The following is a 70,832-nucleotide window of genomic DNA, read 5'->3' as shown; positions in this document are numbered from 1 at the left end:
TCTCAAGAGTGTTGAGATAACAGGCAGGCAAGAGGCAACATGACAGGTGAGATCTTTTATTGGGTATTTGAGGGTAGGAATGTGGCTCAGTGGCAGAGTACTTGCTTAGCATATGTGAGGCCCTGGGTTCAATCCCCAGCATTGCAAAAAGAAAAAGAAAAAAAAAGGAAGAAATATGGTTGTTTGTATTTCCTTTCTTTGGTTGCTTTGGCAAAGCAACCAAACTCATAACTTTTGATGTGTTGTATTTTCATTCTCACTCATCTCAAAGTACTTTGGGCCAGAGGTTTAGCTCAGTGGCGTAAGCACCTGTCTGACAAGCGTGAAGTCATGAGTTTGATCTCTGGTACCACAAAACAAGCAAACAAACAAACAAAAAGAATATTGGCAAAGACTTTGTAACTTTATGTGATTTTTTTTCTATCCCTTTTGGTTACTTAGGAGTATTTTGTTTAAATTCCATAAATTTCTCTTTGTTTTAATTCCTTTGTGAACAAAGAATATACTTTGTATGGCTTCAATTCTTTTTTTTTGGTACTGAGGATTAAACTCATGACCTTGTGCTTGCCAGGCATGCGCTTACTCCACTGAGCTAAATCCCACGCCCCACAAGACTTCACGTTTTTAAAAGTCTATGGAACAGCCAAGCGTGGTGGTGCACCCCTATAATCTGAGCAAGAGGCTGAAGCAAGAGGATCCCTGTGAGTTCGAGACCAGCCTTGGCTGCATAGTGAGTTTGAGATCAGCCCGAACTGCATAGTGAGACCCTATCTCGAAAAAACAAAACAAAAAAATGTCTGTTGAGGATTGTATGTCCTAGTAAATGGTTTATTCTTGGGCTAGTTTCATATGCATGCAGAGATACGCAGGTTACATGGGCCTGCTGTGGGTAGTTAACATGTTCCATAGACGTTGCCAGGACTAGCTGTTTTCCACTGTTGACCAAGCTGCTATGTTCTCATTTTCTTCTTCATGGTTTTACCCATTACTAAAAATGAAAAATTGAAATCTCAAATAATTATTGTTAAATTGTCTTTCTTATGTCAGTTATGCCAATTTTGCTTTGTAAGAGAGCTTTTTTTTTGTTTTTGTTTTTTGTAAAACAAATGTCAATTTTACACATACACATATTCCGTTAGGGATTAAACTTCATTTGTTTTGTTTTTTGTTTTGAGATGAAGTTAGGGTTGGGGTTGACCAAAATAGGCTCAAACTTGGATCCTTCTGCCTTTGCCTGTCACAGTTTTGGGTTTACAGTTGTGCCTTTGTGTGTATACTGGGTTTGATGTTGTAGTTAGCAACTTCACTTCATTTTCCATCTTCTCCCTCTAGACACTGCTGTCTTGCCATCTCTATTGTATGATTCTCAGGCTCTGGATTGGCCACTTTGCCTTATTTCTCACTTTCTGTTTTTTTGTTCTTGGGCATAGCTGTATGCTAGTGACTATTCTGTGTGTGACACAAGATATGTATGTATCTTTAAATAGTACTTGAACACAGGCTGATGCTTAAATAGTACATGAACACCATTTACTTTTTTTTTTTTTTATTTTTTTTTTATTGGTACTGGGGATATTGGTACTGCCTGCTTGCAAGGCAGGTGCTTATGCCACTGAGCTAAATCCCCAGCCCCCTCAGTTACTATTTTATAGTCAAATTTTGCTAGGACTAAATGTTTGCCTTTTCACAATGCTTGATTACTGACAAGAGCTACTGAGTCCCTGCTGAAATCTCTGCAGATTTTCAGAGATCCTACATCTCTTTCCTGCCCTGCCCACCACTGGTCTGTTTGTTTAGTATTGAGGATTGGACCCAGGGCCTTCTTGCTGAGCTGCATACACAGTCCTTTCTTATTTTGAGACATGATCTTGACAGGTTGCCCAGGCTGGGCTCAGACTTGCAGTCTTTGGTCCTCAGCTTTCTGGAGTGATGGGATTACAGGCATGCACCACCATGCCCAGCTCTGTTTTTGTGTCTTCATTTCAGTTCAAGTCATTCCTACTTTGTAGTTGGTAGAGCTCAGGTCTGCTGGCTCAGCAGAGACTTACCCAGATATTTCTGGGTGACCTCCCAGCGATCCATGGAGCTTGTCCCACAAGGATAATGTAAGTAACTTCCTTCTTTCAGTTCCGTTTGAGTAACTGACTTCTTTGCTTTCAGGTTGCCTGTGTAGAGTGAAGGATGAGGAATCTTCTCCCAAGCAGGTGAAGAATTCTGGAATCCATGTGGGAGAGCAGCTTTGCACATGTGGAGAGCAGGGTGCCAACCAAGCCACTACAGGCCTGCTCCAACCTCCAGCTCCCCTCAGTGATGGGAAGGTGTATGGGAGCCTTGAGCACAAGCCAGCCCTCCCCAGCCACAGTCATGAGCCACAGCATGGTGTCCACGCCATGCAGAAACCCTTTAAGTGCAGTAACTGCAGAGAAAGGTTCTTGAAGGCCTTTGCTGTCCTTAACCACCTGATAGCCCACCCTGAGGAGAGACATTTCCGATGCCCAGCAGGTAAAAGTGCCCCTACTAAGAACTTGATCCACCCTGATGACCAAAAAGACCCCCCTGAAGAAGATGCCCATGTGTGTGGTGAGTGTGGGAAAGCCTTTAGCTATGCATCCAAACTGAGGAAGCACCGGAAGATTCACACGGGCATACGGCCTTTCCAGTGCAGCGACTGTGGGAAGACCTTTAGCCGCAAGGATGCTCTAGCGCTGCACGAGAGGACTCACACTGGAGAGCGACCATATGAGTGCAGCAGGTGTGGCAAGGCCTTTAGTGTGCTGTCCACCCTCATTCGGCATCGAAAGGTCCACCTCGGAGAAAGGCCCTACGAGTGCAAGGAGTGTGGGAAGTTCTTCAAGTACAGTAAGAGCTTTGTTCTTCACCAAAGAGTCCATACTGGAGAGAGGCCCTTTGTATGCGAGCATTGTGGGAAAACCTATGTGACCCGCTCAGGTCTGTACCAACACTGGAAGGTCCACACTGGAGAGAGGCCATATGGGTGCAGCCTGTGTGGGAAAACCTTCACCACTCGTTCCTACCGTAATCGGCACCAGCAGTTCCACACTGGGGAGAGGGCCTATGCGTGTGCTGAATGTGGGAAAGCCTTTAAGCACAGTTCTTCCCTCCACCAGCACCATAAAATCCATACTGCAGAGCCCTGTGGAAGCCAGCACTGGCAGAAAAGCCATCAGCAGCTGGCAGCTGCCTCAGCAGGAGAAACCTCATTGCCAACAGGAGAGGGGGAAAACAGCCTTCATGAGGGTGCCATCTGAAAGAAGTGAGGCTTTCTACATCCACATGCCACCCTGTATTCCACCTGACCCTGGGAAAGTCCACACATGCCACCTATGTGGGGAACTTTGGGAGCTACACAGCATTCTGTGCCTGCCCAAATTGCTGGTGGTTATATATCAGTGCCAGCTCCTGCAACAGAAAGCATCCCACCTCTCCAATGCTAGGCAGGTCCCCACTGTGCATGTCAGTCACCCCTGTCTCCAGGTAATCTAGCCCTATCCCCTCCATAGGAGTGAATTGTGAATGGTGGAGCCCATGACAGGCCTCCTTTTCTTCCTCATGACTGGGAGGCATGGACAGGACCCCATGCTGCCCATGAGGAGCTGAGCCATCCTCTTGGAAGCTTCCATACCTGGCTTACCATTTTTGTGGACACTGTTGACACCACTTGTGGTCCTTGTTCACCATGGTAGAGGATACTTCCTGCTGCTTGGGAAATGTGACAATAAAAGCCTAGTTAAGTCACATTTTGTACTTGGGGTTCTGATTCCTGTATGTGTGTAGGGGCTCTGTCACTGTGAGTAGAAGGAATTGCTTTTCTGGGTACTTGGACTCTTGTCTGTCTGGATGGAGACAGCAGAGTGATAGACAACCACTGTGGTCGAGGCCAGCCAGACTGTTTGGGCTGTCTGTGGCAGTTTACCATGGTCCTAGGACTAAGCAAGAAGACCATACACTTGTGGGATGTGGCTTCTGTGACCCAACTGGGGCTCCAGGGTCTCTGTGTGATGTGTTAGGATTACTGCACCACTGGGCCTGGTACTACTCACCATCATCAGCTGTTTACTGCACATACGTCTGGCTGGTGTAAGTATTCACCAGGAAGCCATGAAGGAGGTCATGTGAAGCTTGCTAGTAAGAGTCAGCCAAAGGACTTTTTTAGGATGCGAGCAGAGGGGTTCTCAAGGCCCACAAGATAAGATTTGGCAACCATCTTTCTTCCTTTTTTTTAAAGACAGGGCCTCGCTGTGTAGCCCAGGGTGACCTCAAACTCAGTAAAGCTATGCCTCAGCCTCCTGAGTGCCCACCATGGACAGCCTCATCTTTAAAGAGAGAACTACCCATAAACCAAGCCAAAGAGCCAGCTGCGTGAGGGCTGTGGTGAGGTGAAGCTTGTCACCCAAGGGTTTATGTGCTGGAGTCTTGACTGCAATGCAGCATCACTAAGTTAAGGTCTAGTGGGAAGTTATTAGGTCATCATGGGCCTCATTCTTGGAAGGGATTAATGCTGGCCATAGGTGTGAGCTGGTTCTTACAATGAGCTGCGACAGAAAGTGAGGCTGGACCCCATATGATTTCTCCTGCATAGTGTGACTTGCATGTGAGACCAGAGCCCAAACTTGCAGCCTTCAAAACTGACCTGAATAGACCTCTTCAGGCTGAGCACAGTGGCCCATGTCTGTAATCTAAGCTATTGGACAGGTTGAAGCAGGAGAATCCCAACTTGCAAGCCAGCCTGGGAAATTTAGTGAAACCTCTTAAAAAATAGAAAGGGGTGGGGATGTAGCTCATGTCTGGGGTCCCCAAAACTATAAAACAACTCTTTAAAAGCACTCAATTACAGCTGAGGGTTTAACTCAGCCGCACAACTACCTGCCTAGCAAGCGCAAGGTCATGAGTTTGACCCCTGGAACCAAAAAAGAAAAACAGCACCCAACCACAATATTTCAGCAACAGAAAACACATTAAAACAACAGGAGAAAGTCCATTTGATCTCATTGAACCCTAGGTCCATTTGTGCCTAGAAGAGGTCTGGACTTTCTGGAACCAGTACTATAAAAAATTTTACTTTGCTGGAAGCCAGTTAATCTGATTCTTTTTTTTTTTCCTTTTCAGTATTAGCAGTTGAACTCGGCCTTGGGTGATAAGTGGTCTGCCACACAGATACACTTCTAGCCCTTTTTGAGACTGGGTCTTGCTGATGTACCCTGACTGTCCTAGAACTCATCATGCTGCCTCAACCTCCTGAATGGCTGAGATTACAGGCATGTACTATTATGGACAGTTTTGGATTGGGTGCAAATACCCCGAGGAGAATTCTGCCAGCCTTGGATCTCTTCTGTACACCTTCTCCCAGGAGCATTTAAGGCAGAACTTCCTGGGGTCCAGCACAGTCTTGAGTATCACATCCACAAATGAGTCCTAAATTGGTCATTGGGTAGTTGGTTTTTTGGTTTTGTTTTTGAGGCAGAGCGTCTGTGTAGTACACAGACTTATGTGGGATAGGCTGGAGTCGAACTCAAGGGGATCCTTCTGCCTCAGCCTTCTGAGTGCTGGGATTACAGATGCATGCCACCATGGCTGGCAGGTCAGGGTTATGGCTCACCAGTTAAACTTATTCCAAGTCCTTCTTGCTTCAAACAAAGAATTGAACAAGATGATAAACAGTGGTGCCAAAAGTTTATTTGAAAAGTGAGAGGTGATAGAGTAAGGAAGAAACTGGCCCTGCAGAGTAAATATGGGCTGAACAAGAGAAGAAAAGAGAAAAAACAGGGCTGGGGATTTAGCTCAGTGGCATAAGCACCTGACTGGCAAGTCCAAGGTCTTGAGTTCAATCCCTGGTACCGCAAAAATGAAAGTGCACCCTAGGTATAGGAAATAGGGTTGGCTAGCATAAAGAGTTACAATAGTGGGTTGCCTATCCCTTTTTTAGTCATATACATCTATGAGAATCTGCAAGAAGTTCTACATAAATGGTCCTTTTCTCGGATCTCGGGTTTTGTTTTTAGTTTTTTTGCTTTTTGAGACAGGGTTCCACCAAGTTCAGGCTGGTCTTGAACTCACCTTGTAGCCCAAGCGAGCCTCAAACTCCCAGAGATCCTCCTGCTTCAGCCACCCAAGTGTTGGGATTACAGGTGAGCACCACCACTGATGGGCTGTCCTGGGATCTTGTAATTAACAAGTCCCACTTATTTCTCCATGTCACTTTGCCATGCCCTACCTTATATCTCAACACCAATACAGAGGCTGGGCATTTGTCCTTCTGAAATCAGCTCCAGCCCTGGCCTCCATGTTGAAGTTAGCTCATCTCAGGGCTTCCTGTGGGGCCCCAGATTGCTAAACCAGCACCATCAACTCCCAACCTTAATCCTGCTTTCCTATGACATGGGTGCAGGACTTCATACAGCTCCTTCCTATCAGGGGTCACTCTTAGTGATTTCCTTGGTGAGGTCTTCCCAGCCAATGTAAACTAAGGTCTGTTGCTTTCAGTCCCTTCAGAATTCCAGCTTCAATCAGAAATTGCCCTGATCCCAGGTTCATGTGTATGTTAATTTTTACTGCATTCTTGGCTGAGATAAAATACGTTTCCTGCTGTCAACAAGCATGACCTGCACACTGTCTGGCCCTGGGGGCATTTGTCAAGTGTGTGGTTCCTCTACAAGACCCCAGCTGAGCCTAGACCTAGATCCGCTAGGGGGATCATCAGCTGACCTAGTGGAGGGAGGAAGGAGGGTAGCAGAGGGAAAGGAAGTATATACGTCTTCTAGGCCTGAGTCTGTGTTCATATTTATCCCACACCATGAGTTGACAGGTGACTGGGAGATTAAACTGAACCAATAAGACAAGACTTTTTGTTTCTGGTACTCAAGATGGAACCCATGGCTTCTGCACTGAGCTGCATTCCCAGCCATTTTATTTTTTTATTTTGTATTTTGAAACAGAGTTGCTAAATCACCAAGTTGCCCAGCCTAGTCTCACATTTGGGATTCACAGACTTCAGCCTCCCAGAATGCTGTGATTGTTTAGGCATCATCAACACTGGTGATTTTGGCAGCTTGAGTTCTTACTGAAATGTTTTTAAGCCAGGTGTGGTGGCTCACGCCTGTAATTCCAGTGACTGAGTGATTTGTACTCAATCTAGAGCAGTGTAGAATAATTATTAAAGAGGAGACAAGTAGGTAAGAAGAGTTTAATGAGGCAGAGGCATGGAGTGAGTCACCACAGAGAAGGCTGTGGCAGCTCTTTCAGTCCTTTTAAAGGGAGCAGGTTCTGCCTGATACAGCCTCTGATGGGGGTAGGGCTCTGGGGACTGTTGTGAGCTGATTTATTTTGTGAGAGTGAAAGGGATTGGGTAAACCTTTACATGTCTGAGCTTTGGCAGACTTTTGGGAGGGGAAAGCTATAGGGGCTCTTGGGAAGAAGGAGGTAAGTCTTATCAGGACACAGTTTTGAACCATTGTCATGTGCTGTCTCAGACAGGGGATCTAACATTCTTATCTCTATGATGTTAGGGGGTGTTGTTGAGTCGCTCTGGCTGCTTCCTGCTGTGGGGGGCAATGTTGGGTCCTAGGGTAGAAGGGAATAGGATCAAGGGGTCTGTTCCATCTGAGTTTGTGAGGTTGAGATGTCATGTCACTCAGTAGTAAGATTTCTTTGGTAGTGAACCCCTGTATTTTGGCTTGGATAAACCACAAGCGGAGCCTGAAGGCACAGGGAGCAAAAAGCAAAAAATTATTATAGTAATTAGGGGACCCATAATGGGCATTAAGATGGGAGCCCATGTGTCTAGGTGGCCCCACCATGATGACCAAGAGATAGATTTTTGAAAAGCAGTATCTGCTTCATATATCAGTTGCCAATATTTTGAATTTTGTACCTGGTCTTTTACTATATCTGATTGCCTAACAAAATAAGTGTTCTTCTTCCAACATGGCATAGTATCCCCCTTTTATTGCTGTGAGAATAATGAGTGCCCTCCTGACAGAGTAGTTGGAAAACTACTGTTGCCAGTGAGTTTATTTGATCTTGGAGTGAATTAACATTCTGGGAGACTGATTTTAGGGTAGACATAACCAGAAGCTAGGGTCTAAGATATTTGAAGCACATAAAAGTTGAAAAGGTTTGTTTAAAAGTTGAGATAAAGGAAGGGTTGTGAGATGTGTGTCTCTTAAGAGTGGAGAACGTGTTAAGAATTGAGATGTGAGGACCTATGTGTTGGGGAGCAGTTGTTGTGAAGAGTTATAAGTCTAGAGGCAGACGTGACATTGACTGTGAAGAAATAGTGGGAATGTTTTTGGATTTTTTTATGTGAATATGTAAGACCTCTATCTAGAATATACCTGTAGTAGTTATATTTATATAGATGTAGTCATCATGGCAGAGGTAAAATTGAGGAGCATAGGTTGTCCATTATGGTAACCTATAATAGTGAACACACTCGAAGGGAAATCAAATATTAGAGGTCTTGAAGTCTGATTGGTTTGAGCAATAGTTGTGTGGGAAGGGCTCGCTGATCCCCAATGTTTAGTCAGGTAGAATTAGTATATTTTGGGGTGTCTTGAGTGTTGTAGGATTGGGTGAAAGAATAGGTTGAGGTAGAGTAGGAAACCTATCATGTTGACTAAGGCAATTGAGGAATGTAAACATTAAGATTATTAATACAAAGAGTACGATAATTGTAAGCCTTTGGAGAATGGTATTTTTTTTTTTTTTTGGAGTAGAATTTTAGAGCGCCTGTGAGGAAGAGAAGTATAGAGCCATATGTAGGCCAAAACCAGGTAGGGTAGCAAAGCATTAGCATTTGTGTTGTGTTAATTTGAGATGTGTGGGAGCTATTGGATGAGAGGTCCATAAAGTCCCTTTAATGTGCTTGGGATTGAGATTACCAGGCAGCAGATGATATCTCTCTGTCTGGGTGACGTGGAAACTAGCATGGGAATCTCTATCTTTACCACAGTTGGAGTCCCAAGGTATACCAGGTGAGGTCTGTTTTTCTTAGGTTGAAGAGTTGAAGTTGAACATGTGGGCTTAGGAATTTCAATATAGATTAAATCTCCTGGCGATAAAGGAGGATCTGGTGTGTGTCCCTTGGAGGGTTGAGGGAGGCAAAGATCTGCATATTGTTGAAGAAGGTGTTGGAAGAACGAGAGAACTGGAATGTAGTCCAGTTAAGGGAGGAATATTAGAAGGTGAAGGCAAGTTTTATAAGACAAATGATCTACTATACATAAGCACAAAGGGGTTTAACTGAGTAGGTGACCTGGGGAGAACTCAGAGTTTTGTAGGGACTAGAGGTAACATTAGAGAGAGGAGAATCATATATATGTGGGAAGGAAGTATAAGTTAATTGGAGAACATCTGTGCAGTCATGTAGAGAACTTGTCTCTATCGTAGGAGTGGGCAATAGGGTGGCTGGGTTGGGGGTGTTGCTAGTTGAGACTGTGACAATGGGGTCTTGTATTAGAGTTAGATGTATTTGTTGTAGCTGTGATGGAGTCATTAGAGCTGGGAGTGTCTTGTGAGAAATTAGATTGACTAGACAGTGTGGTAAGTAGATTGTCTGTCCTAAAGTGAACTTTTTGCTTCTTGTGTCAGAATGGCTGTTGTTGCTATCACTTGAAGACAGGGAGGCCATCCTCTAACTAGTGTCTAGCTGTTTAGAGAGGTAGGTTATGGCCTGGAATGAAAGTCTTTTACTGTGTTCCAATACTCCCGTTGCATTATCCTTATCTGTTGTAGTGTATAGAATAAAGGATAGAGTAGGATTAGGAAGTGTAAGTGCAGGGGCTCTAAGGAGAGCCTCCTTAAGCTTTGTGAAGGGAGTGACAACTGGCATAGTGGGGCTTAGGGGTTTAAAAGAGGCCCTTTAGAGACTAGGTATAGTGGCTGAGCTAAGGAAGCAAAGCTAAGGAAAAAGTTTGATAGGTCTAAGAAGGATAATATTCGTTGTTTTGTGATTGGTGTCTGTAAGTCACAAATGAGTCTTATGGTCAGACGTTATGGACCATGTGCTGAGTGTAAGCATCAGGCCTAAGTATTTGACCTTTGGTGAGGTGATTTGAGGTCTGAAGTGAGAGACCTTGTATCTTCTACTACAGAGAAAGTTGACTAAGGCAGCTGTGTGTTGTGTTGTTGTGGCATAGGAGGGGGAGCAGAGTAGAAAGTCATTTATGTATTGAATGAGTGTACTAGGTTATAAATTTATAATTGCGAGATTATTGGCTAAGGCTTGACTAAAGAAGTTAGGGCTGTCTGTGAATTCTGGGGTAGCACCGTCTGTGTTAGTTGAGTGGCCTGAAAAGTATCTCCATCTGTCCATGTAAAGGCAAAAAGCTCTTGGCATTCTGGATGTAAGGAGATAGTGAAAAATGTATTCTTAAGTCTAATACAGGAAAGGGAGAGGTACATGGAGGAATATGAGACAGCATAGTGTAAGGGTTTGGCACCCCCAGGTGAGTTGGGTTATTGTATTGATAATAGCTCTGGGGTCTTGGATTAGGTAATAGGAGCTGTTGGATTTGAGGACAGGAAGAATAGGGGTGTTATAAGGTGAGTGAGTGACTTTTAGAAACCTATTAGTTAACAAGTGGCAGATAGTAGGTTTGAGTCCATGGATGTTTAAGGGCTATTGGGTATTGGGGAACAGAAGGAAAGACTGAGGCAGATTAGCAGTGGAGTAACGTGGGAGGCATGAGTGGGATTGGAGATGTCTCAGACTGTAGGGTTGATGAGGGAGGAAGGAAGGGGAGGGGCTGAGTCAGGGGCATATGATAGGATTGGAGGATGAGAGCGGGGGGGGGGGAGGGAGAACATATGAGAGAAATTGAGTTTTGGAGTAGAATTTTTATCAAATGAGGTACAAGACAGGTTGGGGTAGTAAGACAGCTATGTGTAAAGCAAGAGTTTGGAATCTGCAGGGAGTAGATTTTGTCTGCAGAGGTCATGTACATTGGCTGTCAACTCCCATAGCAGAAACTGCAGACCAGGAGCATCAGCCTGAAAACTCAGAAAGAACATTATGAGTGGCTTCCATGTCAACAAGGAAAGAGAAGGTTTTACTGAGATGTCCAGCAAAACTCAGGGCTCTGACAGAGACTTCGGTGAGACTGTCGGCCCTGGCCCCGAGCCCCATCAATCCTCTTCAGCGGTGGTAAGTCCCAGGTGGCAGTGTCTTATCCTGTGAGGATGGGGAAGGTGGTGACTTACCCATTTTCTGGTGGACAGGGCAGTTGCACTTCTAGTGGCCCTCTTAGTTGCAGATGGGACCAGTTCTCAGTTGTGGCTGCAGATCAGGGTGGGCTGTGTCCAATGTTGTTTTTCTGCTGCACTTGAAGCATGATGCAGGAGGGGGGCAGGGTTCCAGTTTTTAGATTTTTTTTCCTCCAGTCTGTGTTTTATCTCGAGCCCAGAGTTCCACTCACTGCAGCTGTAGCTATGGTGGCCATAAATTGGCCTTACCATTTTAACCTGGAATGCCAACTTTTTTATGGTCGTCCTGGAATGTAACCTTTTTAAGGTCATCCTGTTTTTGTTGTTTTTGTCTATCATTGAAGACATGGAAAGCCATATGTAAGAGATCCCTTTGTGGGGATTGAGGACCAAGGTCTGATGTTTTGAATTTAGTCTGAATGTTTGGTGCTGCTTGGGAAATAAAATGGGAGTTTAGGAGGACAGAGGGATCAAGTGTGATGGCGATGGGCAGGGGGAGAGAGAGGAGGGGTGGAGTTGGGTAAACAGAGGAGGAGCTCACAGTGGTGTAGGAGGGGGCAGATTTAGGTAAACAGAGGAAGAGTTCATAGTGGTGTAGTCCTCTGAGAGTAACTTTGAGATGGGGAGGAGGAGGAAGGCAGGAGATGGAGAGAGAGCAGAGGGGGCCTTTGAGTGAGTTATGGTGATAGGATGTGGAGGTATTTAATCTATCAGGTGGTGAGCCGATAAAGGAGGAGGACCTGAGAAGCGAGTCAAAAAATTTGGGAGGTCTTGCAGGTTTGGAATAGGTCAGGGCATACCAGCAGGTGGACATAAGGTATTTACCCCATTTACTGTTTCAGTAGTAAAGTTACATAAATTAGCCTCTGGCCTAAGAGTTTGTTTTAGCCCAAATGTATCTAAGGGCAGCCCAGAAGAATGGTTTTGTCGGGTAATGATTATTACCCATATGTTCGAATTAGAAAAGTGAGCCAGGGGTTAAAAGGGTTGTGAGTCAGTGGAGAATTGTCACCCTCCAGTGAGGCACAACCAGTAGTAGTGGTAGGGTACTACCCAACAGTGACTTCTCGTCAGCAGAGAAGAGATGGGGAAGTCTTGAAGGATATAGAGGTCATAGTGTCAACATTGTCTTTTCTAGTCATCACCAGAGAAGACAAGGGGAAGTCCCAAAGGATGTAGAGGTCCCAGAAGAATGTAGAGGAGTAAAGGGGATGTCCTGACATGGTCACGATTTAGGACAGGCACCCCAAAGTAGAGTAGAGGGGACCTGATGAGATGAAGACCAGTGTTGGATGTTGGCTAGAAATAACAAGTCCCAGAAAGGGGGGTGGGGGGAGAGAGAAGCAGAGAGGAAAGTTCTGTAGGTGGAGGGGGCTCAGATCAAGGAACAGATTCCCCAGGAGCCACGCAGCCTCCAACCACTGGAATCACCAACTGATTGATTTTAATGAGAAAGGAGTTTAATGAGGGAGCACGAAGGGACTCACCTCCAAGAAGGCTGTGGCAACTCTCCTGCAGACAAGGGTAGATTCTGCCTGATTACAGCCTCTGATGGGGTAGTGCTCTGGGGACTGATGTGAGCTGATTTATTTCATGAGAGTGCAAGGGATTGGGTAAACCTTTACAAAATGCCTGAGCTTTGGCAAATTTTTGGGAGGGAGAAGATATAAGGGTTTCCTGGAAGAAGGGGGAATGTCTTATAAGGGCACAGCTTTGAACCCTTGCCATTATGATCGTGCTGTCTGTCAGACAGTATCTAACAGCCAGCACTCGGGAGGCTGGGGTAGGAGGATCATTGTGCATTCAAGGCCAGCCCGGGCTACCAAGTGAGTTCAAGACCAGCCTGAACTGCAAAATGAGACCCTGTCTCAAAAAGACAAAAAAAAAGTTTTAAAAAATTCAAAGTTTCAAACATTTATAAAATCAAAAGACAGTTAAATATTGAGATCTTTTTGGAGGGGCTAAGCCATATTAACTCTACCATGTCCTTTCCCCAACCCTTAAGAGGGATAAACCTGCTTGGTGACAAACAGAAGTGTAATCATGGGGCTGGGGATTTAGCTCAGCGGCATAAGTACCTGCCTTGCAAGCAGGTGGTCGTGAGTTTGATCCCCGGTACCAGAAAAAAAAAAAAAAAAAAAAAAAAAAGAAAGAAACAGAAGTGTAATCACGAAGCCCACACCTGTGCAATTAGAAATCCTCCATCTGGTACTGATGTGGAATTCAGGACAGACCAAATGGAGACATGGCACCAGAGACAGAAAGCAGCTTTATCACACTATTGGGCTGTTGGGAATCTCAGTTCCAAATCATCAGCCCCCACTGGAGTTTTCTAATCATTAGTTGCTAGGCAGAACTCACAGAAATAGCAACTAAATGAGGTTACTATCATACAACATAGCGAAAGAATCTATTATTGTCTAAGACTAGGCAGAGGTATTCTTGAAGTGATAACTCTCTGAAACTGGAAAGTAAGAGAAACATTTCTTTTTCTTTTCTTTTCTTTTCTTTTCTTTTTTTTTTTTTTTTTTTTTTTTTTGCACCAGGAATTGAATTCATGACCTCGCACTTGCCAGGCAGGCACTGTGCCACTAAGCTATATTCCCTGTGAGAAGCATTTCTTCCCGCTGAGCTTTACTTATCTTGCAATTGGTACTGGGATCATCAAGGTTCCTTAAATTTGTAGCTTTCTAACCCCGGGAACATCCGGTGTCTCCCAGTGTCACCTTTGAACAGTGTTAGAAATATGATATTATATGTTAAACTTTTCTCTGCATTAAAATAGCTTCTACAATATCAGCCATGCTCAGGACAGTTCTGACTCCCATCCAGGAAGGCTGAGCACCAGGGTGTGAAACCCAGGCCACCTCCCACTCCCAGGTCACAGCCACACAGATGGCACGACATCTATTAATAGCAATGGCAGGTGATATCGCACTCAGGGCCTCCATGTGGGAAATGCACCAGAGACTCCAGTGCCTCCAGACCCTCCGGATGAAGGCTGGGTCAGGAGACCACACGTTCCCCTGCTGGACGGTGGAACCACTGACCAGGAGCGTCCAGATCTCCACCTTCCTCTCCCACCACCGCCTGCAGCCCCCTCCTCAGCTGCACCGGAACGTGACCACAAAAAACCCAGAAGTCCTGATGCGTGGTGAGCCTCTGGTGGAGCTGCTCTGCCTAGGCTTAGATAACCCGGGAAAGCACATAGCCCCAGGGCCCGCATTCCTGCAGTGAGCTATGTCTGACCAATGAGAACCCAGGAAAACAGCTGTGGGCAAGCCATGGCAGAATGACCCAATGAGGTCTGCCGGGACCCTTACGTTAAAAGTTGGTGATGGCGTCCGGTAGCCAGGCGAAGGGGCAGCTGGCCGGCCTCCTAGCAGTGGCGAAGGTCCCCCCTGAGACCAGAGTCCCTGGCTGAGGAACTCATTGGATGCCAGGCGCGAGGGTGCCAGTGCTTCAGTTAAAGTGCTACACGCCTCAGCCCCGGTCCAGTTGCCATTCTGGGACACAGTCAGGGATCAGACCTGATGCGTCTAATTCCATGTTTTCCCAGTCAGGGACCATGGTGGCTGCATCCCGCACACTCAAGCACAGGTTTTCTGCCAGCTGCCCCTTGCCAGGCCCTATGCTGTCTTCATTGTCACTGACAGGGTCAGTGGTCTGTAAACGTTTCTCAAGTGTCCATTTTGCAAGCATGGTTTAAATACGCTGCTGTAGGAGGAATCAGCCTGACCTGGGACGACCTTGCCCAAACCACATGATCTGCCCAAGAGTCGCTGCCTCCACTTTCATGCTATCACCCAGCTAGTCCAAGGGAGGAGAGTGACTGCTGGACAATCGCTGGTGTCAGGCCCTGCAGGACAGTGGAAGGGCCCTTGGCCTTGGCCTCTGCTCACTTTCGTCCTGGCATCAAGGAAGTAGCCAGCCTCCTTTCCTTCTCGGAAGTTCCTGCTTTCCTCCAATTCCTGTGCTGCTCTCTGCTCTCCAAGCATCACCTTTCTCCTTTTTCCCGTTGTGCTGCTGGACCAATTGTTGTCCTCCCCTTCACAGGTCCCTGACCTATATCCCAGATTAACTCCTGAAAACTCGTTTTTCCATGAGACTTGTTTTCTCTCAGGAGTGTAAGTGCAGGTATTGATGAACCAAAGCTTGGAATTCCCGCCATACACAGAAGTTACTCCCATCTGCGCTCTAGTCTCTTCACTTGTGCTCCTTAGAGAGCAGCTAGGAACTGGCCAAGAGTCCTGATTGACAGTCTCAAGGGGCTGGAGGTTTAGCTCAGCGGCATAAGCACCTGCCTTGCAGGCAGGCAGTCATGAGTTCGATCCCCGGTACCGATAAAGAGGAAAAAGACAAAAAAAAAAAAAAAAAAAAAAAAAAAAAAAAAGACATTGTATTCCTACAATGGCTGGGAAGTTGATGTCTCTGGATCTGACTTTGTCCATTCCCAAAACAGCCACTATTTATTTGATCTAGCAAAGGATTATAATTCATCCAAAGATGCCAGCACCAGCGAGTGTACATAATTTTATGTTTGAAGTATTTTGACCTGAGTATAATTCTGTGATGGTTTAAGAAGGTGTAGATGATCTTATGCTTAAAAGTATCTTGTCCTTAAATATAGCCCACAGATGACTTAGGAAGGTGTAGATGATCTTATGCTTAGAAGAGTCAATGGGAAATCCCAGATGAATGATATTAACAATCCCAGTCCATCCTTTCATCCCACAGGGACATACACAAAACTAGTACTGTGAACTTGTGGTCCCCAATGTTAGAGTATTCTGGCACAACAGAGAAGCAAAAGTACAAAATGAACAATTTATTGAGTTCAGGACCTGGAAAAGAGCACACAACCCATGGCAGTTGGTCTATCTCCTTTGACTGGATACAGAGGGGCAGAGGGTTATATGACCTCTGATTGAAAGTGGCACATGGGGTGGATATTGATAATGTGTGAGGAACCGACTGGCATTCTCTGTGCATGCAAACAGGAAGGGGAGTTGCAATTAGGGCTGAAAAAGAAACAGGAAATGGTAAGCATTCCCACTTTTGCCTTTTGCCACATTAGACCACCATCATAATTGTACAATAATTTATACTAGGGCAAGAACCTTTCATTCTCATCTTTGTATTGTCACGAAAAGTGTAAAGACTCTTTCTTACTACTTCCTGCCAAACGGGCGTTAGGTTGGGGTCTAAGGGGTTGACAGGATAACAGTTGATGTCCATGTACAAGCTGGTACTAGGTGTTACAGCCAGGACAACCTTATCATTGGTGAATGCTCACATCCTACATTGGAGAAACAAAAACAAGGTGCTATGAGGAGGCAGGCCACTATCATATTCCTACGTTGGAGAAACTATCATATTCAAAGGACCCAGGAGAGGTAGAAGGAAAGGTGCCCCTGATCCAAATGTGTTATTCCATCAGGGCCACCATGAGGTAGAATCTGAAAAATGAGTATGAGGTTGGGAGGGGTAAAGTTATGAGAGGTAGTTATTTTTTTTTATCTGAAAGGGTAAAAGTTAAAAGTGTAGCTAGGACTTGTCCTTGGTCTAGGAGTTGAGCTGGAAAGAATAGGAAGCATGAGAAATGTAAGGCCTGACAATTGAATCATGTTTGGGAAATTATAGAGTAGGGATGGGGAGAGCCATGGCTGTGCCACTATAAAGGAGACAAGAGCCTAGATCCACATGGGGGTCTCATGTTTAACTAAACAGCTAAGGGTAGAGAGAACTAAGATAGTTGTTATGTAGGGTAGCATGAAGACAATTTTACATATGATGTGGGAGTCTTTAGGAAAGACTGCCCAGAGTCCTACAGCAAAAAAAAAAAAAAAAAAAAAAAAAAAAAATCAATAGAAGGTAAGGGATTAGGAACCAAATAGGATAACAAAACATGACTTAGCTTGCAAGTTGTGGCTGTGGGGCTTTGGTGAGATGGAGATGGGAGGTAGAAGATAAGATGACCACTCAGAATGTTTAGAGTCAGGAGAATGAAGGTTAGCTTAAGTGATGTGAAACCAGGATGGCAGTCCAGCAACCTTGACCACCATTGGAGTTCTGAGGAAGGACAGGTAGGGGCCACTCCACTTTGGTTATAGTCCTGTTGTGGGATCTGAGAAATAAAGGCTGGACCATTATCTGACTGGGTACTCTGAGGCAGACCAAACCTTTGAATGATTTTTTGAAACAACTTTAGTAACTACATCAGCATCTCCCTGGTTGTGGAAAGACTTTTATCCATCCTGAAAATGTACAAACAAAGGTAAGAAGATATTTGAAAATTTTGTGGTGAGGCATGTCTGTAAAATCTATCTGCCAATCTTGACCAGGGGTGTGTCCATAAAATTGATGAGTAGGAAAGGAAGGGCATGGTTTGAGTCCCTGAGGAAAGGTTCTAACACAGATATGACAGGTGTGAGTAAGTTGTTGAGATGTGAGAGTGTCTGGCTCAGTCAATATAAACACAAATGAATTCTGACAATCAGGGTGTAGTAAGGATGCTAAAAAACACATCCTTAAGGTTTAGGACTATGAAGTGAATGGTGGAAGGAGGGATACCACTGAGTGAATTGGAGTAACAGCATCACTGATTACCCTAAGGTCTTGTACTAGATGATAGGACCCATTAGGCTTGAGTATCGGGAGAATGGGAGTATTGTAGGGTGAGTATTGTATGGATAGGTTTAAGAAAACCATTGTCTAAAAGATGCTTGATTATAGGTTTAAGTCCCCATAAATGTTTGGGATCTATAGGATACTGGGCAATGCAAGGAAAAATTGAGGGATCCCTGACATGAATTAACATAGGCATGGCATGGGTAGTATGGATGGGGTTGAAGGTATCCCAGACTATGGGATTGATCAGAGAAGAAGGGAGAAGAGGGGATGACTTTGCAGCATACTGTGAGGGTGTTTGGATCTGTAGGGAAGGAGAAGGTAAAGGAGAAGTTAAGCTTTTGGAGAAGATCCCTTCCTAAAAGGAATGTGGGATATGTTGGAATTACCAGAAAGCTATGAGTAAAGAAGACAGTTTGGAACCTGCATGGAATGGGCCTGTTTATAGAGGCTGTGTAGGTTGGCTGTCAACACCCACTACAGAGACTGAGGACTTAATATAATGGCCTGAAAATTCAGGAAGAACACTATACATGGTATCTTTGTCTATAAGTATAGAGAATGTCTTACCTGAGACCTCCAGTGAAACTTGAGATTCTGAGAAGAATACCTTAAAGGAGACTGTGGGCCCTGAGCCCCAGAAATCTTCAGCAGCAACTCCAAGTAAGATGAGCCAGTGATGAATCCAGTGGTGATGAGATCTCCTGTGAGGGCAAGGAGTCAGAGGATGGCTTACCTGCTCTCTGGCAGCTGGGACAATCGCTCTTCCAGTGGCCCTTGAGATTGCAGAGGGGCATTCTCTTGCCCAGCAACCTTTTTGTCGCATTTGAAGCATGGTCTGGGAGGGGCTCGGACAACTCAACCTTGTCTCAATTTACCTGTCTTAGAGCTCCAAGTGTCACTGCTAAAAGATGAGATTATTTTTCCTCCTTTTGATTTTTATCTCTGTTGTTGAAAACACAAAAAGCCATATTAAGAAGATCTCCCTGTGGGGTTTGAAGACAAGCCTTTTGTCTTCGGATCTGACCCACAATGGCAGGTATCTGTCTCCTTTATGGTAACAAGACATCTGGTCCTCTGTGCTGGCTCCTTTGGGCCCTAGCCCTGTCTGACTGTCTGTGATATTTTTAACTGACCTAGCTGCCTATAGCATTTTTCCTCTGAAGAAGTAACCCAAACTGCCATGAGGGGTAATGGGCAATGACTAATCTGGCTTCTTCAGGCTGAAGGGGGTTGAAGTTGTTGAATGAAAGTCAGGAATACTCTGCAGAGCTTTTAACCAGTGGCCCTCAGTAGATAGCAGGCATTTTCATCTTGGGTAAGTGTACAGCTTTAAGTCTAGAGGAGACAAAGGCAAAGAATCAATTAAGTATGCAGGGCCAAATAATAGAACCAACAAGATATTTATGAGAGTTGTTTGCACCTCCAGGTCTCCGAACTCCTCGCCGGCCCAGTTTCTTGCTGCACTTTCCAGGTTCCCCGTAACTCCAGGCCTGCAATGGATGCCCTGCAGCTGGCAAATTCGGCTTTTGCTGTTGACCTGTTCAAACAACTGTATGAGAAGGAGCCAGCGGGCAATGTTCTTTTCTCTCCAATCTGTCTGTCTACCTCTCTGTCACTTGCTCAAGTAGGTGCCAAAGGTGACACAGCAAATGAAATTGGACAGGTCCTTCATTTTGAAAATGTTAAAGATGTGGATTTCAAACAATTACCTTGGATGTAAATAAACTTAGTTCCTTTTACTCTTTGAAACTAATCAAGCGGCTCTATGTAGACAAATCTCTGAACCCTTCTACAGAATTCCTCAACTCTACAAAGAGACCATATGCGAAAGAATTGGAAACTGTTGATTTCAAAGATAAACTGGATGAAACGAAAGTTCAGATCAACAACTCCATTAAGGAGCTCACAGATCGCTACTTTGAGAACATTTTATCTGACAATAGTGTGAACAACCAGACCAAAATCCTTGTGGTTAATGCTGCCTACTTTGTTGGAAAGTGGATGAAGAAATGTCCCGAATCAGAAACGAAGGAATGCCCTTTCAGAGTCAGCAAGACAGACACCAAACCAGTACAAATGATGAATCTGGAGGCCACATTTTGTCTGGGGAATATTGATGACATCAACTGTAAAATCATAGAGCTTCCTTTTCAAAACAAGCACCTCAGCATGTTCATCCTTCTCCCCAAAGATGTGGATGATGAGTCCACGGGCGTGGAGAAGATTGAAAAACAACTCAATGCAGAAACCCTGTCACAGTGGACCAATCCCAGCACCATGGCCAATGCCAAAGTCAAACTCTCCCTTCCAAAGTTTAAAGTGGAAAAAATGGTTGATCCTAAGGCTAGCCTGGAAAACTTAGGGCTGAAAAATTTATTTAATGAAAACACATCTGATTTCTCTGGAATGTCAGAAACAAAGGGAGTGGCCTTATCAAACGTGATTCACAGAGTGTGCTTAGACATAACTGAAGATGGTGGAGATTCCATAGAGGTGCCAGGATCCCGGATCCTGCAACATAAGGATGAATTCAATGCTGACCACCCATTTGTTTACTTCATCAGGCACAACAAAACGTGAAACATCATTTTCTTTGGCAAGTTCTGTTCTCCTTAAGTGGTAGATCCCAAGTTAAGTCTTATCTGTGGATGTAGAATTCTATAAACTCTTCATCCACAGAATCACTTTATAAATGCAATAAATTGTTAACATTGCTGGATCAGGAAGCAGCCTGTACTTGTCATGTATAGGCCCTTCTTTTCTAATTCTTTGTTTCATTTTTTTCTTACCTCTATAAAAGAAAATGACACATATTTTTAATGAAAAGGAAGCTCATTAGAGGAATACAAATATTCTTTATTGTCAAACTGTTCAGGGTTTTGAACAAAAATGGTCTTCCACACAAAGCAATTCCTATCAGGAAGATCTGGAGGAACTTGTTCCCAGAACTTTGCTATCTTCACCAGGATATAGAATGTTCTAGATATTCTGAAAATCTAAAGAAACTCTAGTGCATAGGACTCACAAAAACTGCCCCCATCCAGTGAAACATGCACATATATTCCCTCTACTGTACCAGTGCTTATGTTAAACTTTGGGAGACATAATTTCTTTTTTCCTCAAACTCTGAAGTTTTGGGAGTTTAGGGAAATAATGTGTTGCACATACGTTTCAGTGCTTTTTGTGTGCTATAGAAATCCATCAGTAGGGTCTACACCATCTCTGTGTAATCAGTGCCTTATTCTGTAATGGATGTTCACACAAAATGGACAAATGAACACCATACTACATAAGTGGTCAAATTTTTCCAACAAATAAGTGTGCTATCACCTTATGAAAACACTATGAAACTGTTATAGATTTTGGAATGGTGGATAAAGAATTATAGATCTATAGTAGTGTAAGACACTAAGGGGAAACACAGCTTTTATTTAAAAATTGTTTTCATTTCTAATAGATATCTCACCTGGTCATTTAGTGCTGGCCTGGTGTCAGGGCTTCTAACTGACTCAAAAGGTTTTGGTTGTCTGGTAAAGAGACTTAAAGTACACAAAGACTCCCCCAGTAGCCAATAAAAATTTTTGGTGTTGAAGGAAGTAGGCTTTGCTAATGTTATGGTGAAAAAAGTAAGGAATGTAAAACATTTTGAAAATATAAGTGAAACTATTAAAGTACTCAAAATGCCTTGACACATTTGTTTTTCAGACTGGCTGTAGTTACGTTAGGCAGTAAGTTTGTAATTTATACTTATAGTACTTTGTAAAGTGGCCCTGATAAGCTATGTGTGTTTTGGCTTATGTATTAATTCATTACCAAAAGGACGTATTCACTGAAGATTTTGTAGTATTCTTTCCCTCATTCTGCCTTGCTATTCAGTGTAAATAGGTATTCTCCTCCGAAGGTTCAATATTGAATTAGTTCTGTGCTGTTGGCAATACAATTTTTTTGAATTGTTTGTCATTTTTCCCCATTAAATTAGATATGCTACTTGGAAATAAAATCAAGACATACATGTAAAAAAAAGACATTTATGAGTATAATTAGTAATGGCTTCCCATAAGGAGGATAAGGATAAGGTCTAAGAAAATTTGGAAACTGACAAGTCATTGATTTGTCATACACACATTTAAGTTATGCAATTGTATAAGTACCTCCTTTGCTGTTAGAATGTCTAATGCCTTCTGATTTTGGAGGATGGCCTGTTTTATTAAGGAGAGAGATTAGCTGTGGTGTCATTTAAGGCCAGTTGAGTATAGTTAATTATGGCCCGAATATGCATCATACAACTTTTTTCTGGAAAAGAGCTGGTGGATCCTAGTAAAAGGAATCGAAAAAGAATTTAGTATATTTGCTATTATTTTTATCTGTATGATGCCCTCAGGTTTGGCAACTTTTAGGCAAGAACAAACTATAATCAAAGTATATATACACAAAAGCATGTATAATCAAAGCATGAGCAGTAGGGCTGACAGTTAAGTTTAGAAACTGCTTTTAAGTTTTAGCAATTATAACTCGTTGGCTTTTAGGTCCTTTTGTTGATGGACATTACATAAATTTTTGTTTAAAAATTATCATTTGACTTGGTTTGAGTTGAATCTCTTGGCTGGAGCACAAGAAAAAGGCAGATGTCTAGACCTGAAAGAAAATATTTATTATCATAAGCAATCCCAATTTTACATTTGAAGGCATGAATATACCATAAGATCAGCAACAATGAACTGCCTTAGACATATAAACTTTAGTTGGGGTGTCTCCCATAAGGCAGTGGAGATTATTGGGGCCTCCAATTAATGAATAAGATCTGGTAAAAGTTACCAAGTGGCCACTTTCTTATTCATCAATTGAAGTCTTGTCCAAACTCTCCTCACCTCGGGATTTTGTTTAACCAGTTTTAGATCATTTTGACCAGCTGACAACCTAGGTGGAAGCATGCCTTTTAAATCTATAACCCAAATAAATCTTGATTAAATGATCTGAAAATGTAAAAGAAAAGAAAAAGAGATTGTTGAGTTCAAATAAAAAGGAACAGCTGTATACAGAGCAGACAAATGGTAAAACATGGACAGATGATCTGTACAGTATAAACAGATCAGACAGACAACAGATATATAGACTAATGAACATCTTACAAAATCAGAGTGCACTCAAATATATTTGGCCAATTTGAAGTATAATAGACTAGTGTGAGCCTTTTTGTAGGTTAATTAATAGAGATCTCTTGAAATAAGAATAGCAGAAAAGAAACCTAATTTATAGTTATTCTGAGGTAGGTCAATGAGGGGAAAAAAGCACCTGAATATGAACTAGTCCCTTGGGACCAGCCTGTTCCTGAAGGGGGAGTAGGGACTGAGATTGACAGGACTGAGTATGGTGAACTGGAGGGAAAAATGGTGACACAGGAGTAGGGGGCAGAGAAGAGCTGTCTGAGAGAATAGATGGCTCAGGTGGAGGGGATCGAGAACTCTGAGAGTGGGGAGAGAAACTAAGGGAAGGATTAGAGCCCACTGTGGGTAAAGAAGCGGGAGAGGACAGTCAGTGCAGAGGACACAGAAACCTCTGGCTGATAAAGCTGCAGGGTTTGGTCTTGGAGATACAGAGGAGGAGCCTTAAAGAAGGAGACACATCATCTAAGGAGTCTGGTGGGGAGGGAGAGTTTCTGGCGGAGCAGAGTGAGCCAGAAGTATTTGGGCCATTGTACAAGACAGAATGAAAGAAGGACTTGTCCTCAATGTGAAAAAGGCCTAAAAAAGAGAGTTTTCTGCCTACTTGCCACCATTGTGACAAAATTATAAATGAAAGATCAGCTTTTTTGTGTTTTAGGCCAAGAACACCAAGGTAATTAACCAGGCGCCTTAGAGGTGTGTTTTTCAGGAGACAGGAAATGGTCCCGATGACCAAATTATAAGTGAGCTGAGAGAACAGCTTCACCTTGGGATGTAAGAGCTTTATTTAGCTTCCCCCAAGGAACATGGACGCTATCCTGGATCACATCTATCAAAAGAAGTCATCACCAAAAAAGAAAAAGAAGTTGTCACCTGTTTTTTTTTTTTTTTTTTGGTCTTTTTCGTTTTTGAAAGTGTGGCACGAAAGGTCCCAATCTGTTCTCATTGGCTGTCACTCAGAATGTGGGGCAGAGTCCCAGAGAACAAGAGGGTAACAGTTTTGTCTCAGGCTGTCTTGCCCAAGGCACGTGAAAACCGCTATCTCTGTCCAGGGACAGCAATGGATAAGTTTTTTGACGCAAGCTTGTGAATTTTAGGAACAGAAACAGAAAACCACAGACGGCAGCTCCCTGTGATGAGTGAGGAGAGTCAGTCAGTGTTGCATGTGGATTAATGGCAGCAAATAAAAGTTGAAGGAAAAAAGGGTGGTTTGTAGGCAGGGGAGCTTGAACTGGGAGTGACTCCCGGGGGCTAGTGCTCTGCCGTCTGAGTCTCAAGGCACCATAATCTTAGAGTATTTTGGTGCAATAGAGAAGCAAAAGTACAAAATAAACAGGTTTACTAAGTTGAGGACATGGAAAGGAGCACACAACCCATGGTGGATGGGCTGTCTCCTTTGACCAGATACAGAGAGGCAGAGAGATATATGACCTCTGATCGGAAGTGACACATGGGCAGATATTGATGATGTGTGAACCAATTAAAAATTCTCTGTGTGTGCAAATAGGAAGGGGAGTTGCAATTAGGGCTAAAGAAAAAGCAGGAAGTGGTAAGCATTTCAGCTTGTGACTTTTGTCACATTAGACCACCGCCATAATTGTACAGTAATTTGTACTAGGGCAAAAACCTTTCCCCCAACAGCCTTAGCCTGGCATAGTAGTGTACACATGTAATCCCAACACTCAGGAGACAGGCAGGAGTATCCTATGAGTTCAAGGCCAACCTGGGCTACATAGTGAGTTCAAGGCCAGCCTGAAGTACATAGTGAGACCTTGTGTCAGAGAGAGAGAGAGAGAGAGACAGAGAGAGAGAGAGAGAGAGAGAGAGAGAGAGAGAGAGAGAGACAGAGAGAGAGAGAGAGAGAGAGACAGACAGAGAGAGAGAGACAGACAGAGAGAGACAGAGAGAGAGACAGAGAGAGAGAGAGATTGAGCATAGCAGCCTTGCTGGTAGGTGTTTCCATATGATTCTGTGATATTGCATGTTGACTTACTTGCCTGCCCAGAAGTCCCAAAGTAGTGCCACTACTGCTTGGTACAGTTTCCATTTCAAGAAATCTACTCAGTACCTTTGCCTGTGTACTTTCAGAGAAGAAACATTCTGTCACTGAGATTCTCTCAATGCACTATCCATCTTCTGATATGTCACTAAAAACTTGGTCAGAGGCATTATAACCACCTCACTCCCTGTTTTTGTCTCACCTGTCTCCAGCCCATACAGCTTTCACTTCTGTAACTATTCATACCTCATAGAGTATTTCCACTCCTCAGTCTCACCATGCAGCTTAGGCTGGCCTTGAATTTATGTCAAGTTCTCTGGCCACAGAATCCCAAGTGCTGGGATTACAGGGATGTGCCACCCCAGCCTGAAATACAGATTTGAAATCACACTTGACTTCAAGGCTACCCCCAGAATTTAAAAAATACTAAAGAATTTAAGAAGCCGTCATCTAGAAAAGAATTCTGACCAATGCTTAGATTTGAGGGTCTTATGAAGCCGTGGAGAGAGCCAGCCCCTCTTCAGTCTTAGTACTGCCCCGAGGGTGCAAAGAGTGTTTTGATTCCCAACTCCATTCGCTAAAATCCAACTCTGGAAGTGAGTGGGAAAGCCCTCCAAACTTTAGTCCTTTTGTCCAGCTTCTGATTTTTCCAGCTCAGCCCACCCTGACTCTGTGTGCTGTGGAGGACCACCTTGATGACTGTACTTGAATAAAGAACAGTTACCTCCACTTTGGGTAAACCTAGGCTTATCTTGAAGTACTGATGTGTACAGAGCTGGCTAAGCTATTTCCTTTTCCCTTCAATTGGCTTTAAGCAATGTAAATAGGCTTAGCTGAGGTGCCAAAGCATAATCTTTAAACTTAGGTGACAGTTGTTGTCTCCCTATGCCAATGTCTCCCTAAACATGGTTGAGTAGGATGGGATGGCAAAGCCACCACTCCAGGGCTGTTGCTCCAGACCTGTTTACTGGGTTCAAGCCTTGAGACAAGAGGCTATAACTTCCCAGGGCAGAAAAAGTTTATACATCAGAGCTGAGGTACCTCCACCTAAACATTAAATGTTTTGTCAATTGTGTTATACAGATTGGTCTTTCTGCATATTCTTCTCTGCATATTGCAGAGATGCTTTCAGGCCTCCTACAATAGCCCAGCTCACAGTACTCACCGATCTCCCACCATTCTCACAGTCACTCATCCTCAAGCCATGTACTTTTTGACTGATTAATGGAATATGGGTTAAGCCCTGGAGTGGGACTCTGTTCCAATGAGCCTTCATGTTGGCCTGAATCAGGACCCCTTGGCTGCCCATAATTATAAATATGCCACAAAGGATACCTGTGATAGCCTACACCAGTGATGGCAAACCTTTTAGAGCTTTCAGTGATACAAACAGCCCACTGTGGCACATGTGCCATATACTCACCACCACTGACCTACACTGTCAATCTCCAGTGTTTTGTTTATACATATGTAACTTTGTGCTGTGCATACCCATATGCTATGGCTTAGAAAAAGCAGATATTGGTCAAATAAGAGAACCTGCTATGATTTCCAGGTGTGATTGCACATACTTATGTTCCCAGTGCTCAGGAGGTTGAATCAGGAGGATCACTGTCACTTTAAGGCCAGCCTGGGCTACACAGTGAGTTCAAGGCCAAGCTGGCACTACATAGCAAGACCCTGTCTCAAAAAAACAAAAATAGCTGTGATAGGTTAATAATGTTGATAAAACAACATAAGTATTTACTGATTGCTTACTAATCCAGGGTATTTTATGCATATGGCTATCCATTTCAGCACCGTTGGTGAAAAGATTACCCTTTCCCCATTAAATGGCTTTGGCCACTTAGCTGAAAAGCAAATGATTCTATATGAACCCAGGGATGCACACATGCTAGGAAGCACTTTACCACTGACCTGTGCCACCAACACTTTTGAGACGATGTCACTAAATTACCCAGGCTGGCCTTTAACTTATAGTTCTGCCTCAGTCTGCTATTATAGTCATGTACCACCATGCCCAGACCTCGTTTTGTCTCCTTCACACCAGTGCCACCTTGTATTAACTATTGTAGTTTGAACTGGCTATCTTGTACTTGTGGGACAGGAACTTATGCCGCTGAGCTAAACCCCTGGCCCTGATCCTCCACCTGGTACATTGAAGTTTTCTAAAAATTATTGGAGTCCGATGGTAGAAGTCCTTCAACTTCATCAATTTTCAATTTTGTTTTGGTTATTTTAAGTCTGTGCTGTTGGCTGACCAGTGTTTGAAAAATCATTCTTTCTTTCTTTCTTCTTCTTCTTCTTCTTCTTCTTCTTCTTCTTCTTCTTCTTCTTCTTCTTCTTCTTCTTCTTCTTTTTTTTTTGGTACTGGGAATTGAACACAGGATCTTGTGCTTGCCAGATATGCACTCAAGCTGCTGAGCTATATCTCCAGCTGTTTCTTATTTTTTGTCTGGCTGTTTTATTGCTTTAGATAGAACAGTAAATCTGGTCCTTGTTACTTCACCTTGGTGAAAGCAACTTATATTTGTGTGATTTTTTTTTTTAGTAATGGAGGTTGAACCCAGGGACTTCTCACTGGACTGCATCCCCAGCTTGACTCCCACCCTATTTAAAGTTTTTTAAGGTTGCCCAAGCTGAATGCAAAGATGTGGTCCTCCTACCTCAGCCTCCTAGAGTGCTGGAATTACAGGCTTGCACTATTATGTCTGGCTTTTTTTTTTTTTTTGAGGAATTTGCATCTGTACTAGAATGTCAGCTTGACTAGAGGGGAGTCCTATACTAGTTCAGTCTGCAGTACACCATGGCTACTAAAATGGCATTGGTTAAATAGTGAATAAGTAGACTCAGGTTCCTTCCTTAAGTGCAGAGGGTTGCACTATAGATATGAACTAATAGGAACGTGTTCCCAGAAAGGAAGGTACTCACTATTGCTCTGTTGTGATGTTCTTTCTCCCACTTTCCACAAAAACCACTAGCAGGTGACTCAGGTGAAGCTCCTGCAGCAGGTGGGTCAGCAAATATTTCCTGAGATTCTATTGGATGCCAGGCCCTGTGCAGGACAGAGCCAGGAGGTGAGGTAACAATGCAATTTTCACCTACAAGTTATCATCTCTGGTGGAGAATACAAAAATTTAACACATAAACAGAGGAAAAATAGGATAACTTCAGATAGTAAAATTTTGATAGATCTTTGAAGGAAAGAAAATGGAGATAGATGAGACAATGCTAAATGTTACTGGAGAGGGCTGTTCAGGAAAACCTCTTCAAATAGGGGACCCCATAGACAAAGTGTTTCTCCTAGGTGGAATTACAGCATAGATGTTCTGGCAGGAATGAGCTGGTATCTTTGAGAAACTAGGTTATACTGTTACTGTATACTAGGGCGAGGCACTTAAATCTTACCATGAACAGGGTATAGGACCTTGTTCAGGTTCAAGCAAGGGCTGAGCTGTGAGAAGTACTGATTAAGGCAGAATTGTGTGTGTTAGTGATGTGGTATCAAAACCTGCAGAGGAGAATGACAGAATAAAGGGGCAACTTGACCATCATTATCTACCTTTTGCTGCTGTATGAACCTTGAGAGGTGGTTCAGTCTGTGTGCATGCATGCATGTATGCACACAGTACTAGGGATTAAACCCAGGACCTTCATACTGAGCTATATTCCCAGCACTTTTTAGCTTTTTTGTATGTTTTGTATGTTTTTTGCTATGTTTTGTTTTGAGACAGGGTCTCACTAAGTTGCTAAGCTGTTCAGGCTGGATGTGAACAGTTCTCCTGCCTCAGCCTCCTAGAATGGTAGGCTTACAGGTTTGCCCTATCTCACTTAGTTCCAGGATAGTCCACTTGTATTTTGTTTTTTCAGCGCGTTTTTTTTTTTTTTTTTTTTTTTTTTTTTGGTCTTTTTCGTTTTTATCAGTACCAGGGTCGAACTGACGACTGCCTGCTTGCAAGGCAGGTGCTTATGCCGCTGAGCTAAATCCCCAGTCCCCCTGTATTTTGTTTTTTCATTTTTGGTTTTTTGGGGGGAGATATCAGGAATAGAACTCAGAACCTCACACATATCAGATAGGTACTTTGCCACTAATTTATATCCCTGACCTCCAGGATAGTCTTCGATTTTTTCCATGAAGCTGGTAAAAAAAAATCTGCTGGGGGCTGGGGATTTAGCTCAGTGGCATAAGTGCCTGCCTTGCAAGTAGGCAGTTGTGAGTTCGATCCCTGGTACCAATAAAAAGGAAAAAGAAAAAAAAAATTCTGCTGGAGGGCCAGGGATTTAGCTCAGCAGCGTAAGTGCCTGCCTGGGAAGTGCAGGTCATGAATTTGATTCTCAGTACAAGAAGAAAAATCTGCTGAGCCCTACATTCTCAGTAGGTATAGAGGTGGCAGATAGTGCAGATATAGAACTCACTCTCAAGTGACATATTCCCACTCTAAGTAGCTTCAACAAAAATCATTATTTATTGGTATATGAAACCAAGAAAATCCACTTGTTATCTTTAGATGCTAAAGAGATCTGGGGCTCAAACACTAAATGCCTTTCACTGGCCTTCACTCAACTGTGCTTTCCCCTGCAGTAATTCATGGGCAGAGCTTCCTGAAGAGTTAAGGTAGAGGCTAGCAGCCCAAGCCACGAACGCATGTGAGAATGGCTTTGGCTATTCTGACACATGTACATGTACACACACACACACACACACACACACACACACACACAACGGAGAGAGAATCCCAGCTACCTTCCTCAGAGCTCCATTGGGGAGACCAAAAAGCAAGCTCAAGTCAAAGATTGCCAGTAGGAGGAAGTTGGGTCACTTTAAATGCCTTTCATCTAGGATACAAGAGATTGAGCTCTAATAACAAATGTCTGTTCCACTTTGAGGCACACACAGCTCAAGAGTTCAACTCTTACTATAAGCAGTACTTCTTCAGTGGTGGGAGACAATTATATCAAGAAAGATAACCTGAGGTCAGGCTCTGCTCTGATGCAAAATGCTGGGGAGAACTTACACAGATTTCACTGATTACAATCCTGTCTGGACACATTCCTCATGCAGTCTCCCTGCTTTAGGATACTAGGAGGGATGTCGTCTTGGTGAGAGCTACGGTAGAGTGTCACTCAGTGTACCTCACTGTGAGGTAATCACTGTCGGCGAAAGGGTACTTCCAGTATGGGGAACTTTGGGCTCCATCCACCCTGATTTTCTTCATAGTCACAGCTGCTAGCCCAGAAACACATGTGTAGAACTTATAGACATGTGTTCAGCTTTGTACAGAAGTTTGGGGAAAATGGTTTCAAATGTTTATGAAATGAGAAGGGGCTATAAATTGTCCCCTTGAAAACAAAGAAACAGGGCAGCTGTATAGTGATTCTACCATCTTTGTTCCTTATGGCTTTGGATGGTCTTACCTCAGTGACAGTAAAAAATTGATGGCTAAGGCCCTGGCCATTCTATACTTATAGAACTATTGGCTGAGCCACAAAAGCTACATACGTGGGTCATCAGGCCTCCCTTCTCTGAGTACTGAGCTTCCCACCTGTGTGGGGATGGCCATGACATAGTATTGCCTCAGGACACTGACAAACACTTTAGATGATCTGCTTTACCGGTGACCACTATACTGCTGTACTACCCATTCTAAACCTGCATTGTACTTGTTCTAGGTCCATAATGATGCAAGATGAAGATGTGTAGGATTTCCTTAGATCTGCTGAGCTGTCTTTCCTGTGGCCAAAATCACTGTATGAGAAAATTTGACAAACACTGGAAATCATGTCTTTTTTTTTCAAAGACTTGCAGTTTGCTAATTTTTATAGTATAAATTACCCCACTGTGGTCAATCTGAAGTTGTCCATGTGATGTCACTGGGGTATGGAATTGAATATAACCAGCTATTTTGAGCTAGTATGATTGGGCTCAGGCTTACCGCCATATCTACTGTATTTACTAGTCTTCCTTATTCCTTCCTTCCTTATTCTCAAACCCAGTGTTTTTGCTCCCTTAGCAACTCACACTTGGCCATTAAAAAGTCTTACAACAAAAAAAAAAAAAAAAAAAAGAAAGAAACAGCCTTTGTGGAGATCTGTCTGGAGATTTCTCAAAAAGTTGGGACTGGAAATCCCATTTATTCCAGCTATTCCACTTCTAGGCATATTCCCAGAAGAACTGAAAGCATCATACCACAGTGATATATGTGCACCTATGTTTATAGCAGCACAATTTGTAATCGCCAGATCTTGGAAACAACCCAAGTGTCCATCAACTGAGGAATGGATAAAAAAGTTGTGGTATTTCTATACAATGGAGTATTATTCAGCTATAAAGAAGGATCACATTGAGATATTTATCAATAAATGGGTGCAGCTTGAGACCATACTCATTAGTGAAATAAATCAATCTCGCATGTGTGAATACCGAATAGTTTCCCTAATGTAAATAATGATTCAAATATATAAAAATATGTGGTAATCATGATTCCCCATTAGGTGGCCTTGAAGCCTTATAAAGTTTTCACTCATTAATTAGAAAGGCTTTATTCTGGGCTTCTTGATATGAAAATATTTGAAGCTAGAGTATATGAAGTTTTATCCAAATATTTCAAGGAAAAAGACACTATGGTAACTACTATTAAGTCAGGTTATAAGGTGGTGAAGTACTAGGTTGTTGAAACAGTCATGCTGTGACCTCTATTGTTATATTGTTATGTCCTGTTTTATCTCAATCTCCCCCTTATTGTTTCAAAAAAAAATTATTTAGTCATTTCTTATGTTTGTCTTAATTAAAGAAAAAATTCAAAAAAATTAGGATATATAAATAGTAACTCTTTTTGATTTCCTATTAACTTGTTTTGAAGTCCTGTAGTACTCCCACGATCTTGTTTTGACTGATTAGACTCTGTTCCATTCTATATGATAGTATCAAGTTTGAAGACATAGACAACTACTTTGAAGACAATAAGATTCACTAAGATACCCATTCTGGTTTGACTATTGTCTTCTTTGGAAGTCCTGTAATGTTTACAATGCCTAAGTTTTATTGGTCTTGTTCTCTACTGTTTTGTCCAACTTTATAATATCTAATGAGATAGACAATTCTTTTTAAGGAAACAAGGGACAACGTTGATAACCATTGTTGATAAACTTGTACTCTGTTCTACACCATGTGCTATGTCTATCCTTGGTATTGACTGACAGCTTTGTTTTGCCATATTTGACTGTATTCTTCCCCCCCCCCCCAAAGAAAGTAATAAGCACTAAGGAGTAATAAAATCCAAGATGTGTAAATTTTGTTGTAAAAAAGAGAGGGGAAAAAAAAAAGAAAAAGAGCTCTAACGGATATAACAGCAAGTGTGTTTGGGGGTGTTAAATAGCTGACTTTATCAATGTTTTTGGAACAATGAACACAGCTGTTTGCAGTTTCCCTGTTTGAATGTCCACCTTGTGTTCTTTGATACTGTGATTTGAGGAACTATTTTCAAGAAGATAGTGTGTAATCTACTAGCAGGTGATTTCTTACTGTTATGTTTTTTTGTTTTGTTTTGTTTTGTTTTGTTTGTAGTTCTGTATTGCGTGTACCCTTACGCCGCTTTGGTTTGTTTTGTGTTTTTCTCTTTTTCCTCTTAAATAAAAAAAAAAATTAAAAAAAAAAAATAAAAAAGTCTTACAACTAGTGCTGGATGTGTTGGCACACTCTTGTAATCCCAGCACTCAGAACATTGAGGCAGGAAGATTGTGACGTTTGAGACCAACTTGGGCTACCTAGTGAGTTCAAGACCACTCTGAGCTCACGGGGAGGCCCTGTCTCAAAAAAAATTAAAATCTTGCATGCAGTGACACTCAACTACAGATTCTGGACTTCAGACACCATTTTTTTTTTGTCTTTTTCCTTTTTATTGGTACCAGGGATCGAACTCACGACTGCCTGCTTGCAAGGCAGGCGCTTATGCCGCTGAGCTAAGCCCCCAGAGACCATATTTACAGGCAGGTCCCAAGATACAGAGGCCCTCAACTGTTGAGAACATTACTGAGACAAGGGGGAATGGTTCCTGCTTCCCCAAGATGCACTGCCACTGGACACACCAAACACCCAATCTTTAATGCTCTGAGTCCAATAGGTAGTTCTAGCACAAGGACATATGAACTGAACTATTGACCTCAAGGCAAACTAGGTTAAACCTCACTGAGAGCTTCTAATTGCCTTCCTGCTGTCCCCTCTGGGGTAAGAGAAGCCCTTTACCTCTTCACAGTTAAATCCAGTCATACTCTGTCCCCACACAAAATAGGTGGAGCCCTTGGACTAGCAGATGGCTTCAGCCAGATGCAGTGGCACAAACCTGTAATCCTAGCTCCCTGGAAGGATGGGGCTTAAGGATCATGAGTTTGAGGCCAGCCTGGACAAATTGGTGAGGCCTGTGTTTTGTTTTGGGGTTTTTGTTTTGTTTGGGGGATTTGTTTGGTTTTGAGATCCATGTTAAAGTAAAAACAAAAACAGAAAACCTGGAATATAGTTTAGTGGTAGAGCATTTACCTAGCATTTTGCATGGTTCAATCTCTGGTATGGGAGGAGGGGTGACAGCTTCAACAATAAGGCCTTTATTATCATATTCTGAAGGCAGGTGGCTCCAGGTTTGAATGACTGTAATCTGGACAGACCCTCTCCAAGTGTCATATGGAAACTGACAAGGGTCAAGAGTGGAAATCTTCGGTGGACTCCAGTTCAGGTCCTTTTGGAGTAAACTAAATCAAAAGGTAAATATTAAATCACTGGGGACAGGGGAAAAGAGGGAACTGAGGTGGTCCCACAGGACTCTCATCACTTCCTCCAGAGAATGAAAGAACACAGTCTGCCTACTCCAAGAATGCACGCATAGACTGTGCAACCCTGCCAGTTAGCAGAGATAGATGGTGTCTCACAGTGACATAATCTGACAAAGGACCTGGATTGGTTGGAAAATATAACACATATCTCCCTACTTATCTGGTGCTCAGAGGCAATCTCTCCACAAAGAAGGTTAACAGGTCCAATTTTCAACTTTTGGCTGGTGGTTTCCTCACAAAACTTCTCATAGAAATTTTCTCATGTAGACTGAGGATGCAGCTCAGAGTGCTTTCCTGACCTGAACAAGGTCCTGGGTTTAATCCTAGGCATTGCAACAATAAAAAAACAAATTTCCCCACAGAATGAGTCCTCAGTTAAGTGTTTTCTCACTGACCTCACATGTAAGCCCGTTTTCTTCCATAGCTTTCTGGTGCTAGGAGACCCTAGAGCATTGCCTGGAGGTGTCCCCTTGTCTACTGCACTTGGAAGGCTCTTTTCCAGTGTGACCTTTCTGCTGATAAGAAAGATTAGAACTATCGGAAAGCTTTTCCATACTGGTTGTAGTTGTAAGGCTTTTCCCCAGTGTGAACTCTCTGGTGCTGAGAATGGAGCTTTCACTGAAGGCTTTCCTACACTGTCTGCACTCATAAAGCCTATTTCCAGTGTGAATTTTCCAGTGCTTAACAAGGTTAGAAATGTAGCTGAAGGCTTTCCCACATTCACTGCATTCATATGGCCTTTCTCAGTATGAACCTTCTGGTGCTAAATGAGGGCAGAGCTTTGACTGAAGGCTTTCCCACAATCTGAGCATTCATAAGGCTTCTCACCAGTATGAATTCGCTGGTGTGGAACAAGGTTGGAGAGGCAATTTAAGGCTTTCCCATACTGCGTGTACTTGTAAGGTCTTTCTGCAGTATGGCTTCTTTGGGAAAGAATACCTTTGAGGTTTGTCGGAAGGTTTTCCCATACTCACTGCACTCAAAAGGTCTTTCTGTGTTATGGACCTTCTAGTGATGAACAAGATGGGAGCTATTAACAAAGGCTTTCCCATATACATTGCACTCATAGGGCCTTATTCCATGTTTATTTTCTGTAAAGTTCTGTGTATTTTCAGTAAAGCTGGAGATCCAACTAGACTCACTGGCACTGTCCACACTCATAAGGCTTTTCTATGTTGTGTACCTTCTGGTGTTGAATGACATAGAAGCTTTGAGTGAAGGATTTCCCACACTGGCCACACTCATAAGGCCTTTCTCCAGTGTGAACTCTCTGATGCTGGATGATTGACTGTTTGTAGGTAAAGGCCTTCCCACATCTGCTGCAAGTGTGATGTGATTTTCCAGTGTGAACTTTCTGATGCAATCTCAGTTTAAACAAGTGGCTGAAGGTCTTCTCTCATTCCTCAAATACATGTGTTTTATAACTGTGAAACTGTTGGTGATTACTGTGGATTGAGTTCTCCTTAAGGGCATTTCTGCCTGCTAGGCATTGCAAAGGTCTCTCTGTAGGGCAGGCTACCAGGTGGTCTAGGAGAGCAGAGGCCTTCAGGAAGCATTTTCCACAGTCACCACACTTGAAGGGCTTCTGCACAGTGTGGAGACTGCTGTGGCCCGTGATTGGAGCTGGGTGGGAGGGCTGCCCTGTATCAGGGCTCCTGCATGAATTCACCTCTCTGGGTGCCTGATATTGGACATCATGGTGTTCCAGGATGTGCTTCCTACCTTCCCTGCACAGGAAGGGCTTCTCAGCACTGTGTTCCTCCTGAAAGTGGTGAAGGTTCACACTGATCCAGAAGCCTCTGCCACATGCCCCACAACTGTATAAAACCATACCCACAGTATGTTCTCTCATATTCAGCAAGAAGCAAAATATCTTTCAAGACTGGGCTACACATGTCACATGAACTGGTATTCTGGGTGCAAACAACTGCCACAGGAGTCCCAAACCAGAATGATCTTTCTCTGGAGACACCTTGTTCAGGAAAGGTTTTCTCTGCTCCACTCCAGCAGCCTGCAGGAAGAGTAAGGCAGTGACATACATCTGGACTCTATTGAGAGGGGCAGCCTCCTGACAATGGCATGTCTCACATATGCAAAGAATGAGTTGGATAAAGAACCAACAGGATAGCACTGGGCCTGAGTATGCAAAAATAGGAGGGGCCTCAACTGGTGTCACACATGCGTGAGGGAAAGGGTTGGGGAAGCAGGAACTCAAAGTCATGCCTCAGATCTGACACAGCAAGATCTGACACAGGCAGACTCCAAAGATCTCTGATAGGAAAAGGGGACACAAAGAAATGTAACAAGCCTAGGGAGATTCAGTGCAGCCAGGGAACTGGCCCTCACAGTGTATATGAGGCTATAGACACCTCTTAAAATACACTGAATGTAGGCTAATTGGGGTGCCCTGCATAGAGAGCAGAAGGGAATGAGGAAGACATAGAGGTCAGAGTAGTGGTGTCACCCACCATGCAAGGACAAGAGGTCAGAGTATAAATAGCAAGAAGTTGAAGTTTTTTAGAATGAGAAAGGAAATTTGGGAGTAAAGTGTGGCTACTGGCCCCAGCAACTAAACACCAGAGCAGGTGCCCGGAACAGCACTGATCTCCACATCATCCCTGCCCCCAGCTGCCACTCACCAGGCCTGGGCTTCCTCTGGCATTCTCTTGTGGCTGGAGACAAATCTACCCTGTTGAGTACCTAAGGCTCTTTACCTTGCTCCTGCTAGACAGCCATAGAAAATTTGGAAGCTGTACGTCCTGGGAAAGACAAGCCAGGTGAGTACTGCCTCCCACTCAGCACAGCCCTCTCATGACAGACCAAAGGGAACTCTCAGTGTGACAAAATAAGACTCTGAGTGGTATCTCAGAGAAAGTGGTCCCCACAAGCAGTAACTATGCCTGGAAGTGTGTGATCAAAGAACACAGGAAGTGCAGGACCCAGAATGAGATGCTGGGGCAGACACGAGGGCCTTATCAAGTGAGGCCACAAGGGCAAAGTTCTCCAGCATCACTTCACAGTACAGGTGCCTCTGAGCCTCATTAAGGAGGCCCCTGTCCTCCCAGGAGTACACAGCCACATCCTCAAAGATCATCTGGTCTTGGCATGATAGTAATAATTAAGTCAACCAGACCAACAGATGGCACAAAAACATGGGAAAACACAGATGAACCCATCCATGCCACAATCCCATGTCCCACCACTTCTCTGGCAGCAGTCTCTTCTCCCATGACTCCTAGATACCCTTCACTAATGTGCCCCCAAATAACTCTCTGCTCCAATCCCCAGTATCTGTGTGTGGCTCTCTGTTCATGCCCCATTGATCACGTATGTATCTTCAGACATCAAGATAGATGATATATAAACCTAGTCTCCAGGTTCTGCCTACCAGAAACACCACACTGAGATTCACCCTTTTCCTTAAGCCCTGGACTCTGGCCCACTGCCTCATACTTCTGCATGTGCACATCACTCCTAACACTGCCTCCAGGCCCACAGTGGAACCCACAAACCACAATACTGGCATTTTCTCTTCTCCCCATGTGCCTCTGCAAATGTTCAGAGCCTGTCTGCCTGGTGAGAGCAATCAAGATCCTACCCAAGATGGGCACTGTGGTGAACACCTGTAATGCTAGTGTTCTGGGAGGCTGAGGCAGGAGGTTTGAGCCCAACCTGAGCAACCTAGTGACAGAAAGACTATGAAGAGAGGTCTGGGGACTTAGTTCAGTGGCATAAGTGCCTATGTAGCAAGCACATGGTTGTGAGTCTGATCCCCAGTACTGAAAAAAAAAAGAACAGAAAAGAGACTCTGATGCCCACCCCCCCAAAATAGAAATGAAGCTCAGTGCAAAGATCCTGGATTTAATCACCAACTTCCTCCAACAAACAAACAAAAACAAAAAAGCAAACTCTGTCCTGCCTCAGACCTCTACAAGATCCAACTGACAGGAAGCTGCACCCAACCCTTACCTTATGGTTTCTCTACTTGTTCTGTTCCTGCCTTCAACCTGCAGGCATCCAGAACCATACAGATCTCTAGGATCCTTTAACTCTTCACACTGTCTCCATAACACCACAGTAAATCCCCTTGACATTATAAGTCTTCAAAGCCCAGCCCCACCACTTTGTACATTAGGCCTGAAACTTCCAGCTGATTTTGCCTGCCACTGAGCTATACTGTCAGCCTGTCTAAAACCATCACACCACACAGAAAGCAACCCAAAAGACCCCACAGTGAGCCCATAAAGAAGTGATACATACTATTCCTGGCCTCAAAATAATTCTACTCATCTCAGTTTGCCTCAGACTATATCCCAGGGGCATTACTCACCTTCTAGACCCCCTTCTTCCCAATGCATTCCTTCCTTTATTTTTCTGAGACAAAGTCTTGTTATGTAGTTCAGGTTGGCCTTAAACTTGCTGCAATTCTCCTGCTTCAGCCTCCTGATTGCTGGGATTACAGGCATGTGCCACCATGCCCAGCTCCACACATTTTCTTTCTTTTCTTTTCTTTTTTTTTTTTTTTTTTTTTTTTTTGTCTTTTTGAGACAGGGTCTCTATGCAGTTCAGGCTGGCCTTGTAGCCCAGACTGGTCTCGAACTCACAATGATCCTCCTGCCTCAGCTTCCCGAGTGCTGGGATTACAGGTGTGAGCCACCACACCCGGCTTTACCACACATTTTCTTAAGGCTGCTTCTTCCTTTCTCTGATTTTTGTGACATCCACAACCATATCCTGGCCAGCCACTTCAACCTCAGCTACCCCACCACCACGTGCCCACCGTGTGACCTAAAGATGCACCTTCCTAAATGTGATCCAGAGTCAAGGTGGCTCGGTTCACAGGTATTTCTAAGCTGATCCCTGAGCAGAACTCAATCCTATGTGTCCATTTATCCTGTAAACACCTCCACTCAGGAATCCCTGGGGTATCTTAGATTCAACATAGCCAAAACTCTACCTTCTGATCTTCTGTTCTACTTACTGAATCATCTCAGTGGGCAAACATTTCCATCTCAGTAGATGAGATCAGAACCAATGAGGCTATTGCCATCTCTTTTGTCTCTCTCATGCTCCCCATCATAAAATCTTGCTGGCCCAACCGAAAACACAAATCCAGATGTAACCATTCTTCCTGCCTCCACAGTCACGAGACTGGCAAGGCATTCATCATTCCTGGGATCTATTTAAGGTAGCTGTCAATGGGCCTCATTTCCTTTGCCCTGAACCTCTTCCCAACTGTCTGGTCTCCCATACGTTGTATCCCAAAAACAAGCCCTGAGATGTTGTCAAAGAAGGGGGCAAGACATCTTTTAAAAAGAAGCACTTTTATTTAAGCTAGTACCCAGCAGCACAGTGCAGATGGAGTTTGCAAAGCTGTGCAACTGGGTTAGAATTTTGACATATTTTTATAGCAATTAAACCACTGATGTGACAAGAGCAAGAATGGGGAAGGCCTTTGTTCCTCTTTGCTTGGGGTTAGAGGCTGGCTGTTGCTTTTCAGGGCAAAGATACCAGCCAGTGGACTGTAATTTCTTTTGACTATGTAGGTCCTTGCAAGGCTCCATTAGCAACCAATCATGCAGCATGGCATGCAGACCGAATAACATTCTCTTCTGTATAATTTTTGCTGGGATGTTATTTAATAGGGCACATAAATCTATCTTAATTATTCCATGGACAGTAGCACTGACTACCAATAATTTACCAGTGAAATAGTCAGTAATTTTCCAAGTTCCAAACAGTGGGTTATGAGGTATCTCTTTGGGATTTCCATAAAGAAGAACACATAAGAACAAGATTATCAGATACATTTGGTAATTTTAAGTTTTAAAGAATCCTTGGAGGGAACAACAGTCCACTTATCTGTAGTTGATCGCTGTTGGAGGCTGGAACTGAAGTGGGAATGATGAATCTAGGCAGGCTTTCCAGCGACTTTGACAGTGGTTGGAGTGCTGAGGACCACAGTGTAAGGTCTTCCCACCATGGTTTGAGAGATTCGTGGTGATGTCTATTGATGAGGACTAGTATCCCAGGTTCCACTGCAGGATGTTCATCCTCAGGATGGGCAGCAAGCAGAGGTTGTTGTTTTTGGAGTAACTGGTAGATGGAAATCAGAACTAGCTGAAGGGCCTGGAGGGATTTAACAAGATCTTGATTAGCCAGATCAGCTAATTTTTCCTCAGAAATCTTAGAAATAAGAGGAGGAGGTCTCCCATATAGAGCTTCAAAAGGAGAAACACCTGCAACATGGGTACATCATGGCACAAGAGGGCAAAAAGAAGGAGACTCGCCCAGTTCTTGCCAGTTTTCAATGCCATCTTATTATTACCATTTTTTTTCTTCTTTTTTTTTTTTTTTTTTTTTTTTGTCTTTTTCGTTTTTATCGGTACCAGGGATTGAACTCACAACCGCACACTTGAAGGCAAGCGCTTATGCCGTTGAGCTAAATCCCCAGCCCCAGTTATTACCATTTTTAAAGTCTGGTTTATCCTTTTTATTTGTCCTGAACATTGAGGCTGGTAAGCACAATGAAGTTTCCAATCAATCTGCAAGGTTTGGGTTAGTTTTTGAGTTATCTGGGCTATAAAAGCCAGGCCATTGTGAGACCCCATGGATAAAAGGAGGCCAAATTGGGGAAACTGCTATCAGGGCTGACTCAGACTTAGTAGGAAAAGCTTCAACCCATCTCGTGAAAGTATCTACCATTACTAATAAGTACTTATTCCCTTGAAGTCCAGGCTTTCCCTTTTCTGAGAAATCTATTTCCCAATGTTTTCCCGGCATAGTCCTGTGATAACTAGTGGTTTTCATTTGTTGCAGTTGCTTTGGGTTCACCAACGGGCACTGAGGGCATCTAAGGCTGACAGACTGAGTACGCTTTGATAACTGAGGGATAAAGAAATGATCTTGAATAGATGGTCTCTACCTCAATATAATAAAGGCCATCTATGACAAACCAACAGCCAGTATCATACTAAATGGCCAAAAATTGAAGGCCTTTACTTTAAAATCAGGCACAACACAAGGATGTCCCTTATCACTGCCCCTAGTTAATATAGTACTGGAAATACTAGCCAAAGCAATTAGACGAGAGAGAAATAAAAGGGGTAAAGATAGGAAAAGAAGAAGTTAAATTATCATTATTTGCAGATGACATGATACTCTACATAGAAGACCCCCAAAACTCCATTGAAAGACTCTTAGATATAATAAATAAATTCAGTAATGTAGCTGGATACAAAATCAATACTCAAAAATCAATAGCATTCCTATACACTAACAACAAAATCACTGAGAGAGAAATAAGAGAAGCCACACCCTTCGCACTAGCAACCAAGAAAGGATCTTGTAAAAGGGCAGTGAGTGGACTGATGAGCTTGTTGGATGAGTTCTCATCCCAAGGCCTTGGGGAAGAGGACTCTTTATCAGGCAGTTGGTACCAGCCCCCAGGGATATCAGGCTTTGCTTGGAGTTGAGCTGCCAAATGCAAGTCTTTTTGAGTGCAAAAGGGCTCTGACAGAGTAGATGGAATCAGCAGCAATGCCAGGGTTGTCTCAATCCCCACTGATTTTGTGGCTGTTTTTCAGGCAGCAGTGTCTGCTAGATTATTTAATAGCCACCTTCCTTGGCATCCAAATGGCAGCTAACAAACCCAAAATTGGGGGGGGGGCATTTTTGATCTTTTGGCCCTCTGAAGTCAATAAACCCTCTTCTTGATAACTGGTCCCATGAACGTGGGCAGTAGCAAATGCACATCTGCTATCAGTCTGACAACTTGAAGTCCTCAGTGAGGGCAATTAAGTTCAGCCCACTGGGCTGATGTTCCTGGCTCCAAGGTTTGTTCTCAGAGAATCTGAGTTTCCATAGTGGTGGCAGCTCCCGTGACCCGCTTACCTTGATAGATGTAACTGCTTCCATCAGAGAAATACGATGGAACTCCAGACAGTGGCTCATCTGTCAAGACTGGTTGAAGCCCCATGAGATGATTAATAACCTCCAGGCAGCAGAGTAGCTGGGTTTAAAGCAACCATCCCTTGAAACTGATGGTAGTTGGATCCAGAAGTAATGCCTGATAGTGCATGACTCGGGAGTTAGGCAGCCATTAGTCTCGCAGAGACTTGATGAGAGTCTCCAGCAAATGAGAGGGGACAATTAAGAGTTTCTGTCCAGGGGCTGGGAATTTAGCTCAGCGCATAAGCACCTGCCTTGCAAGCAGGTGGTCCTGAGTTTGATCCCTGGTACCGATTAAAATGAAAGAGACAAAAAAAAAAAAGAGTTTCTGTCCAAAAGTCAATTTTTTTGAGCCTGCTTTACTAGGACAGCCACCAAAGAAATCACCCACAGACAAGGTGGCTATTCAGTTGCCACATTATCAAGCCCCTTGGAAAGATCTAAAGCCCATGGAAGAGCTTGGGACAGTCCTTTCACCAGCACCCCTCTTTTTTTTTTTTTTTTATCTTTTTTGAGACAGGGTCTCTCTGTGCAGTTCAGGCTGGCCTTGAGCTCACTTTGTAGCCCAGGCTGGTCTCGATCCTCCCACCTCCCAAGTGCTGGGATTACAGACATGAACCACCACGCTCAGCTTGAGCGCCCCTTCTCTTTGCAATAAGCACATTGGTTTTTATCTAGGGGCGAAGGAGACTTCTCATAGGGCTGGGTGACTTTGTTGGCTAGCATTCCCACACCTTTGTCCGCTTCTGGTCTTTGGGGCCCTCCTGGCTGTCAAATATCTTTTAAGTAATCTCTAATAACTAACTGAGGGGCATTCCCTCAAATCCCTCAAGCCTTTGCAATTTTCACTTAATATCAGGGGCCGAGAGTTACAAAGGCAATGTTAATGGCCATTGCTTTTCAGCTGCTACCGGATCTATGGGTGTATAAATGTAATAGGCCTCTAGCAATCTTTCCAGAAACTCTAAGGGATACTTATCAGCCAACTGTCTCACCTCTGCCACCTTGGACAAATTGGTGGGGTTTCTGGCGGCAGGCTTCCAAGAACAACTGGCAATAAGGCTCAAGAGCCTCCTTACCTCTGGCTGTCCAATTGGGACAGGACAAAGGGAAAACACGGTTCTGGCATTCAGGATCAGAGAATAGGTTTTCATCTAGAATGCACACTGCTTTTTATCTCATGGTGTGAATGTTTTTTCTCTCTTCTGTTGTATGTATGTAATCAGAATCTGCAAAATCTGTTGGCAATCATCCCAAGTGGGGCGATGAGTGGAGAAGATAGATTCTAAAAGAAAAACAAGGCCTTGAGGGTCCTTAGAAAAAAGGGATTGAAGAGAGGAGCCCAGTGATTCTGAACACTGATGGCTCCTAGTCTGGATGGGACTGAGAATTACAGGCCTTTTCAATTTTTATTTTCATCAGCAAATATATTTTATATAATGGTCAATACTGACTTTTCATCATTATATAAACTTGGGATGATGAAGGGCTCCCGTTTGTCCTCCCCCTTTTTGGAATATAATCTTATCTTAATGGAAACATTTTGCAGTAAAGGTTTAATGATCCAATTCTGTCAAATTCTGAACACATTTGTCTTTTCTCTGTTTTTTATTTATTACCAGTCAATTATCTTTCATCTAGCTTTTTAGACATTAAAACTTTTAACAAAATCCTTGAAGTGGTTTTCTTTTAGTAGTCTAAAACATATTGAATCACTTTATGTCTTTTTACTACCTTAAAATGTTACATTTTAAAAACTGTAACTTTTTAACTGGCTCAATAACAGTATGACCTGGTCTCACTTGGTAAAGTTAATATGATTTTTAAAACCATATATATATATATATATATATATATATATATATATATATATTATATATTATATATACATATATTTAAACAGAAAGAAAAATACTTTTTAAAGGCATTCAAGGTTATAAGTAATCAGTTGAGGACTAAAACATTAAACAAAGCACCACAAAAGACAAGACCAACATTAAAGACACAAAGGTTTTTCTGTCTGCAGTTTGATGATCTAAAGGAAAATAAATTTTCATTATGACCTTTAAGTCCAATAAACCACATGGAACCTACAACAGTAGTTTAAAGTTTAAGAGAATAAAAGAAACTTGAATGTTAGTACTGAGGTTACAGATTCAAACAAGCAAATGACTCCACAGTAAAAATATAACAAGCACAAAACCAAATGGACAGAAGATCCCAAATCACAAATGGGCTAGAAGCCCGGAGGGCGTCCCACTCCGGTGCAAAAGGAGCCAGGCTTGTCTGCAACTTCAAATGTGCACATTCAAATTACAAAGAACAAAAGACCCAAATACTGACAGATGGTTCAAGCCAATCAATCAGTGAAAAAAATGTGGGGAGGGGTCCCCATGTAATCCCAGATGAGCCCCCACTTGTTGTACCCCAAAAACAAGCCTGGAGATGTTGTCAAGAATGGGGCAAGATGTCTTCTAAAAAGAAGCACTTTTATTTAAGCTGGTACCCAGTGCACAGTGCAGATGGACTTTGCAAAACTGTGCAACTCGGTTAGAATTTTGACATATTTTTATAGCGATTAAACTGCTGATGTGACGAGAGCAAGAATGGGGAAAGCCTTTGTTCCCCTTCGCTTGGGGTTAGAGACGTTTTGCAGTTGGTGGTTAGCCCTTTCTTTCCTTGGTCTGCTAATTTCAGGAACATTTGTTTCTCACAAAGGGAACAATAGTTGACACAGCATCATTTGTCTCTCACAAAGGGAACAAAGGTTGACACAGCATACAGGTTACTGGGGGATGATGCATACAGAAGAGCATGACAATGCGGTCAGTTAACTATGTTGTTGGTGCTTCAATTATGTGGTTACTAGGGTAATAAGCATTGCCCAGAATGACAAAGCTCTTTTTGCTAATAACAATCTTTTCAACTTTGCGTTTTAGTTTTTTAGCATTTTAGTACAACACATATGCAGCCAGAGCCTGGAAACATCAGTGATGCCCTCCTTCCCATGTGAAAGTTCCCCCCACCTTCCTTCCACCCTCAGGCTACAGGCTAGGTCTTCAGGCTGTCACCTGGCTCCTCTCATTCACAGTATTTGAACACCCCCAACTTGGCCTCACTGCAAGCGAGTTCACATCTTCCTGTTCCTGTAATACAGCCCACAGTGCGCTTATTCTGGAAGTAGGCGGCCCTCATGGAAGGTGCGAGGCAGGGGCTGGAGATGAGTGGACAAAGAGGGAAAGAGGGCTCCAGAATGGGCCTGGCCTCAGCCCCGCACCAGGTAACTACTTCAGGCAGTGGTGTGGGAGCTCATCTCTCCCTCACCCATGCCAAGCAGTGGCTGCTGCCATGGAGTGCCATGCTCCACTGAGCCATGAGCATGGGCCACTGCCAAGCTCTGGGCCCTGAAGGGCCACATTTGAGGCCAGCGCGTTCTCCTCACTGTCCTTCCCACAGTTCTCAGTGTTCTCGGGGCCACAACCCCTCAGTTCCAAGGGCAATGACAGACAATCTATCAAGAGAAAAACCAACACCCTTGAACAAAGGCGAGCCGAAAGTTCCTCCCCTGCTGACCCAGACCATTTGGGGCTGTGATTTGTCTAGGGTGATATGCTTCCGGGCCTTCCTGTTATTAAACCTTCGACACCTTATGCCCTGCATGGGTCTCAATGAGGGGCGTCCTTCCAGTTACCCATGGCAACGGCAGGCCTCACCCACAAAGGGATCTGGGAAATAGAGTCCCAAATTAAAAGATATGGTGTGATTGTTTAATTTCCTCATTATTCTTTCTTTATTTTTGTTTTTTCTTAGACACTGGAGTTCTGGGATCACAGGAGTCTGGTCTCCCAGGTTTTTGTGTTTTGTTTGGTTAGTTTTTTGAAACAGTCTTGCAGTGTCGTCCATATTGATTTGGAAAATGTGTAGCCCAGGCTGATCTCAAACTCCTGGCAATCTTCCTGCCCCAGCCTCCTGAGTGCTGGAATTACAGGTGAGCACTGTAAAAACAGAGGTAATCAGAGACCTCCAGGCTTGTGTAAATGCAACATGATGTGAAGTTTATTGTCTCTGGGTGCAGGCAGATAGAGGGTGAAATGGCCATCTATGTGGTACAGAGAAAACCAGATACTTTTTTTTGGTCTTTTTTGTTTTTATTGGTACCGGGGATCGAACTCATGCCTGCCTACTTGCAAGGCAGGTGCTTATGCCGCTGAGCTAAACCAAACCAAACCAGATACTTTTATAGGGCTTGGACAAGGGTATGGGGCCAAGTGGGGAGCTGAGGCAAAGGACCTCAGCTGATGAGGTCTGGAGACATCCATGGTCAAAGTTCTCCAAATGATGTCCTGGCACTGGGAAGATTCTGTGTTCAGTCTTATCTCTTCTTTATGACATCCTGTCCATGTTCACTGAGGGTAACACTCCTCCTGGGGTTATCGTTTATGCTGAGAATTTATGCTGAGAACAGTTGTAGCTGCTTAAAAACAGGCTGGGTGCTGGGAAATGTCCCAGTCAACCCTGAAAAGCCCAGCCCATGCCCAGCTTCCTGGTTTGTTTTCATTTTTGGTACTAGGGATTGAACCATGGGTCTGGAGCATGCTAGGTAAGTGATACATTCAGAGCTACACTCCATCCCTTGGAGGAACTGTTATTATTCTTACTGTCATCCTCAGACATCCTCAGTTGTTTGTTGTCTTATAACAGCCAAGGTAATAACTCCCACCAAAATATGATAGGCCTCTAAATTAGATAAAAATTAGTATACAAGGGTTGGGGATACAGCTCAGTGGCAAAGCACTTGCCTGGCAAGCGTGAGGTTGTGAGTTTGATTCCCAGTACCCTCCCATTAGTATACAGTCAGAAAGGTACTAGGCTCTCAAAGAAGTCACCAGAAAAAAATAAAGACATCAGAATTGTGGTTGGAGGTACACCTGAAGAAGGCTGGGCCTCAAGATAAAGATGTAATGGCCAGGCTTACATGCCTCCCTAAAGGGTAAGCAGTAACCTGGAAGTATACTATAATCAGCACCACATTCCAGGAAGTCCAGATAGGCATCAGTCACCCAGGTAGGTAGGACCTGTCCCTTCCCCAAAATGCCTTTCTTTCCATGTGTCCTTGCTTTGTGTCTCACTTCCCTATTGTATCAATATTAACTAAGCAGTTATACTTCTAATCCTATAGATTGATTATAGTTTGACCCATATTGTACCCACATTGCGATTTTACTGTTAAATTACTCTTGACACAAGGGCTCAGTAGCCCCTCCACTTTTTGGGACACTTCCTCTCTCATGAGGCATCTCTTAATAAACCTTACCTACCCTTAATCTTGGTTGTTTCTTGGAATTCATTCTTTGATTTCAGAGAACACAAACTTGGTGCATATGACATCTGGCAGGGTGGGAGTTATATTTCTGTTATATCAGGAAGGAGCCAGTAATTTGGGAGACAGTGATGAGGGAAAAAAGACCTTAGTGGAAACAAGCTGAAACATGGAGACTGTTTTTCTGAAAATGCTACCTTAGGCTGGAGATGGAGCTTAGTGGTACAGAGCCTGTCTAAAATTGCCGCCTTGGTCTGGGAGAACATGGTGGATAGATAGCAGCAGCTACAGAGGCTCTCTGAGATACTCCACTTAAAATTCAGGAATGGTGCGGGGCAAGAAGTCCTAAGCAAGGGGAGATATACCCTGCCGACCCAGGAATGAACTAAACTAAGAAACCAACTGGAAATGCAATCCCAGTGCTATGACAGGAACAGATAAGGTCTCAGCACAGAAGCTGGAGCCCACGCCACTGGAAGCCGCTGCTGCATCCCAATCAGCACGGCAAGGAGAGAGGCGCAAAAGCTCTGAGAGTGGGAAGCGGCAAATGGAGTTGAGAGCAGGACTGGCTGGGAGGCCTGCATCGACCTGCGGTGAGTGAGAGGATCAGGGACCCTTCCATACAGTAGGGGGCTTCAGCAAAGGACATACTGGGACCAGGCAGACTAGCCGGAACAGGATGCTGCAGTGTTCTTAGTCGCATATTCCCCTCTCAAGTGGAATTGGTGGGGAGTGCCTGGCCTGGGTGTCTCCGCTGACTTAAGACCCAGTAGGCTAGCCCAAACCAGGTCCCAGCACCTGGAGGTGAACCCTAGCAGTGAAGCCTCCAGTAGGTTGACCTGGAAGGGCAGGCAAAACATAGGCTGCCCAGGTCTGTGTCTCCCTAGTACATGTCAGTGGGCAGGAACATCTAGCTGTTGCAATTCAAACAAACTGTAACTGACAAAGAAAGAAACTGAGCCTCCTATATACGCTTGAATGGAAGGAACAAAAAATATGGGAAGAGGGAGCAACAAGAAAGGGTCCTTGGCCCCCAATCCTGAGAAACACACAATATCAGACATGGCACCAATAGACATAAAGCGATATCTCCAGAGCCTTATAGACCAGTTCAAAAATGAAGTTATTAACGACCTAAAACAAGATATAAAGAATAGTTAGAGAAATGCTAAGCACCACCCAAGAAAAAACAGATGGTAGAATGGAAGAACAGAAAAAAAGGGGAGAATTGTTTGATGGAGAAAATAGAGAAAACATAGAATAGTTGAAGCAGGTTCAAAGAGATTACCAGGAAACTAAAAACTCTATCGAAAGTTGGCATAACAGTTGAAAGAAACTAAGGATAGATTATCTGAACTGGAGGGCAGATTTGTAATGTGGGAGCATGAAATGAAAATCTTCTTAAAAATAACAAGAAAACAGACAGCAATAATACAAAGGCTAGAAGATGATAAGAGGATCTATAACTTAAGAATTAAGAATGTAAAAGAAGAAGTAGGGACACAAACAAATGGACTACAAAAGCTACTCACAGAAATAATCCAAGAAAATTTCCCTAATTTAGCAAATGGTAAAGATACTCAGATATATGAGGCATACAGGACCCCAGCCACCTACAACCCAAACAGAGCTACACCCAGGCATATAATAATCAAAATTCCAGAAATCCAATATAAGAACAGAATATTAAAAGCCATCAGAGACAAGAAACAGATCACTTACAAGGGAACACCCATGAGAATTACAGCAGACTTCTCGGCACAAACCATCAAATCATGAAGAGTGTGGGGGGAAATAATTCAAGCTTTGAAAGATAATAACCTTCAGCCAAGATTGATATATTCTGCACAACTGTCCCTAGAAATTCATGGAAAAACAAAGTGCTTCCAGGATAAAGAGGAACTAGGGGAATTTGAAACCACCAATTCAACTCTACAGAGAATACTGCAGGATATTCTAAAAAAGGAAAATACCAAGATTCCAGAAATAGTGGCAGAGAGGCCACAATGAATGGAGCAGAAAGAGAAATGAAGAAGACAAACTGACAACTAATGACAGAAAAAGAGCTCAACAGAAATGAGGCAGAGAAGATTGGATGATAGGAACAGCTATTTTGGAGAAAACAAGACATAATAGCTAGTGCTGAGTTAGTATCATTTTGTTTTGAAGTCCCATCAAGCTTTTATTCTTCTGTTTCCATTGGTCTTAACAGGTTGTATCTTATTGGATTTTATTATATGCGATAATATAAGCAAAAACTTTTATAGACAAGGAGATTATACAGAAACCATTGTTCATTTTCTGTTAGTTGGCTCTAAATACCCTGTAATAATGTCATTCTCTTGAATGGTTTTACATTGTCTGGATATGTTTGGTGCTGCAGTAAATGAAGTTATACTCAAAGATTTCAAGGAAAGAGACACTATGGTAACTACTTTTATGTCAGGATATCTTGTGGTGAAATACTATTTTGCTTAAATGGTTATGTTTTGACCTGTGCTGTTTTGCTGTTATGCCCTCTTTCATCCTTTTGATTTGACTGACTCTGTTCTGCTATGTCACATTTGGTTTTACTCTCTTCAAAAAAAGTAATAAGAACTGTGGAAGTAATGAAACCCAAAATGTGTAATTGTCATTGTACAAAAGAAAAGAAAATAAAGTGTTCTAAAGGTTATAACTGCATATATGTTTAAGTGTATAAGATAGATAACCATATTACTGAGTTTTGTTGGATCACTGAACAAAACTGTTTGCAGTCTCACTGAAAGTCCACTTTATATGCTTTAATTTTGTAACTTGAGCAACTATTTCTAAGATGAGAATATGTAAACTATTAACTAGTGATTTCTTACTGTTTATTCTTTAAATTTTGTATTACTTGTACCCTTTTTCTGTTTTTTTTTTCTTTTTCTCCTTAAATAAAATTTTTAAAAAATTGCCGCCTTGCCTAGAAGGTGCACAAGCAAGACAGAGATTTGGTGGCAGTCTATTTTCAACTTTAACAAGTGGGTGGTACCTGGAGGGGTCATGCAGTTCTAGTTGCACATTCTGGAGTTATCTGAAGGTTACCTATCAAATGTTTTGTTTTCTATGACTCACAGAAATTACTGTCAACACTCTCAGATGCTGAAGGAGGCTCACAAGTTCAAGACCAGCTTGAAAAATTTAGTGACTTAGAGAGATAATGTCTATAAATAAATAGGTAGTAAATGAGTAAGTAAATAAGTAAATAAATAAAAACCAAGGAACCATAAGGCTAGGGTGTAGCTCAGTGAGACAAAGATCCTGTATTCAAGCCCTATACCAAAAACATAGTAAGAAAATAAGAAAAGAAAATTACATTATATGCTGCTCTCCAAATGACACATTGAAGGCTTGGTGAAAATGAAAACACTTCACTGAAAGCTAGATCTGAGGACATGGAGGGGCCTTATCACCACAATTCACCATGCAACTGTGCCCAGGTATGCAAGGGCTTCCCCAGCTCCATACTGGAGAGGGAATATAACAAGACAGTAGATAACCCCAAGTTTGCTTTATCTTTTCTTGAAATTTTCTGATATCTCCCATACTATGTGGAAAGGAAAATGGACTTTGACAATAGATAACCCCAAGTTTGCTTTATCTTTTCTTGAAATTTTCTGATATCTCCCATACTATGTGGAAAGGAAAATGGACTTTAACCTGATGTCAGCACATTCTGTCCATTTATCTGGGTTAAAGAGAGGAAGGGGAGTGGCCATGCTCTGGATCTAAGGGAGAAAATTCTAACTTGGGCCAGGTGTGGTAGTGCATGTAGTCTTAGAATTTGGGAGGTTGAGGCAGGAGAATTTCATAGAGTGCAAGGTCAGCCTGAGCTACATGGTGAGTTTCAGGCCAGCCATAATTACATAGTGAGACCCAGTCTCAAAATTTTTTTTTCTGGGCTGCAGATACAGCTCAGTGGCACAGTGCCTTCCTCGCAAGTACAAGATCTTGAGTTCAATTCCCAGTACTGAAAAATAAAATAAAATAAAACAAAAATAACCTTTGCATGCACTAATGTAAAAAGGCTTCCAGCAGCAAACTTTGCTGCATATCTCACAACAGGAAAATACCTTGAGTGCAAAACAGCTAGTCACTGGCTTCCTTCCCTAGCACATTCCCCAAAGAAAGAAAATACAAAACACCCAAATACTTGGCATCCGAAAGTTGACTATAGAGGAAGAAATTCTTAGTGTAGTCAACATGGGAAAGCCTTTATTGTCTCTATAATCTTATAGAGCATAAAAAAAAATCTACCAATGCTACAGCTATGAAAAGGCCAAAGCGAATAGCTTGTGTAAGAAAATTTTCAACCAGAAGTAGAGCCTCAGGCACCAGAAACACTCATACTGGTGTGGTGGTACATGCCTGTAATCCCAGAACTCTGGGAGGCTGAGGCAGGAGGATCACAAGTTTAAACCCAGCCTAGGAAATGTAGCAATTTAGAAAGACCCTATTTGAACACAAAAATAAATATAAAGGACTGGGGATGTACATCTGCAAAAGTCTTGAGCTCAATCCCTAGTACTGAACTGAGATGGGAGAAGAGACACATATGCTCAACAGCCTCATGAAGGGCAGCTACACAGAAGACTCATCTCCCTCCTTTCCTGGGGCAGGACCTGTGTATAGTGGTTATCCTTCATGAGTTCAGAAAAGAGCTGAAGTTCAGGCTGGCCTCCAAGTCACGTTATCCCTCCTGCCTCAACTTCCTGAATGCTGAGATTACAAGCATGTGCCCTATACCCATTTAACCAGCTAAAAATATTTTTTCATTTTGAGAGAGTCTAAATCACTAAATTACCCAACCACCTAAGAAATTTTTCTTTTAACTTGAGACACCGTTTCACTAAATCACTAAATTGTCCAGGCTGGGTTTAAACTCATGATCCTTCTGGCTCATACTCCCAGATGGAGAGACAGTAGGTGCGTACCTCCAGTCTGGCTAGAAATGGGCTACTATCAGTAATGACAAGAAGGTGACAGTCCAGGGAGTGCCCAACAACATCTGCCACAGAGGAGTCAGTGGGACAAAGGTTCTTTCCTGGGAAATACTGAGGAGTATGTTGAACCAAACTGATGGCCTGAAAGCAGGCTAAAAAACAGGCCCAGAGTTCACCTGCAAGAATAGGTGGTACAAATAGCAAGTAGAAGGTTGCTGTTTCCAGTACTGTCTCATATTCCCACTGGTTTGAGGAAAATAAATTGCAAAATTTCTTCTGGGGGTGTAAATAAATGGTAGAGTGCTAGCCTCATATGTAGGAAGCCTTGGGTTTAAATCCCATATCCCAATGTCTCAGTTATTTTTCTCATTGTTGAGACAAAACATCCAATGCTCAAAATTAAGGGAAGAGTTGGACATGGTGGCACACTCTGTTAACCCCAGCACTTGGGAGGCTGAGGCAGGAGAATCGTTTGCAAATTCAAAACCAGCCTAGGTTACAAAGTGAGCCTAAGTCCAGTCTGAACTGCATAGCAAGGTCCTGTCTCAAAAAAAAAAAAAAAAGTTAAGGGAGGAAAGGTTTATGTAGCTCACAGTTTGTAGAGGTTTCTGTCCATAATTGGTAGCTCCAAGGCTGGCACATGGCAAGCAGAAGATGGCAAAAGCAACAAAGAGAGTAGGAGAGAGAACAAAATTCTTTAAAATTTTTTTTTTATCGGTACCGGGGATTAAACTCATGACCACCTGCTTGCAAGGCAGGTGCTTATGCCATTGAGCTAAACCCCCAGCCCTAGAGAGAACAAAATTCTTTATTTCTCTTATATCATAAGCAAACTACGTGCCCTAGGATGTGTGTAGCACTCACACCCTTAATCCTAGCCAGAACCATGCTAAACCAATCAGTGGGCTGATTTATTATTTACACACCCATAATCCCAGCATCACACACTCTAGATTCAGCCACCTCTGCAAAAACTCTATGACTGCATGCAGCTTTGGGGGAACATCTAGAAGCAAACCATAACACACAGTACCAAAAAAAAAAAAAATTCCACAGTAAATGAACTTTCTTACATGACAGGTATTAACAAGTACTACCAATTCTGTGGACAGCTATAGGTAATCGATAGAGACATGGATACCTGCAGAAGGAGGGAAATAAAGGCCTTAAGGAATTTGATGCAGGACTGATAACCCTAAAATCTAAACCCTCAGAGTGAAAAGAGAAAACCTTTTTCTGCCAACAATAAGGTCTGTATCTTTCCTTTTGTTTTTACTGTCCACTTAAGATTAGTCTTGAGAGGAAAGTAACAATGACTTAATATTGTGATATGTAGGGCAAGGCAAGAACTAGATGGTCTAGAGCAAGATGGAGAAAGTGGCTGCTGTCCAACCCAAGTTTACAAAGAAATGAATGCATTAGGCAACCGTCAAAAACAATTCTAGACTAAAGAACTATTTAGGCTATGGGCTTGCATTTTTGGGGTATTATCAATAATGTATTGCAAAGCTGATCTCTTTTTAAAACAAAATCTTACTATGTAGTTCAGACTGCTTTGAATGCGCAGTAATCTTATACCAGCCTCCACACTAGCTGCAGTTTTTGTTTTTGTGGCAGAACATTCCTATGTAGTCCACGCTAGTTTTGCACTCACTATGTAGCTCATACTAGCTTTGAACTCGTGGCGATCCTCCTGTCTCAGCTTCCGGAGTGATGGGATTACAGTTGTGCTACCCGGTTTCCTCTATTTTTTTCTCCTCTAATTCTTAAAGTGTCCTTCTAGTTACGTTTTCTTCTTTGTGTTCCTCGCTTGAGGACTGGAACCTCGAACGTTCGCCCTTTGGAATCTTCAGGAGCAGCCTGTACGCACTTAGGTACCTGGGGACTCTGGCTCCTAAATCCCAGCTCAGCGCGAGGAAAGCTGGTGTAAATTCCAGGACTCACTTCCCAGGGCTCCCAGCGATTTTGCTTAACGGTTGCCAAGGAGACCGGACCGTCCGGGTTTCCTGACTTACCGGAAGTCAAACGGGAACTACAGCACCCGGAAGGCTTTGCGCATGCCGTCCGCAGCGCTCATTGGGTTAAAGAGGGCGAGGGCTGGACTTCCGGCGTCCGGGTCTGTCACTTTGCTGTGGGGAGTAGGGCCAGACCAGCAATCCGGGTCGGGTTCCGGGAGTAGCTGCTCAGGAGGTTCAAGGAGCCCGAGACAGAGATAGCAAAGGGACCCGCTAGCAGTTCTGTGGCGGTGTGCCTCGCCCACCCACGCGTCGGGCGCACGGGCTGCGCTGTAGGGCTATAGGGCCGCGCCCGGGGCCTCGAACTCTTCGGCCCGCGTTGGTCTCGACGCGCGCTCTGCGGTCGGAACGCGGAGACCTGCGCTGTCCGCGATGCTGGTCGCTAGCCTCCTCCCAGCCCGAGCCTCGGGTCCCACCGCGGCGACGGGCGCGCTGACGGATCCGGCGCTGGTAAGAGTGGGAGCCCACGGACTGGAGACCCTTCAAGGAAAGGGCTCGCTCCGCTCTCTCGCGGTGCGGGTTGGGGAGGTTGGCGCAATCAGCAGCCGCAGTGCTGGCCAGTGAAGTGTGCATGTGCGGGAGTCCCACACCTGCCACTCCAGAGGGTGAGGGTACCGCGCGTGCGCCCGCGGGGGTGAGTAGACCCTTGGCTCTTTTTGTGAGCGCCGGGACAGCTGCTTTGTGTGACCGATGGGGTAGGCAAGACAGCGAAGTTGGGGCGTCAGGAGTGGCTGGCGGTTTGGAACAGAAAATTGGACGTCGTCCTGGTTGAAAAAAATTTTTTTTCGATAATGGGGATTGAACCTACAGCCTTTCACCTGAACTACATTATATGTCTTGCCGAGTCACCGTCTCTTCCAGGCTGGAGTAGAATTTGTGATTCTCTTGCTTCAGCCTCCCAGAGTGCTGGGATCAAAGGCATGGTCCACCATGGACAGCCGGTTAGTTGTTTTGTTTTTGTTTTCTTTTGCTCATTAGAATTTTAAAAGCATCCCACCTTTCACTGAGTGGAGAACAGGTGTGTGAAGGGAGGCGCCTTCTGCAGTCTAGGTGGACAGCGATGGTTCCTGGATCATATGGAGCAGTGGTGGTGGGAAAAATGGTTGGATTGTGGTTATATCTGCTTAGGCGTGAGGTGTGCAGTGTGAGTAAATGTTGTGAGTAAAGAGCTCTCCCCGGATTTTCAGCTTGAATGCCTGGAAAAATGGAGTTGCTACAGACAGAAACAGGAATTTGAGGGGGAAAGTGGCTTCTTTCAGAGAAAAGATCAGGAGTCTGTGATGTCCCAGAGTGGTGATGTTGGGGCACCTGCACTTCTGGTGTCCAATTGACAAAGTCCCAGTGTCAACGGCCAAAGCAGGATCTGGGAATTGGACTGAGGGATGATTCTGTGGACTGAGCCATGGTAGTCAGGATTTAGAGGAAGCAAGAGCAGAAGTGGCTGGGCCTTCAGAGCTGTCAGTGAAGGACCCTGGCAGGTGGCTGGGGGTGGGAAAGTGGGCAGAAGAGTGGATAGGAAAGGGAGCAGTGCTGGGGAGGGAGGAAGGAATTGATTTCTTGTGTGTCCTCCAGATCCATGGGGCCCACACCCTACAACAAGCAGATGTGACTATTCAGTTCATTAGACGAGAACCAGTCTTAAAATGTCAGGCAGACACACCAGGGGCAGGGGGTTAATAAGGTCTTGCACTATTGCTCAGTGCAGGTTCATGCTGGGGCCTGAATGGACATCTGGGGCAACTCTTAGTGTGGTTTCAGCCCAGGGCCCCAAGGAATACTCTCCCTTGCTGAGGCCTTGGAGAGGCCAAGAGAGAGCACCTGTGGCCTGCAGGGGTAGGGGTGGAGGAAATGTGATCCAAGATAGGTTTGGGTAGGACCTGGGATGAAAGAAGAGTGTTGGAGGCTTCAAGAGATGAGGAGCTGGGTACTGTCACACTGCCATCTCTCAGACTGTCTCCTTCTTCCTGCTGTTTCAGGGCATGATGGCTTTTGAGGATGTGGCCGTGTACTTCTCCCGGGAAGAATGGGTACTCTTGGATAAGGCCCAGAGGGCCCTGTACCGCCATGTGATGCTGGAGAACTTTGCACTTGTGGCTTCACTGGGTAAAACTCTGGGTCATTATAGGAAGTAATGGTGGCACCAGAATGGACCATCAGGATGGCTCCTGCCTGGCTGTCCATGGGTAGGGTCTTCTGATCAGGACCCCAGAGACGCGTAGTCCAAGTGTCTCAGCCATTTGCATGTCCCTGTCTAGCTGCACTTTCCTGGGCCTGGTCCTGTCCCCTTCCTGTGGTACTGCTGACACTGTCGCTGCTGGTTGCACAGATGGCACCACATGTTTCCATGTACCGCTGGCTCCTGTTGCATGTTGAAGGGTGGCTGGTCCTGAGCTGCTTTTGGCCTCTCACCTGGTCTTCCTCCTTCCAGGATTTTTTTCCTCCCCACCTCGTGTGGTCGTCCAGCTGGAGTGTGGCGAGGAGCCCTGGGTTCCCACTGGGAAGGACTTGATCCTGGGCAGGAACGCTCACAAGAGGCTGGACCTTGGTGAGTCTGGGCTCATGATGGGGTGAAGTCAGGACCAGTCTGTCTCCACGAACATACTGTTCTGCCTCCTGGCTCTCTTCCCTGCCTTCATCAGTTACTCCTTAAAGGGTACTCTCAAAGGCAGAGTTCCAAGGGTACAGTAGCTGTGTTCAGAGGGGAAGTCACCAGCAGGCCAAGGACAAACCTATTCAGAGTAACACTCCCAGCTCATCTGGGTTGTGTTTGTGACACAAACCTTTCACATCTCATTGCCATTTTTGCAGAGTCTTTCCTTCATTCCTGTGTTTAAACGTTACTTTTGCAGTTGACATGACCAAGTTTGTTTCAGGCACTCTGGATCCTGTTTTGTGGAGCTGATGCATAGAAAGGCAGTCAGTTGAGTACGAGTGCAAGGGGCAAAACTCAGCTGGGGAGTAAGCTGAGAAAGGAACAGGATATGTTGTGGGTGTTAGTCTCTGCCACTGTGACAAAATACCTGAAATAAAGGAGAAAAGTTTGTTTGGCTCACAGTTTCAGAATTTCAGTCCATGGTTGGCTAGTTCCACAGCTTTTGATGTGTGGCGAGGCAGAATATCATGGCAGAAGGGTGTGGAGGAGAGGAGCTGCTCATTTTGTAGCAGCCAGAAAACATTCTTATGGTCCAGTAATCTCAGGACTCCAACTATGAACACAGAGCCTTCTGGGAAAGATTTGGAAAAAAGTTTTTTGAGCCCAGGGCAAATGCACTGAGGTCTATCCCCAGCTTTAAAAATTTTTTTTTTAAATTTTGAGACAGGGTTTGGGTTTGAACTTTTAATTCTCTTCCTCAACCACTTGGGGTGCTGGGATTCCACCTGGGTGGGGGATAGTTTATATTCAAACTGTAACATTCTACTCCTGGCTCACAAAAGATCATATACATTTCTTAATCTGGTATAGGTTTTAGTCCATCACCAAGCATCCCCATGCCTCAACTATTCCCTTATTTCTGAAAAGTCCAAGTTCAAAGTCTCTGTAACTCAAGAGTGAAAGAGATGAGCCCTTAGCTGTGAGCACTTGTGAAATTCATAAAGCAAGTCATAATACCAAGAAATACTGGCAAATGTTAAACATTCCCATTCTAAGTGGAAGGAGTGGGGAGACAGAAAGGAACTGGACCAAAGCAAGAACACAGCCCAGCAGGCAAATTAAGCCCTGTGGCTCCATGTCCATTGCCCAGGGCACATGGTTGCATGATACAAGTTCCAGAGGGTCTAGGTGGCCCTGCCCTTACAGCTTTGCCAGTTGCAGCCTACATGGCATTTCTCTTGGACTGGCTGTGCTCACTATCTATGGTGTTCCTTGGAAGACATTCCATGTTCCTGGCATCTATAACTTCCTGGGGTCACCACTGTAGCTTTGACTTTGCTCTCAAGCTTCACACATAGCCCTTTCAGGGCTTCCCCACAGGGACTCTGACCCTGCCACACATCACTCAGCCTCTAAGACCATCCTTTGAAGTCTCAGTAGAGTCTTCCATAACCCAGGAACTCATATTTTACATGCCTGCAAACCAGCATCATATGGTGATACCAAGCCAGCTAAAACAGCGGCCAAATCCTCTTGGACAAGAGTTATAGCAAACCCTGAGTACCTACATAAGAGTGTGATTTTAAAAAAAAAATTCTGGGAAAACAACTAAGTAGCCCTGATGGAGCAGGGTGCTCTTCAAAAAGTTTATAGCTTTACGACCTTGAGCTCTTGATGAGTGAGATCTGGCTTATTCTGAAAAGGCTCCCTACTGTCCTATGACAAAGAACTTGGCTTTTTTTCCCCCAATAATTTTTTTTTATTCTTACATTTTAGATATAGATAATGATAGCATTTACCATAGACAATTTGTACCTATACATGATATGTCTTGTTTCTTTTTTTTCCTATTCTTCTTCCCTACCTTCAACCCATCTTCCTATCCTTATTTGCAAAAGCATTGTTCCCATTTTTTCCCTTCTATTCTGTTTTTTCTTCTCCACCTTCCCTTCTTGTTCCCCTTTCATTTGAATGTTTTCTTCCCATTTCTCAATATCTACTACTTATTTATACTTTCCATTTCTTGCATCAGAGAAATAATGCCCTATTTATACGTGTGTATCTGCCTTATTTCACTTAAGGGATGGTCTCTCAACATCATTCATTTAGCTAAAAATGTTTTAAACTTATTCTTTTTTTTTGAGACAGGGTCTAGCTATGTTGTTCAGACTGGCCTTGGGTTCACTATATAACCCAGACTGGCCTCAAACTTACAGCAGTCCTCAACTTTGTTAGTGCTGGGATTACAGGTGTGTGCCACCATGCGTGGCAAGCTTATTCTTCTTTATGGCTGAGTAGTACTTCATTGTGTATTACGAGAAACACATCTTCTTTATACATTTATCAGTTGATGGGCATCTGTACTGTTTCCAAGGTTTAGTTATTATAAACCACATTGTTATACACATGGGTCTGCATATATTGCTGTGGTATCATACCTTTAATTCTTTCAGGAAGATACCAAGAAGGGGAATAGCTGGGTCAAATAGAATCTCTAGTGGTTGTTTTGTTTTGTTTTGTTTTTGATACTGGTAATCAAACTCAGAACCTTACTCTTTCCATGCAGACACTTGTATCACTACGCTATATCCCTAGCCCTAGTGTTAGGGGTTTTTTTTTTTTTTTTGGTCGTTTTCCTTTTTATCGGTACCGGGGATCGAACTCACGACTACCTGCTTGCAAGGCAGGCACTTATGCCGCTGAGCTAAATCCCCAGCCCCAAGTTTTAGTTTTTTGAGGAACTTCCACAATGATTTCCACAGTGGCTATACCGATCTACTCTTCCATCATCAGTGGAGCCACCATAGCTGTGCCAGCATTTCTTATTGGTTGATTTCTTGATAATAGCCATTCTTTCTGGAATGAGATGGAATTCAGCATTGCTTTAATTTTCATCTCTAAAGTGATCTGTGATGTGAACATTTTTTATATATTTATTTGTGTATTTCATCTGAGAAGTGTGTATTCATTTCAGATGGCCATTTTTGGATTAGGTCTTTAAATTGGGGCGGATTGTTGTTGCTGCTATTGTTGTTTTTCTTTGAGACAGTCTCACTATGTAGTGTAGGCTGCCCTTGAGTTCACTTATATAGCTCAAGATGGCCTCAAATTCATGATGATCCTCTTGCCTCAGCCTCCTGAGTGCTGGAATTACAGACTGCGTCCCCACACCCAATGTTTTTGTTGTTTTTGTTTTTTGGTGCACCCAGTTTTAGTTCTTTATGTATTTTAGATTAGCACTTTATCTGGGAAACAACTGACAAAATTTTTTTCCTATACTGTTGGTTGTCTCTTTTCTAAGTTGGTGATTTCTTTTGCTATGCAAGAACTTTTTAATAAGATAAGATCCCAGTTGTTGATTCTTTGTGATAGTTCTTATGCAGCTGGGGTTTTGTTCCTAAAGTCTTTGCCTACACTGATATCTTTAAAAGTTCTGTCTATTTTTCCAGTAAATCTATTGTTTTTGTTTTAGTGTTTAGATCTTTGATCCATTTTGATTATAATTTAGTGCCTGGTGAAAGATATGGGTCTAGTTTTAATCTTCAGTATGTTGAAAGCGAGTTTTTCCACCACCATTTTTTATTTTTAAAATTTTTAATTTTTTTTTTTTTTTTTTTTTTTTTTTTTTTTTTTTGGTACTGGGGATCAAACTCACGACCTCACACTTGCCAGGGCAGGTGCTTATACTGCTAAGCTAACCCCCCCAGCCCTCTACCACCATTTATTAAAGAGGCTATCTTTCTTCCAATGAAGGTGTCTGGCCCATTTGTCAAAGATAAGATGGCTGAGTGTGCTTGGGGTTGTTTTTGCATCTTCTAATCTGTTCCACTGATCCTCAAGTCTGTTTTTTTTTTTTTTTTTTTTTTTTTTTTTTTTTTTTTGCCAGTACCATGCTGTTTTTATCACAGTAGCTTTTGTAGTATAACTTTAGGTCGGATTGTGATGCCCCCTGCCTTGCCTTTGTTACCTAGAATTGCTTTTGCTATTCTAGGTCTCTTCTGGTTCCAAGTGAATTTTGGGATTGTATTCTCCAATTCTGTGAGATATATTATTAGTATATTGATCAAGATTGCATTAAATTTTGTGTATAATTTTGGAAATATGGCCATTTTCACTACCTTGGTTCTTCCTACCCAATAACAAGAAATATTTTTCCATTTTCAGACTACTGTAGTTTTCAATGTAAAGCTCTTTTATGACCTTCATTGGGTTGGTTTCTAGGTATTTCATTTTTTTTGGATACTGTCTTGGTTACTTTTCTCTTGTTGCTGAGACAAAATACCTGATGCCCAAAATTAAGGAAGGAAAGGTTTATTTAGCTCACAGTTTGTGGATGTTTCAGTACATAATGTGCTGGCTCCAAGGCAAGGTGGCTCATGGCAGAGAGCAGCAGTGCATGGTGATAGAAAACAGCAAAAGCAACAAGAGTGAAAAGGGAGGAACATGAGAAAAGACTCTTTCCCTCTCTTACATTGTATGTAGGCTACCTACCCTAGATGGGTGTAGCACTCACAGTCATAAATGCAGCACTGGACCATGAGTCTCAAATTCTAGAAGCCTGCTCCCATGACTAAATGAAGATTTGGGGGGACATCCAGACTTAAACCATAACAGATACTATTATGAAACCATAACAGATCCTATTGTGTAAAAGTGTGGTTTCCCCAATTTTTCTCATTCAGTTTCTTATTTGTGGCACACACTTATACCACAGGTATGGTGGCTCACACCTGTAATCCTAGTAGTTAGGAGGCTAAGACAGGAGGATTGCCGTGAGTTCAAGTCCAGTAAGGGCTACAAAGTAAGTTCACAGCCAGCTTGAACTGCATAGTGAAACCCTGTCTCAAAAAAGCCAGGAAAAAAAAAAAAAAAAAAGGAATGCTATGGATTTTTGAGTGTTGACTTTTTATCCAGCTATGCTATAAACTAGAAGTCTTTTGGTGTCTTCTATGTAGAGTATCATGTCATTTGCAAATAATGATAATTTAACTTCTTCCTTTCCTGTCCTTGTTTGTTTTATTTCTTTCTCTTCTCTAATTGGCTGGCTAGCTGGCTTCTTTCTTTCCTCTTTCTTTGATACAGGGTCTCACTGTATAGTCCAGGTTAATCTGAAATTTGCAGCAGTCCTCCTGCCTCACCCTCCTGAATGCTGGGATTAAAATTGCACACCACCATAGCTGGCTTCTGTGGAATTTTTAATCTTCTGGATGTGTTTGGATCTGTTTCATGGATTCTGTTTCTTTCCCATGTTGGGTACTGATGGTTTCCATCATTTTTCTAAGCTCCTTTATGTTTTTAATCTGTATTTGCTCTGGAGTTGCTAAGCATGTCTTTCATTATGATCACTATTTCTGTAGTCAGTTATCTGAGAAATTATTTCTAATTAGGTTTTTTCCTAGCACCTCATTCATGTGTTTTGTTGCTTCCACTGTTACCACTTCAGAGAGTCCCAGGTGGGTGACTTTTGAGTTGTTCTATGTCCTTGCCCCTGAGTTTGTCTTTGGTGAGCTGAAATAGTGGAGCTGTGTCTTGCCTAAGTATCTTCTCATTTTCTTTATTGTTTTGTAAAATGTTTGTAAATGATGACAGGTAGCTTTACTGGTAGTTGAGAACCCTTAGGAAATGACTATTTCTCAGAAATGTCTACCAGGTTTGGCTCTGGGTTTTTTTGTCTGTCCCAAGATCCTACCTCCTTCAGTTGATTGTGATGAGAAAATGCTGCCTATTTGGCCATGCCCCTGGTTCTTTGGCACTGGCCTATAATACTATTTATGAGCCTTGGGCAGTCTCAGCATTGACATATCAGGAAGAACAACTGATTAGAACAATATGTCACCTTGGCCAAGGTACTGCAATCACCTTATCTAGGGTACTAACAATAGCATCAAACAGCCTAGAAAATGACAAATTGTGGTAACTATTAATTTGCCTCCTAAGTGTATGAATTATATTTATGGTTATATAGCAAAATCTAAAAGGAATCTGAAAATTCAATACAGTAAATATGCCCTCAATATGGCAAATTTACCCTCAACAGAGTAAGTTTAAAAGGAGCTTGAGGAAAAACAGAGAACAGAAGAAAAGGGAGAGATTAGAAACAAGTTTAGAGGACAAGGTAAGATTACAAACTTTTGGGAAACTGGTGAATAAGACCAGAGGGAAAGAGAAGGAAGAAATAAAAATGAGAATAGAGTAGAAGAACAACAAAATAACTAAAAACAGTTGGGATGTGGTGGTACATGCCTTTAACTCCAGAATTTGGGAGGCTGAGGCAAGAGGATCATCTGTGACTTCAAGGCCAGCCTAGGCTACATAGTGAGACCCTTTCTCAAAAAAACACTAGAAAGGATGTTCACCAACATTGTTTCTAGTGCAAGCAACAAACAATGGAAAAAAGAAGAAAAAAAAATGCTGACTTCAGGACATGTCTCTGTTGTCACTGGTATACAGTGTGGTCAGACAGCCCAGATTCATGCTGACTAATCTTAGCAAGCCTGCATCTTTAGTTCCACTGAAGTTTAGCTTGGTTTCTTGCCATGAGGCTGGAACCTGATTTGTTCACCCTGCAACACGCCACATTCCTCCTGCTGACTTGAACTCAGCTCCTTGGTTTCCTGTTGGTTTGAACTTTCTGCCTCTCTCTGACCCCAGGAGATGCTGAGTTCCAAGCTCAGTTGGTTCCTCTGCAAGATAGCCATAGGCCAATCTCTTGAGGAATATCAACCTGAATCACACAGCAGCCACTGCAGTCTGCGGGTTCCACACCTACATTCCATTTGTGAGTTTCTCCGTGGAGACCCCAGGGGCCCCTAGTCCTCACTGGGCATCTGCAGGTTCAAGCTGCGCCTCCTAGGCAAAGAGCCAGGGCTCAGGTAGAAAGTGCTGCTTGCTACCTCCTTCTATATTGAGGTCTCTATCTTCATTCTCAGGCTTCAATTCTCAATTTAGATCTTAACTGGGTCCCAGAGAACTACTTCCCTCTCTTCCTCACATTGCTATATTCCAGTGTCTGGACACCAAATCTCAGAGGGGTTGTTTCTCTGTTGTTCACTCCTTGGCATTTTCTCAGAAGTCCATAATCCTTGCCTTTTTTAAAAATTTTTTTTATTTTTTTGTATGTGTACCAAGAATCAAACTCAGGACTTGCTAAGCAGGCACTTGTTCCACTGAGTCCTTGGCTATTTAAGGACTCTAATTTCTTCTATAGCCATGCCTTTTATGGTCCCAGCTTTATGGAGGCTACTCTTCTAGTTAAACTAACAGTTTAAAAAAAGTTCTGCTCTATCTTTTCCTAATAAGTCTCAATGTAAATCTGGCTAAAAGCTAGCATTATCATGCAACAGCATGAATGCTGTGCTGCCTTGAAATTTCTTCCACCAGATTAATTAGTCATTCACCTTTAAACCCAGCCTGCTCTGAAGTCTGAAGGTACATACAAAATATAGGTGTATTCTTTGCCAGAATATACCATGACTGGCCTTTAGCCCAATTTCTGACAGAATGATCTCTACTGGCCAGGTGTGGTGCACGTCTATAACGCCAGCACTCAGAAAGCTGAGGGAAGAGGATCATCTTGAATTCCAAGGCCAGCCTGAACTATGCAGTGAGACCCTGTCTCAAAAAACAAAACAAAAAATAGCATCTTTGCTGTCCACATTCCTGTCAGGTATCTAGTCTGAGTTCACACCAGAATCATCCATTCAGCTCCAGTTCCAAAGGCTTCTGAGGCACATGGTCGGGTGTAGACCCTGCAGGGACGCACACTTTAGTAACACTTTTCTGAGGTGATCAGCTACCTCTCCCCATGGTCCCACAGACAACAAAGCCATGGTCTGAAAGTGAGCCAAAGTAACCATTTCCTCTTTTTGTCAGCTATTTAGTCACAACGATAAAGATTACAGGGAGAGCTACAGGAAGAGTGCTTGCTTGCTTTCTCTACCCTACGTTTTGGGGGCCCATGCTTTTTCAGCCCCTTCCCAGAAGCCTCAGCTGTTCTTCTAGGTTCCACACCCAGTAACTAGGTACCTTACTTGTGAACGCAGCCTGCTTGGGTCACCTGCCAGATGACCCAGGCAGCACGTTTTTCTGCCTTCAGGTTCCTATTGTGCGGCCCAGCACAGAGGCATTTTGAGAGAAACCACAGCACCAGCGGCTCTCCCAGGGGCCTTCGCTGGCACCTCCCGTGGTCCTTTTGCCAGTGTCCCGTCAGGCACTACACCATCTCAAGAGAGGAAGCCCATGGGAGTGTCCGTAATCTACTGGGAGAGGCTCCTGCTGGGATCAGGGCTCCGGCTGAGCTCTCCACAGAGGGTTGGCCAGCCCCGGGACAAGGATCTAGAGGATCGGTCATCAATGCAAGTGCCGGAGGACCCTGAGCCAGGGGATCGGAGCATGTCCTGGGGATTAGGGTTAGGGGAGGAGCCAGGCGAGCCAGGCCCACTCCCAGGGGAGAAGCCCTTCGAATGCAGTGCCTGTAGCAAGGTATTCGTGAAGAGCTCTGACCTGCTGAAGCACCTGCGCACTCATACCGGGGAGCGGCCCTATGCGTGTGCCCAGTGCGGCAAGGCCTTCAGCCAGACCTCCCACCTGACACAGCACCTACGCATACATAGTGGGGAGACCCCCTATGCCTGCCCGGCTTGTGGCAAGGCCTTCCGACACAGCTCCTCACTCGTACGCCACCAGCGGATCCACACTGCTGAGAAGGCCTTCCGTTGCAATGACTGTGGCAAAGCCTTCAGCCACGGCTCCAACCTCAGCCAGCATCGAAAGATCCATGCAGGGGGCCGGCCCTATGCATGCGAACGCTGTGGCCGGCGCTTCTGCCGCAACTCGCACCTGATTCAGCATGAGCGTACACACACAGGCGAGAAGCCTTTTGCCTGTGCACTCTGTGGCGCCACCTTCAGCCAGGGCTCCTCGCTCTTCAAGCACCAGCGCGTGCACACAGGTGAAAAGCCCTTTGCCTGCACGCAGTGCGGCCGCGCCTTTAGCCACAGCTCCAACCTCACACAGCACCGGTTGCTGCACACAGGTGAACGGCCCTTCCGCTGCACAGACTGTGGCAAGGCCTTTGCCAAGGGTGCCGTGCTGCTCAGCCACCGGCGCATCCACACGGGCGAGAAACCTTTTGCCTGCACACAATGTGGCCGTGCCTTCCGTGAGCGCCCTGCGCTTTTCCACCACCAGCGGATCCACACGGGCGAGAAGGCCCTGCGGAGGTCAAGGGCCCGGCCTCCCCCGGTGGAGGGGGTAACAGAGGAGACCAGGGCTCCAGCTAACTCAAACCCCTCGCAGGCCTGAGTCCGCTTGCACATGGTGCTGGGATTGTCTTCAGAGGTCATGCTGCAGAGACATCAGAGGTTCAGCCCGACATTGGGCTGTCCCTGTACCTGGACTACAGTCAGAGCCTGGAAAGACCAGTGGAGGAAGCTCTGCATGCTGGCTCTGTTGAGTGCTTTATGGCATGGGAAGCCTGGACCTGTCTGTCCACACATGCACTAGCAGCTTCTCCCAGGCCTCTGCCATCCAGGGATTCCCTGGGACCTCCAAAGCCCTCTGAAGGCTTCTGAATGGGGGTTAGAGGGCTGGCCTGGGCAGGCAGCTGGGTTCTGAACTTCAGCTTCTTCCTCTGGGCAAAGGTTCCTGATAAGGTCCTATATGTTCACCAACAGCCCCTCTTGCTACTGAAAATTTCTTCCAGTGAGCCCTGTGCTGGTATCTATTTCCACTTAACAGATGAAGTGGAGACACAGAAGAGAGGAGGTGAATTGCCTAGGCACACAGCAGAAGCAGACGAGAATTCAGGTACAATGGCCTGGCTCCTTGGGTGCAGCAGACTCTCAGAATATAGAGGCGGGTGGTGGAAGATGTGGCCCTCCCCAGTAGAAAGACAGATCAAGGATGCTGACCCTGGCTGTACATTCACATTCTCACCCACTCCATCACCAGCCCCTGATGCCTGAGTCAATGTTCAAGAAACCTTTACATCTAAGGCTGTATTAACTTCAGAGGAAAAGAGATGAAACTACTCACTTTTGCTGGGTTGGTGGCCACATAGGCCCTGTTGTTCCACCTCAGCTAGAAGGTGACACAGCTTAACAGCTGTGTCATTACCTAAGACTGAGGTCCCTTCAAGCTTTGGGGACAGATTGTGGGGGTGGCCTAGTTTGCCTCCTCTGTCCTTCAGCAGACCAGGCCGTGTTTCAACTTGACACATCAGTACTGGAGAAGTTAATGATCTTTGGACTGGGGGAAGAAAAAGACTAGTATTTACAAATTAGAATGGATATAAATTGTCATTTCTTGCACAGGAATATGAAGTCCACAGTCTAAGCCTTGGCTACACACCAGCATCCAGGTTTTCACAAGACTCCAAAGCAGCTCCCTTATTATATGCAAGGCTCTGAGTTCAATCCTCAGCACCACACACACAGAAGAAAAGAGGCTCCCCCAAAACATTTTTTCTTTTTTGGGAGATGGGAGCTAAGCTGCATCCTTAGCCATTTTATTTTTTATTTGAAGGTGGGTTCTCAAATTACTTAGTTGTCTAGGCTGGAGAACAATATATACTCCTCTTGCCTCAGCCTCCCAGAGTGCAATAATTACAGGTGTACACCACTCGTCAAAGTTTCTTTTTAAACATTTGTGTGAACAATAATGGCCTTTTTCACCCTAATACAATCCAGGCAGTATTAAATGGACATGCAGTTGGGGTGTTGTCATCACAGTTTTGGCATTTGGCCTAACCTAGAGAGGACCATGGGTAGAGAGGCAGCCAGGGTGTAGCCTTGGCAGGGACTAGAACATCTGTATCCTCAGTGGCCAGCAGTGAGTTAGGGTGGAGCTGCTTTCAAGCCTCAGCTCTCCTGGGAGATGAGCCCTGATGAATTCAGGTTATGGAAATGAAGTGGGCAGGGAAAGTAAGGCACGGTTGTGTGCCATCAAGACAGTGGACTCGGGCTGGGGATTTAGCTCAGCGGCATAAGCGCCTGCCTTGCAAGCAGGCAGTCATGAGTTTGATCCCTGGTACCGATAAAAATGAAAAAGACAAAAAAAAAAAAAAAAATAGTGGACTCCAGCCCAGTAGATTCTCTAGTCCCATCACCTCCATGACATTGTAGCCACTTGTGCTCAGATAGCTGTCTGCCATCTTGGAGCCAACCCCATCAGCTTGACAGGCCTCACAAGTTCCTGCAAGGAAGAATGTATGCTAGACTACCTCTCCAAATCCTGCAGGGCAGGTCCTCTGAGCCGGCCCCTGATGTCCTGAGTCACTGTCCCCCTGTCTCCATGCCATGGACTCAGCTGCAAATCTGTGAAATGCAGACAGACCCTCCACTTGCCACAAAGAAACTCCTGGAGAGGTTATGGGATTCAGGGCAGAAGACATCTGTTAAGCAAGTGGGCATCCAGACAGCCACATGAAACTTTTCGTATGCCTTAGGTGGGAATTCCTGGAGCCAAGTTACTGCCCAGACCTCTCAGGCTGCATCCATACCAAATCCTGTGTATTAGCCACTACCCTCTCCTGTGCCACATTCCTTGCCACCTCTGTGCTTGTGCCCCTGTTGACCTTTGGCTCTACTTTCCTTGATTCTACTTCCAACACCAGAACCAGTCGGGGCCTCCAGTCTGGGTTCCCTCCTTCCAACCCTGGTCCCTGAGTTGCCTTTTTCCTCAGCCCGAGGTTATTGCCAGCTGGCCTCTCTTAAACATGAATAAGCTGTGACTAAATTATCCTGGGCTTCTAAGGTCAAAAGGTAAAACCAAACATCATATTTGGTTCCAAATTACTGGAACCACAAAGAAAGTATATGAAACACAAATCAAGTATGTGGATGGGGAAAGGAGTCAATAGTGGCATTCTGGAGCTAGATGTAGTTCAAAGAGATATCACTAATTCAGGGAAAGCCAAATACTGAGCTGGCAGTAGGGAAAATGGAGGCCCAACTAGGCTAGTCCCTATTTCGAAGCAGCAGACTTGGGAACTAGCAGCCTGGGGTGAGGATACGGGGCAGCTTTCTGAGAGTCATTGCACCCTTTTCACCTATCATGAGTTATTTGCAGAGAACAGAGAGAAATGGCCCCAGAGAAAAGCATGCTTCCAAAAAAGCCCAACCTGAGGAAGCCGCTAGAAATCTCAGTTGATGAGCTTTACCCACATGACTGCTCAGGTTTCCAGTCAGTGTTAGGACCATTGGTCTTCATCCAGAGCTGGTAGCCCGAGATTTCCCCAGGTTATCAGAAGACACCAAAACACAAAATGTAGTTTGGATTGAGTAAGTCATGAGTTCAGTCACTTGAGGAAGCAAAACTGACTCAATGACATGGTTAGAGCTTTTAAAACAGCCTTGGGTGGTGGTGCACATCTGTAATCCCAGCACTTGGGAGAGGATTGCTCTGAGTTTAAGGCCAGCCTGGGCTACCTAGTGAGGTCCTGCCTCAAAACTAAATAAACGACTGGTAATAAGTCTATTAGGAGAAAATAAACAGGTGACCTCCGGTTCTGGTCCCCAAAGGAAAGATTGAGTGCACCCCAGGAACTTGAACACAAACTTTTATCCTTCATTTGCAAAGCTGTCATCTTAAGACAAGTGAGAGGCAGTGATAACATGGATAGCTACTCAGTAAGTGGTTGCACACCAGGCTGCCTGTGGCCTCTCAAGGCTGCAGAGTGCTTAACGAAAGTCGAATGGTTTCCCTCCTCGCGCGACAAATCCTGCCGGCCCTCTCCACAGGACCGCCTGCAGAGGAGTCTCAAGTGAACTATTTGATCCAGATGCCACAGTGCTGCTTCTTCCGGCCTCCTCAGGGGCGGGGAGATACTCCCGTGGTTGGTATAGAAACAGCTGGAGGTTTCTGGAAGGGCTGCAGTTTGTTACTAGGTGACAGCGGGACGCGAACATTCCTTGGGGTGCGGAGATAGATACTGGGACTGAATACCCGCAATGATTGGCCAAAGAGATAGCGACGCTAGCCAATAGACACTTGGTCCGCTATGCACATGCGCAGGAATTCAACGAGCCTTTGCTCAGTCGGGGGCGAGTTACGGGATTCGGATGCAAAGAAAGGGTACGTGCCACACAGGGAGGGAACTCCCGAAAATCTGGCACTGCAGATTCCTCAAGAGCAATGGAATGCCTGTCAGTCTTGAAAAACCTCTGAAAATGCGTGCCTACCCTTGCTTGCTGAGGTTTATGGGAAATGTAGTCCAAGGAGCGCCACTGTGCCACAGAGCAGGCATGGGATTGGCCAGGGCGCCGTCGGCAGGGCAACGAGCGGTGGGATGGGCCAGAGTGACGCCACTTCCGGTAAGTGGCCTCCTGGCACTGGCGCTGTGGCTAAGGTGAGCCCGTTCCTAACTAGGCGGGGCGGGTCTGCCCATCGACCCTGCCCGATGTTGCTCCCTTTGGGAGAGAAGGCCTGGCTTCTACAAGCCTTTCCTCCCACTCAGAAGGCCAATCCCTGTGTCCTGTCCAGGGCCACCTCCTACATATCTCCTTCCTCTCCCAGTTTGGGAGCCGGGGCCCCTCCACTTCCTTCTTCAGGGACAAGTTTCCTGCCAGTTAGTCCACTGAGCGAGTGTTTTGTTTGGCTTTCTATGCATGGATCCGGGCTGTACGGAGCATCCCATTCGTTGTAGCCAGGAGCATGGGGTCTCAGTCACATTTGCTCCCGTGAATGCACCTCGGCCTTCAACCCCTGCCTTGCTCCTATCCTACAGCCAGATGTCCTGGACATTGTGAAACAGACCCGCCTCCACTACCGCCCTGCATCACCTTCCCAAATGACCCTTCCTCCAGCGGAGGAGCCACTTTTCTGTCACCTCTCAACAGCCCTCTTGTTCCCAAGGGTCCAACGCAACTGGAATGTTCTTGGATACTTTGCATTCCCCCCCCCCCCCAGGCTTCCACTTGGTCTCAGCTCCTGTAACCTCCTCCTGTGAAGCTTTCCCAGCTTCCTCCGGCCAAGGACCCCTTAGATGATACTCCAATCCCTCCTTTTCTGTAGGTTCCTCTTGGCACCTCCAAGAAGACAGTTCAGAAAAAGAATGCCATCCTCTCTGGGTCCCTCATGCCTGCCCCTTGGGGACCCTGAGACCAACCTCGAGGGACCTGAAGGTGCACGGCTGCGTTTCCGGGGATTCT

The 70,832-nt window shown here is 44.1% G+C and overlaps 4 protein-coding genes and 1 pseudogene across 10 annotated transcripts in view; all 5 read left to right on the top strand.

The window, feature by feature from the left end:
- Znf584 (zinc finger protein 584) overlaps window positions 1-3,756 on the top strand; it is a 9,103-nt gene extending 5,347 nt beyond the window's left edge. For both annotated transcript variants that reach the window (XM_005002504.4, XM_003467302.5), the window contains exon 3: window positions 2,161-3,756. In XM_005002504.4, the coding sequence (XP_005002561.1) occupies window positions 2,161-3,269 (1,109 nt within the window). In that variant the 3' untranslated portion in view covers window positions 3,270-3,756. The remainder of the gene's footprint in view (window positions 1-2,160) is intronic.
- A 7,123-nt stretch (window positions 3,757-10,879) lies between these two features.
- On the top strand, window positions 10,880-22,365 carry LOC100718664 (serpin B5-like; annotated as a pseudogene).
- A 30,357-nt stretch (window positions 22,366-52,722) lies between these two features.
- LOC100716153 (insulin-induced gene 2 protein-like) overlaps window positions 52,723-70,832 on the top strand; it is a 182,273-nt gene continuing 164,163 nt past the window's right edge. The window contains exon 1 of the mRNA XM_013149735.3: window positions 52,723-52,733. The gene's annotated coding sequence lies outside the window, so the exon portion shown is untranslated. The remainder of the gene's footprint in view (window positions 52,734-70,832) is intronic.
- LOC100728222 (zinc finger protein 324A) lies at window positions 54,177-67,316 on the top strand. 3 transcript variants are annotated; one of them, XM_013149778.3, is made up of 5 exons: window positions 54,177-54,539; window positions 54,951-55,030; window positions 56,066-56,192; window positions 56,518-56,634; window positions 64,778-67,316. In XM_013149778.3, the coding sequence occupies exons 2-5, from the start codon at window positions 55,010-55,012 to the stop codon at window positions 65,983-65,985; spliced, it is 1,473 nt and encodes a 490-aa protein (XP_013005232.2). In that variant the 5' UTR covers window positions 54,177-54,539; window positions 54,951-55,009; the 3' UTR covers window positions 65,986-67,316. The 3 variants fall into 3 exon arrangements, with proteins under 3 accessions (XP_013005232.2, XP_003467349.3, XP_063108626.1); XM_003467301.5 differs by lacking the exon at window positions 54,951-55,030; XM_063252556.1 differs by lacking the exons at window positions 54,177-54,539; window positions 54,951-55,030; window positions 56,066-56,192 and adding an exon at window positions 56,254-56,272.
- Znf446 (zinc finger protein 446) overlaps window positions 66,041-70,832 on the top strand; it is a 9,288-nt gene continuing 4,496 nt past the window's right edge. The window contains exons 1-2 of one of the 4 annotated variants that reach the window (XM_013149780.3): window positions 66,041-66,489; window positions 70,696-70,832. The exon at window positions 70,696-70,832 is cut by the window's right edge and continues 245 nt beyond it. In XM_013149780.3, the coding sequence (XP_013005234.2) occupies window positions 70,736-70,832 (97 nt within the window). In that variant the 5' untranslated portion in view covers window positions 66,041-66,489; window positions 70,696-70,735. The other 3 variants (XM_005002503.4, XM_013149779.3, XM_013149781.3) reach the window with 3 other exon arrangements.

This window comes from Cavia porcellus, unplaced genomic scaffold (assembly GCF_034190915.1).
Source record: "Cavia porcellus strain 051 isolate PalLab524CR breed Dunkin Hartley unplaced genomic scaffold, mCavPor4.1 scaffold_7, whole genome shotgun sequence".
Classification (NCBI taxonomy): domain Eukaryota; kingdom Metazoa; phylum Chordata; class Mammalia; order Rodentia; family Caviidae; genus Cavia; species Cavia porcellus.
The sequence above is the reverse complement of the archived record's forward strand: the minus strand, read 5'-3'. Positions and strand labels throughout refer to the sequence as shown.

Excerpts from the sequence above, each read along its gene's own strand:
- LOC100728222 (XM_003467301.5), top strand. The coding sequence starts at position 54,462 with ATGCTGGTCGCTAGCCTCCTCCCAGCCCGAGCCTCGGGTCCCACCGCG. Across the intron at positions 54,540-56,065 it reads CGCTGACGGATCCGGCGCTG|GGCATGATGGCTTTTGAGGA; the intron begins GTAAGAGTGGGA and ends CTGCTGTTTCAG. Across the intron at positions 56,635-64,777 it reads TCACAAGAGGCTGGACCTTG|GTTCCTATTGTGCGGCCCAG; the intron begins GTGAGTCTGGGC and ends TTCTGCCTTCAG.